This window comes from Pygocentrus nattereri, chromosome 16 (assembly GCF_015220715.1).
Source record: "Pygocentrus nattereri isolate fPygNat1 chromosome 16, fPygNat1.pri, whole genome shotgun sequence".
Taxonomy (NCBI): Eukaryota; Metazoa; Chordata; class Actinopteri; order Characiformes; family Serrasalmidae; genus Pygocentrus; species Pygocentrus nattereri.
In genome coordinates, this window is record NC_051226.1 from 12,115,246 (window position 1) to 12,166,200 (window position 50,955).

At 40.0% G+C, this 50,955-nt stretch overlaps 2 protein-coding genes across 2 annotated transcripts; one reads left to right on the top strand and one right to left on the bottom strand.

The window, feature by feature from the left end:
• Positions 1–902: 902 nt before the first annotated feature.
• zmat1 (zinc finger matrin-type 1) lies at positions 903–8,199 on the bottom strand. Its single transcript, XM_017713606.2, has 7 exons — positions 7,992–8,199; positions 5,642–5,748; positions 5,180–5,269; positions 4,950–5,085; positions 3,773–4,039; positions 2,468–2,558; positions 903–2,356 (listed from the first exon to the last, which is right to left on the bottom strand). The coding sequence occupies exons 1-7, from the start codon at positions 8,116–8,118 to the stop codon at positions 1,291–1,293; spliced, it is 1,884 nt and encodes a 627-aa protein (XP_017569095.2). The 5' UTR covers positions 8,119–8,199; the 3' UTR covers positions 903–1,290.
• Positions 8,200–9,297: 1,098 nt separating this feature from the next.
• On the top strand, positions 9,298–45,912 carry dnai1.2 (dynein, axonemal, intermediate chain 1, paralog 2). The gene is made up of 21 exons (XM_017715394.2): positions 9,298–9,533; positions 11,179–11,247; positions 11,360–11,458; positions 14,015–14,095; positions 14,236–14,362; positions 14,468–14,520; positions 15,841–15,996; positions 17,016–17,075; positions 17,431–17,559; positions 17,955–18,039; positions 18,138–18,255; positions 18,768–18,811; positions 18,914–19,161; positions 20,147–20,236; positions 20,342–20,429; positions 20,942–21,021; positions 24,153–24,301; positions 27,665–27,764; positions 38,215–38,400; positions 44,823–44,933; positions 45,779–45,912. The coding sequence occupies exons 1-20, from the start codon at positions 9,492–9,494 to the stop codon at positions 44,925–44,927; spliced, it is 2,109 nt and encodes a 702-aa protein (XP_017570883.1). The 5' UTR covers positions 9,298–9,491; the 3' UTR covers positions 44,928–44,933; positions 45,779–45,912.
• The last annotated feature ends 5,043 nt before the right edge of the window (positions 45,913–50,955 follow it).

Consider the following 50,955-nt stretch of genomic DNA (forward strand, 5'->3'; position numbering starts at 1 on the left):
GGAAGGCATGTTGCTGAATACAACTGCAATATGGTATTGAATGCAAGCCCCAAAGCAAATCATGGCAATCAGCGGATTGTACAGTACTGTGCAAAGTCAGAGATTACACTTTATTTTATTTGCAAAACTGATATTAAATACAAGTTTTTAATTTTTAAGTGGCAAAACATTTAACAGAAAATTACAGAAAGGTCTGCAAACTAAGCATAATACAACTGTCACCATTAGATAAACAGTACTTTCATATTTGAAAGAGAGGGGAAAAAAAAAAAAAAAAAAAAAAAAAAAAAAAAAATCAAGCTCCACTCTTGCTTCACATCTGAAATAATCCACAGGTGTTTTTCTCCATCCTTACACTGTGAAAAGACAAATTAATGCTATGGGTCTGAAAGAATGTGTAGCAGTCAAAAATAGTTACTGAGAGAAGGAAAAAATACAAAAAAGAAGTTTTGACCCTGAACACTGACCCTGGACACCTTGGATTGTGAAAATCAAGAAATGCAACCAACTTCTAAGACTGAACTTTGGAGGTTTGGAAAAATAACATGCAGATTTCTTTGAAGAACTGAAAACAAGTTTCTGAAAACAGGCAGGGAAGCAGTAATAAAGGCAAAGTGTGGACACACTAAATACTGGCACACACTAAATCTGATAGTGTGTCCTTGAGGTTTTTGTGTATTTTACATTTAAATACGTTTGCTGCTTTTTTTCCTTTTGCTGAAAAGTAAAAAAAAAGTGGACTTAGTGGCTGTTTTGACTGAAATAAATGAAAGGGTGGTCTCTGACTTTTGTAAAACACTGTACATTCCATTAGCTATTAACTACATTAGTATATTTGGGCTGCCTACTTCTTTAACCAGGCAAAACTTGAATCAATACGTCTATGACTTAACAAAACATAATTAATAGTAAATGTGTTTATTTTATGTGAGAGTGTAGGATCTGAGAAGATACATTCGTTTAGTCCTACTATCAACATGGCTGGTTTACACATGTCGACTGTGCAAATACATTTATGGTCAGTAGTAGCAGATCATGCATTTATATCATACAACAAAAGTCTGTCTGCAAAACAAAAGTTCTGAAGATCATCAGAAAAAAATGCCGTTTTGTGGTCCTGTAGGTTACAAACAAAGGTCAGCCTGTAGTCAAGACTTTGGGCAGGTGAAAGACACTGATGCAAAAACAAGGGTACGTCTGCCTATATGCAGCCCTGAATCCTTACAGTCTGCCCAGTAGGGGTGCAGTGAGTTGAGACCAATAAAGGGCCAGCACACAGTCATCAAAATATCAGAATATGCCCAAAATGGTTTCATCCCAGAGCTTTTCCTCCTCAGTCCTGTTGTCCCCTCCCTCCATCCTTTCCTTTGCTTTCTTCTTGTCTTTTTTGCGCTTTGGCCTCTCATCTTTAAGTTCAGTTCCTTCCTCTGTGTGCTCTTCCACCGTGGCCTTCACTCCCTCACCTCTGTCCATACCTTCTTCAACAGATCCTTTGCTCTGGTCTCCTTCATCCTCCTCTTTCTGTCTTTTTCTATGATGCCCTTCTTTTCGTCTCTTGCTCTTGCTGCTGACTCTTCTCTTACTCCTGTATTGATCCTCCTCGCTGGAATCTCCTCTGTGGCTTTTCTCCTTCCACTTCCTCCTCTCTTTATCCTCGTCTGCTCCTTGCTCCTCTTCAAAACTCATTCTCCTCTGTCTCCTTCCTGTCATTACATGGCCTTGTTCCTCCTCATTTTCTTTCTTTCGCCTCCTCTTAGTCCTCCTTCTCTCTTCTTTCTCAGAGTCATCATTCTGCTCTCTACTCCTCTTCATTCTTTCTTTTCTTGTTCTTCGTCGTCTCCTCCTGTCTCTGCTGCTGTCACTGCTGGTATCGCTACTACTGCTGCTGCTGGTGCTGCTGCTGGTGCTAGTATAAGATGAGGAGTCAGAGGAAGAGGAGCTAAATGAATCTTGGCTCCGCCTCCTACGCACTGGTCTACCTGTAAGGCCAGGGATAAGAGGAGGAGGATGGGGTGGGTAGCCTTGACCCCACTGGTGCTGTACTGGGAACCTGCCTCTGAAGCCAAAATGACCAGCTCGATGTTGAAATGGCGGGCGCCAGTGTGGTGGATGGAAGGCAGGAGGAAGAGGAGGAGGAAGAGGAGGATGAGGCAGATGTGATGGAGCAGGAGGAGGCTCCTCCTCTAATGGCTCACCCTCTTTCACTTCCTCCTCTGCACTTCTCTGTCCTGGGCCTAGTCCTCTTTTGGGCTCCAACCCCCGAGCTTTCTGGACCTGGATGTAGTCAGCCAACTCATCCTGGAACGAGTCGTACACTTTCTTCTGTGATTTGCATAAACCAACTATCTTCTTTTCTCTGTCAGAGAAATAAAAGTCAAGATATTCATTTTTGAGAACAAAACATGCAGTCAAACTAAAATACATTATGGGAGATGATGAGAGGAGATATCAGATTAAAACCACTCACTGGACAAAGTGTTTATTGCCCTGCATGTGAGCCTGATATGTCTCTATGGAGCTGAGAGTCACACAGCACACTGGACATGTTAGAGAGCTTGCTGAAGAAAAGAGCAAGAAAAAGAAAGATAACGATGAAATAAGAAGAGAACAACAAGAAAAATGTCAATAAAATAAAATATATAGTACTGGGCAAAATTCTAAGTTCCATTCAAAATGGCCATTAAGTACAAGATATTTATTTATTAGGAGATTTCTGAAGAGAATAGACATAAGATAATCCACTTGCATATAAGGGGAAAGTCAAAGCAACACAAGTTAAAAAAAACGGCATTCCAAAAATTATTAAAAGAAAATATGACACATTCAAGAGTGGGCAGACCACCAAAACTGTTACAATCAGGTTGAGACACAGGAGAAAATCAAACTCAGATCTGAAAAAGTTCACAGGTGTTTCTGCCCATCTTTACATTGTGAGAACAAAACACTATGGGTCTAAAACATTGAAAGTATCATTGTATCATTGAACGTGCAGATGTCACCGAAAAGCTGAAAGCAGGTCTTACAAAAAGAATAAAAAAATGAAAAATGAAATGAAATGTGATATGATATTTAAAAATTGTGATATATTTTATTTGCTGAGGCTACAATGTAATTTTCCATTAAGTATGTTTTCAGCCATTTTTACCGATACAGAAAAAAGAATAACTTGCATTTAATGGCCTGTTGACAGAATATTAAATACACGAAAGGCAAACTCTTCACTTCTGCATGGTACTGTACATCAAAAATGCTCATAAAAATGCTCTGGACCATATTTTATACCACAAACCCTGCAATATTTACATTGAGCTTGGAAAATGGGCTTTATTCTGAACTCACCAACATACACTATGCAAACACAAATAAATCCATTTTCAGTCTCATGGAATGTGTTGCTTCATTTAACAGCTAATAATTAACTGGAAGAGCAAGCTCCATTTTGAGTGTTGCAGCAAAGGGTGCTACAGCAGCTACAATCCAAACATAGACTGGACTAAAGAACCTCATAGTGTGATTCAGGGGGTGCACACCACCACTCTTCTGTTCATTATTTTCTTTTTTCGCCTATGCAACCTCCAAAGCAGCACAAACGTTGTCATGTTTATTGTTGTTTATAGGAATAATAGCAGATCCAGTGTACAGACACTCTGATTAGTACTTTACCTTCCCCATGTGAACTAAAGTTTACATAAATTGATGTAATTTCCTAGCTCATATGCAATGTTTTTGAACCAATATGCATGAACCCATATGAAAATACAGTAGTACGTACCATGCTCAGACTCCTCTGAGAGTTTGCTGAGCATCTCCTGGCGAGCCTGGTTGCGCTGGTGCTTGCGTCCACTATAGTGTTGCTGGGCTATAAGGGGGTTGTTGAAAGAGGCTGTACACAGCTTACAATACTTGTCTGGGTCACTGAGATCGACCTCCTGAGCAGCAGAAGCAGTGCTTTCCTTCTGCTCCTGATCCACTTTAACCCCTGCAGTACCTTCCCTAGCAGGCACAGGGAGAGCCACTGAGCCCGCAGTGGTCCTGATATCTGCTGAAAACAGAAGATAAGATCTGTATGGCTGCAAAAATTGGGCTGTGTAATTGATTACACAGTCATATACAAATGTTTGAACACCCCTAGTGAAATGACATATTCTAACTTTGTCTACAGAAAACAAACAAATAATTTTACTGCACAAATTAAAATACTGAAGAACCCCCCCAATAATTTTTTAACTGGCCACATTATATGGCCAGTAATACATTATATTACGGTGATGAGACACAGGAGCTCATTCAGTGCAAGGCTCACTCTACCAAAATGCACCACAGAGCACCACAGGAAGTCATTCATACCTGTGGCCATCAAATTCTATAACTCCTCCCTCAGTGTGTGATTCACAAAACTCAATACGAAACTGTTCATATATGCAATAATAACAATTGTGTGTGCAATAACTCAGAGGGACACTAACTTAATTTAAATAATTGTAACTGCTTTATACCTGATGTTTCATATTACTATCACAATCACCGCCACCTTACTATATTCTTAAGTACTTAAATCTTGTGTACATACTGCAAATTCTCTATATTGTCTTAAATTATTAGTAAAGTGTTTATTTTTACATAAATGGCTGCAACTGTAACAACTGCTATTTCCCCCTGGGATCAATAAAGGAATCTGAATCTATATGTTTCTCTTTATCAAAATATGTTCAATTCAGCAAACAAAACATTAAAAGATTGAAATGTTACAACTAATTTCACTTTCCTGCACAGTTCATGCAGTCACATGCGTATATTTAGAATAAAATAATTCTGGACAGCACCAAATTCATAGTGAATGATCATGAAATTTCATGTTACTTTAATGCCATTGAATCGTTGTGAAATTTACACCACTACAAAACTGAATACCACAGGTAACACACAGCCGTCCATATGGTAATGCTTGCCTGCGGAGAGTGTAGTGTCGCTTTTCCTCATGTTCTTGGCATGGACTTTACCCTCATAGTGTGACCTGGCGACCACAGGAGAGCTGAATACCATGTTGCACAGCTCACAGACTTTCTCTGGATCTACCTTACTGCTCTGTTAAAGAAAACAAAAAATAAGACACAACCTCTACATTTATAATCTATAAACTAAAGCTACAACTGCCGAGTCTATACTCAATGGGACTTACAGGAAAGCTGCCACACTCTTGACTTTGTTTGTTCTTTTCTGCTTTCTTGCTCTGTAAGTAGATTCTGACTCGCTGAGCATGCTTCTTTCCCTTGAGAGTAGAGAAATATGACTTCACTTACAGACACATGCCTGGATACCATTCATGAATAGTATGTGTGCATTTTATCTTTCTATTCATCCGTATATCGTCACCACTGTAACAAAACCTTGTATCTTTTTCTTTCTTACAGAAGGAAAAACATTCTTAACTTTAAAATACGTTAGCTACATTATGTTTAACATAACACAAAATATATCATTTTAGACCATTTCTATCATAAAACATTAACAAAAGGTCAGCTGTGATTTTCACATGAGGTACAAAAAAATGAATATATAAATGTTGAGAAAACATTTCTAAAGTAAATAAATGACATAATGACATAACAGTGGCATGAATATTGTGAAAACTTGTACAAACCTCATAATGAGAGACTCTCTGAGATTCAAACAGCAATACTGCCTCACACACCTGACAGAAGGTATCGGTCAGCAGGCCTTTAAGAAGTTCACTGTCGTTCTGGGAGTCTGTTAAGACAATAAAAATAGCTGAAAATGGTTGCATGATGATCAAGCACAAAGACAGGCTTAAGAGTATTCTACACTATTCCCAGTTATATTAGTGAACAAAATGCAATAAATACAGCAGAGGAACTTTTGATAACAGATTTAAGAACTAGTCATACTATTCTCCTGCTAAAAGCTTTTTGACATAAATGTACTGGAGAGGTAACCGTGTAGTTCTAAACGTTCCAAAGATAAAAAATGCCTCAAATATAATAACGGGCTTTGTCAAACTGCATGTGAATGAAGTGGGTAATGTGTTCCAGGTACAAAAAATGAGTGTGTGCACCCCTAAGTAAGCACTTAAACCCAAAATGAAATATAGCTCACATTGCTTTTCAAAAGAGGATGTCCTCACTGTCTTTAAAAGTAGATTAAAAATGGTGGGTCTTGGAAACCGACTCTTTGGACTGGTTTCTTAAACAGGGATTAAGCCTAGTCCGGAACTTCATTTTTCCTTTCAAAGTGTCTCCATTCAAAATGCTGTGTAGTTTAAAACTAAATTCCTGTCCAGGAGACAGACCCTTTGTCATTCACAGCAGTAACTGGTATCGAATTTGATATTATTTAAATATCCTACTGCACACAAAAATACTGCTGCACTGTTATGGAGAGTGGAACAATTAATGATTTTTATATTGAAATCTCAATTTGCAAGAGAGCCATTTCAATTGTACCCTACAATTATTCAACACACACTGAACTTGCTTTATTAACACTGACCTTATGAACTGGCAGTCTAGCACACTATCTTCAGTATTACAGCCTGAAGCATAATGGATGCGCTGGTCTACTTTAGAATTTATAGAAAGTAGCCACATTTAAAATGCTGTACTGGCCAGAAAAATTACACAAGATTTCACAGTTAGATATTTTCCCCACATCATTCAGTCCTACAGTGTAGATTTAGTTATATTGAAGGCTTAAGCAGAGCCCAAAGCCCTGGATATAAACAAATCAAAAGGGCTAAGAGCAAAGTTTGATATTCAGACAGACACATTCATACATCGATATCTAAAGTTTCCAAGTTCCAGTTCAATCTGTCTGCATGTTTTATTTTTAATAAGTTCATTCCTGGGCAATATGTGAAAACGTAATAGGATAATATTTTTTTGCTATACTAACGATATCTAATAAGTTAGAACAGAGTAGTGCCACGTTTTAAATATATTACCAAAGACTTTGAATCCAATCACTTGTACTCAACATCTCATACACTGAACAGCACTTAATCCAATTACAGAGAACTGCGCTCTCTGTGATCAAACATGCAGGAAGTGATTTGTAAGTACTGATATCCACAATATTCTCAGAAAAGCATATTGTGATGTAAATGATAAATATTGTCTTACTGACCATTTCTAAAACAAACTCAGAAATAAAGACTATTTATGCTGATTTACCTTTGAAAAAACAACTTAAAGGCTTCTCTAAGGCCAAGGAAATGGCCACACTATGCTTGTATTTCACTCACAGATGATCTGAACTGTTTATTTTTAAAATACATGTTTTGTACCACATGTATCTGCTGCTGAATTCTTGTGCCATCCATAATAAATCTTAGATTTCTCAACCGTCCAAATACTCCCTGCTGAATGTCTGCCACTGAACCTGTGGCGTCCTGAAGTAACTTATCCAGGCATTAAGGTACCAATTGTAACAGCACTGATAAATGCCAATAATTGTCATTTACAGCAATTGTTAGCTGCTAAACAGCTCTAACTAGAACTTATTTCACTAACAGAAGAGTACTTAGTTAGATAAGCAAGTATACACTAGTACTTTTATCCTACTGGAAATTTGCTGACTTAAGCCCAACCAGTCCGTTTTCTAAAAAAAGTCCCTGGCATTATCAAATTATGATTTCTACAGTGGAGGGATTTGTGCAGTATTTTCATCCTTTCCACCTTAAAATAACGTGACATTCACACAAGAACCAAACTCTGAGCTCTTTTCACTACTTAGCTATTGTTTGTGATGGGTGAAAGCTGCAAACTAGCCAACGTTAGCCAGTTTAGCAAGCTAGCTACCGTTAGCTAATTAACCGATTAAACTCAACCACCAGTCCATCACGAACAAATGGTCAGCAGTGGTAATCCGGTACGGTCTCGTTAAAATGTGCTTTAGTCGAGTAAACAGGGAAAAACAACTGAGCTTCGTCAGATAGCCGTTTTTGGCCAGCGCTGAGTGACCATGGACAAACTCACCTTCAACATGACAACTAGGGGCGTTAGTGTTTTGTACTGTGTCGGCGTCTGAAACAGATGCCGAGTCTGGATTAACTGAATCACTGATATCTGTTTCACACGGCGCGCCACCCTCTAACACAGACATGATGGTGTTAATCTCAAAAAACAAAAAGCAAACCTAACCCAACATAGCTGAACACCACTAGCTACTAGCCGCTAGTAAAGATGTCCGCTAGTGACGAATGCCCGAGTCGCAAACGAATCGGTTCTTTTGAACATGTTCTTTTCAATAACGTGATTGATTCACAAGCCACCACTGAATTGAACCCGATGTGGTTTCTACCGTTATCGCCAGTGAAAAAACACACATAGACAATAAATCTGGGTATCAAATCTAATTATGAAAACAGAATAAAAATGATGTTCATTGTAGATATCGGATTTACTCACAGGGATGGAGTGAATAATGGCAGATCGTGGAGTTATTTAGTTTTACTAAGGACACGTTTTTGCCTGTTTATTCAATACTAATGCAAAGACTGTCAGATACATATTTTTAATGTTTGCGTTTCATGATTTTCACTTAAAATATTTCCCTTTTTATGTTCACAAGGAAACTTAAAAATATTTGCATCGGACTATTTCGTCCGCCACTAATTCATTTGACTTGTGAATCAATTCTTTGGAATGAACAGTTCGAAAGAATCGATTCGGCGAACGGAATCAAACTTCCCTTCGGATGTGGTCACGGCGTGAGCGCCGTAGTCCTCTTCGTGTGTGTTAAACGACCGTGTTTCCCCAAATAATTGCATTAAGTTGCATGTTGCCACCCTCTGGTATGTCACCTTTACTGTTATAAATATTGTGTTGAATACTAAATGAATGGGCAAAAAGGTCTGTGGACACAGCTAAGAATTTCACTACAGCTGGCAATCCTACCAGAACATTCTACTACATTAAGTAAACGTTGGGGACATCCATCTTTTGTTGTAGAAAACCACATATTAATTAATTTTCTTTAATGCAAAATAAGTTCATATACAGCTGCCTACAAATGACGGTGGTGATGGTATTGGTGAAAGTAATTCTTATGTCTATTATTTATATTTTCTCTTTTATTTTAATTTTTTTCATATTTTCATTACTCTGACTACTTTTGATATATAAAAAAAACACTTTATTTTTTTGATATATAGATTAAGTCTAAAATGTCTGTACCACCACTTTCATAAATAAAATCTATTTAGGCGGCATAAGGCAGGACTTTTATTTAGGAAAAAACAACGGCACCGCGCATGCGCCTTCACCGTTTCCATAGCAACAGTACACCGACAACTGCGTAGCAATCCGTATAGACAGTTACTCACATGGGATTCACTTTAACTTTTACATTTATTCTTACTTTATCAACAAACTCGAGATAACAAGCTATAGTTAGCGTAAGTCAAAACGTGTCCTTATTTCTGACGGTTAACACTTCGTGGACAAACATTAAATACAACTGAAGCAGCTGAAACAATGCCAGTCCCTCAAAAAGCTGGAACAGTGCGATCCAAACAGGTAACGACATGTAGCACCTACTATCTACACATTATTAGAAATTAGACACTGAGCAGTAAACGAATTAGGGGACTTCTGAATAACAGGCTTAATGTTTTAAGTTTCAAGAAGTCTTGATTATTTTATATAATAAATCAGTTTTCACTAAAACATAGTCCCATGTGTCTCCTGTTTCCCTAGCCATTATGATTCCATGCAAGAGCTTCTTGAGTTCCTTTTGCTGGAGGACATTGAAATTGAAAATAATAATAAAACTACCGTAAAAAAAGAATTCCTTAATTCTTAAACCATTGAGATGTAAACAAAATCATTCAGAGTGATTTGATGTGAAATGTGCCTTCTGTCAGATTTGATCACAGTGGTGGTGATAGGAACCAGATGTCTGAAACTTTTAATGCCTCTAAAAGCTCCCTCACAGAGTGGTAATAAACTGCATGCTTGCCTCTATGATGCCTGATGCTTAGACATTGGTTTACAACATAATTTTTAGACAAGGTTTTAACCTAAAATATATATTTTTAAATTAAATTCATGGTGGAGACATGCACAGGTCATTGTCAGGCAAAATAGAGCCCAAAGAAAACTTTCAGATATTTTTCAGATGTGACACTGATTTATAAATATTACATATAAAAACACAGAGGACACAAGTAAGTTTAGTGGTAGTTTTGGATAGTTAATAGAATTGTAGACATTGTGACCCCTGGTTCCTATCTCCACCACTGTAAAGAAATCTGAGTTAGTAATTTTCTCTGTAATGAACCACTTCACCTGACTGTCTACATCTCAGTGACTAAATTCTGCAATAATATGGATGAACCAGAAAAAAAAAAACTTGTCAGAAAATAAAAGTAGAATTCCTATGCATAGCTCTAATGTTACACTAAGCGGCTAATGTGCATTTTGCTGGCTGTGTCTGGCTGTATTAGGAAATATAATCACACTGGATTTTTATCTCATAAATAGTGGTTTTATATACACTGTCTGAGAAATATATTTACATTTACATTTACAGCATTTAGCAGACGCACTTATCCAGAGCGACTTACAAGAAGTGCTTTGTCAATCTAGAGAAAGTATCTTTGCTAGTTACCAATAGCTTAGAGAAAAAGACAGTCCTGAGCTACCTAGATACTGCTAGAAACAAAATGTTACTGCAGACACCAAGAGAAAAAGAAACGGAGTTGAACGCAGAACTCTGTGCCATTCAATGCAATACAATAACAATAAGATACAATACAATAAATAAAATAAGTGCAGCTTATAGTTCAATGCTCATTTAAGTGCTGTGTAAAGAGATGAGTCTTCAGTCTGCGTTTGAAGACAGCAAGAGACTCTGCTGTTCAGACAGCCAGTGGGTTTTCATTCCACCACCTGGGTGCTAGAGAAAATCTTAACTCAGAGCCTATCTTTACCAGCAGATAGACAGAATTCAATCAGAAGACAAGCACACTGATTCTTGCAGGGAACACCTCCTCAATTTATCAGCCTTGTGACTGATAGTCCGGCCCCTACAGTTCACACCTTTCACTAACCCGAAACCACACCTGAAACTAATAATTGCAATTAAGCACTAGGTACAACAAGACAGCCTTATATAAATATATCCACCACTATTGGAGTTTTAGCTGTCTTCTTCACACAGGGCTCTAATGCTCATTCCCAGTCCAAGGCACCGGCTGTAAAGAATTCCAAAATCTACAGTAAGAAGAAGGTAAGCTCTGTTATATTTTTCTCTATTATTTTTACGCTATTATTAGATTTATTATCTTAGCTGATGTTATAAGAGCAACTGAGATATCTCCAAGTGTGGTTTTATGGCGTAGGATGATGAGGATTGGACAGAGCTTGGCGATGGAGGGGATGAGTGGACGCAGGGGAAGACTCTGCTGAAGCCTCCAGACCAGCTGGACCTGTCTGAGGCAGTAAGTGGGATCATATTAAAATGTTAGCAATCCAGAAGGTAAACCATTTGGGCTGTTGTGGTCCAGTGATCAGAAAGCCTCAAGTATTTAATTGCATATGAAGGGCTTGCACACAGAAGTCTTATATTGGCATGGCCATGACATCACTTAGGGGATGGACAGGGAGAGGACAGGAAGGGCATAGCGCCCCCTATACTTTGTTTGTAATGTCATCACGGATTAAATAGAAGAGCAAATGACAGTCACAGGAATCATTTTATACAGATAAAGCACACAGTTTACGCACTGGAGTTTAACATACTGCAGCCTTAACAATGTGGTGACAGAGCTGAATTCGGTTCAGTTCAATTCAATTCAGTTCTTACTCTAAAGGCATCACCCGAGTCATCAGTCAGAGCAATGCATATGTGTCACACAAGTTAAACATTATTTGATATACTGTTGTCCATGATGGGTGCATGTGTGCCTTTGTGGAAATACTTGATTGCAATATGCATCAGTTAAGTGATGAAGAACACTATTCACAATGTAGTGCACCACACATGCATCATTACTTTCTCTGATATGAGACCAATAATATTCCACTACAAATAAACTTCCTGAAACGTCCTTTCCTGTCCAATCCATCCTTTTCCCTATTTCATTCTTCTCATAAGCATCTCTCTTATTTTATCTCTTAAAATTATGTTTTTAAAACAAGTGACTGTTTTTCTGGATAGTACTGATATCTGGTTTGTATGGAATATTTCACTCAGTTGAGGAGTGGTTCAGGATGTTTTCTCTGTGTCTTCATGTTTAACAAGTTTATTTATGGATTTGTCTGGTCTTGCCAAGTCCCAGTCGTCTTGGGTTGTGCAATGATGTCTGAACTGGGTGAAATTGAGTGTAGCCAATGCGAAAGAGAAGACACATTTCCATTCCAGTGTCTGTGGTTATCTAATTTGTTACGGGAACATGGCTGATTACCCTTGTGAAAAAGAAGCATACTTAAGTGCAACACTAGCTGAAGACTAAAAGTATTTTTTTCATGTATGTTCATGTATTTTGTTGAAATTCACCAAAAAATTTATTTTCTTTTTTCAAAAAGTGTATTTCAAAATTATACATTATTACTGTATAGATGTGAGCAAAATACACTTAAAAAATGAAACATATTGATGCTACTTGCTTGAACAAAAGTATGTGTAATTGTTATTTAGAAGTATGTTTTGAAGAAGCATTCTTCAGTTCATTTTACATGCATTTTATTTGTAGTATACCTCTAACTAATTAAATATGGGTATCACTACACCCAGGAGTACACATTTAAAATATGTTTCAAGTGTCAGAATTTAGGCCTTAACAATTGCTTAATTCCAAATTAAAGTTAAAATCATTGCAACATAAGTTGTAAGTATACATCTATATATAAATTGTGTTTAGTTATTTCTAATGATGTATCGGTGTTGTCAGAAGAAAACCTCATATCTGCAAAATGATAACTTTACAGGAGAGGGAAAAAACTTACTTTACTTTTAATGTAAGTCAAAGGAACCAGATGGTTGTTCAAGTCATTTTGGTCCATTTCTTTTGGTTATTCATTATGAAATTTATGCACAATGTAAAGGACAACAGGGGTTTTCAAATTATGTCAAAAAATGAAAGACAACACAAATGGAGATACAAGGTTTTTTTTTTCAGACAGCAGCAATATTTAAGTGTATACTTAATTATGTTTCAGAAAAGTGAATATACACTCCTTGGCAAAAAATAAAAATAAAACTGAAAATAAAAATAATGGGCCAAGCCCAAAATGGCAAAACATTGAGGTTTCAGTGGTTTTAACAAGTCATTGAATAAATACATAAAGCACCTTGATGTGTTAATAACTTAAATGTTGAAGTTTTGTGTGTAAATTTGCAGAACAGACAGTCAGTATTTTTTCACTCAGCATTGATGGCTTCAAACAGTTGCTGAGCTAGTTTGTGTTTAATGTGAGACTAAATATTCTTTATATATTAAACCTGAACTCTGACCAGACCAAAACCATCAGTGAAAACTATCATATTTTGAGCTTGGCCCATTTTTTTGCCCAAGAGTGTATTTAAGCGTATGTTATAATATTGACATATAATTTAAAATGCATTTTATTTGCAGTATAACTCAATAAGTAGCACTGAAGTGTATCGGTTCTAGTGATATATTTGTAATATGTTCCAACTGTAATAAAGGTAATATCCACAACTTTACATACTTAAAACAACTAAGTACATTTAATCTACAGTCTTTTTAACACAAAAATTACACTTGTTACAAGTTGCTCAAAAATAATACATTTAGAATGTATTAAATGTTTTAAAGTATTAAGTATGTCCTATCATATTAAACACACTTTTGAAAAGTACACTTAAACGTATTTTTCTTAACAGGGGTTGGAAAATGGCTCCAAATTACGAGGCTTATTCCATAGTTGTGGTTCTGTTTGTGCCTGGAAATTGAGACTAGGGTCTACTACGCTTAGCTGATCTCTATCTCAGCATTAATTAATTCCTTTTTCTCTTTTGCTTTCTTTCTTAGGAGCTAAAAGAGGAATTCACTAGAATACTGACAGCAAACAATCCACATGCTCCGCAGAATATCGTCAGATACAGTTTCAAAGTAAAGTCTGACTTACATCACCACCATTACTGGGTTACACAGTGAAGTTTTTCTCTAATTTGTATATGTGACTTCAGCTTAAATGAACTGACAAAAGTGCATGTGCTGCAGGTCTCTAAATGTGCTATCTCTTTACCCAGGAACGCTCCTATAAGCCAATCAGCAGTGTGGACCAGTTGGCTGTTCACTTTGTGCTGGAGGGTAATCTTTTGCACAAGGACTCTGACGAGGCTCGGAGACAGAGGGCTAAGCAAGGGCTTCAAGAAGGTAAGGGTTTGTTTTTTATCAAAGTAAAGAACAAATAAAGAAATCCTGAAAGACAGTGGTTCTAGAGTTTAAGGAAACAATGCTCTGAAATGTTTATTGTTTCAGAGAAACCAGCTGAAGCCTCTGTAGCAGAAACTGAGGACAAACCAGACGGTCCGGTAATAAAACAACTAAACAGTATTCCACATCTGCATTCCACGTATACAGGATGGGAAAACTTAGCAAAATCTCATGTAACCTAATGAGAAATGTTAGCATTCTTTGTTCAGAGTTGCTAAAGGATGTTAAGTTTTAAAATGCTATTGCAAGAGCTGCAATTTTAATTATTAATTAAAGCCTACAATTTTTAAGTGAGGAATATTTTCATTACAGGCTACAAGTTTTAAGCAGGGAATATTTCACTTAATAACCCAGAGCCTGTGAACTGCCTGTAGATGAGTTGGACATCTGTAGTCAGAAACAAAGGAACACCCATATGATGCGTATCTTACAACGCAACCACAACTGGCACTCTTGCGCATTGCGCTCAACGCTTGGAACAAGTCAGAAGAAAAGATTTGCTGGTCTACTTGGCCCCAAAAACAGCTTTGACCTTAATTTATAGAAATCCTCACAATTTAGTCACAATGTTAATCAGAAAAATTGTAATTAAGATTTTTTTCAAAATTGTTCACCCTTAGCTACAGAACTGGACTATGTTTTGAACCTTATTGGTATAAAAAACAGATCTGACCTGCCTTAACAGTGTTCAGCACTGTTATTTCTAATTAGGTTTATTTGGCTTTTTGTCTGTAAAATGTAAAGTGTTCTGTAAAGCTTGTTCATGCTCACAACAGATGCTGCAAAACGAACACTTTTGTGGAAAGGATGGATAGGAATTAGCAACTTAACCTGCAGGCTTACTTCTCAGTAACTACTGCTAATTACTAACTACTATGAACTTTTCAGTAACTACCAGTTGCTTGACTTCTGTGGGCAAAAAAGTTATATTAGTTATTTATAACTCTTTAATCTTAAATGATCAAACATCAAGTCTTTTTTATTTATAAATCTAAATTCTTGAAAAAAATCAACAGTCCATATAAAATATGTATGTCCCAGAGTAAGGGTTCTCTGGGATCTCTGTTATCTTATTTGGCCAGTGGTGTATCAGACAGCTAAATATGATATTATTATACCCAAATAAGTAATTTGCTGTAAACAGTTAGGTTAAAGTTAGATGCTGGTAAGTATGATACATTGTTTTGTTAATTGAAAGTAATCTTTTTATGTGGAACTATACTCATTTTATTGCACCAGTTATTCCGCTGGTAAGTACTCTGAAACTAATATTTAGATTATGCAGTTTTGAGAGTGAGGAACTCAAGTGTAGACCCATATACAGACCTTTAGTTTTTAAAGGGTTAATAATGGTTGGATCTGAAGATTCTTTAGTGAAGATGATGTATTTGACAGCTGTGTTGACCTGTGTTGCGCAGGCAGATGTAGCCGAGGATGCGGGTGATGCAGAGGAGGGTGCTGGAGACGAGAGGCCTGACAGTGTGGACGTCAAGCCGGGGATAAAGGAACGGAAACTCACCAACCAGTTCAACTTCAGCGAGAGAGCCTCGCAGACACTTAACAACCCTCTGAGAGTAAGAACAGTACTTTATCCTAGCTCAGAACTACTGCACAGGTCAATTCCAGCACAATGCCTTATTATCAGACCTATAGGCTGACTCACATGTAAGCTGCTATTTATCTCAATGAGTGGGGATGAAAAAGACGGGGTTGACACGATGAAATATTTATTTTTTCATTGTCCTGTCTCATTTTCATTAAATAACACTGGCATTTTGGAGCAGGGAAAACATCCCCATGACTGGGAAATAAAAAGGCTTGTTTTAGCCTAAAGACATTTAATTATTTGTTCTTTCATTGTCCTTTTCCGTTTTCATTAAATCAGTCTGGTAACTGGAATATCTCCATTGTATGGCTGGGTGTATTTGTGCTAGATATGGAAAAGCCCTTCAACAGTATTTTTTCAGAAAAAAAAATCAAACACAAAATATCTGCTCGTCAAAAGACTGTGTTGTTTTGCTTTTAGTAACTGGTTGAAGGGCCCATATTGTGGAAAACTGAAATTTTCTCACTTTTCTGAAATAAAAGATTAATATAGTATAGAAATATTGCTAAAGATTAAAAACAAAGCAGTTACACCAAATCTGTAAAATCTGTATGTGAAAACTAACCTGAAAAACAGCCAGTGGATTCATTGTTTTTGTGATGTTACAAAAACCATCACAGTTTAGCCTCACCCATTCATGCCGAAGTTATATGGAGTGTTTCAGCCCAGAATGCTTTTTCTGTCAGGCACAATAAAGGGTGGCCAATCAGTCTTTACAAATCAGGCAGTTTAATTCTAAGGATAAAGGGAGATATGGACATATACAATTAATTATGAAAAATTATTAGTGGACCAAAAAATACACAAAAAGTCTTCTTTGTCTTTCTTTCTGATCTCATTGAGGTCTAGGAGAAACTACAGAGATGTTAAGGAGCTCTCATTTTTCTATAGAACCACAGATACACCATAAATGCACCTCAGGTAGGAATTAAAGTACCTGAAAAATATGTAGGATATGTGCTCTTTAAAACTCTGATCTTTCTGCAGGAGAGAGGATGTCAAACTGAACCTCCTCCTCGTGCCACGTTTTCTGCTACTGCTAACCAGGTAGGTGAGAATATATCTATTTTCTGAATATATTTAATATCTATGTTGCCGTTGCAAAGATATTGCACTGTCACAGTAACTACAGTCACCTTCAAAGACAAAAATGAAAGCTGGGAGTCTGTGAGTAAAATAATGTTAATGGGCATTTTTACATAAAAAACTTAATTGTAAACATAGGCCAAATCTCATCAAACTCATCTCACAACATGTGACGTCCTCAAACGTTTCAAATTGTTTGTATTATGTCAGATAATGTGATGACTCAGCAGATACTACTGTTTCGTCTGTGCCTCTGCTTGACCTCCTTTGTTATGAAATAAATGAGGAGCACTGCTTTTAAACTCTGTGTTTGTAGTGGGAGATCTATGATGCCTATGTGGAGGAACTGCAGAAGCAGGAGAAGAATAAGGAGAAACAGAAGGCTCTCCTTTCTAAGAAAGAGGAAGACAAAGGCAAGAAGAAGACAACAATGGTGGAGAATCCGGTAGGAGCTTTGAGTTTTTCAGGTCAATTACAACACACTCATACAGTCAAAGGAATAATTAGGCAAAATAAATCAAGTTTACACAAATTAATCTCAAATAGACTTAGAATAGAATATGCTTTTTGACACTATATGACATACTGTAATCTATACATCCAGACAGTTCATTGAACAGCTAAAAACCATCTTGATGCCTGACTTTTGTCTATACTTTTGTTCCTTTTTGTTCTATTTCTAAACATAAAAATGTGCATTTATTATGTAATTTAGTTCATAAAATATGTACATTATACTGTAAGCATTCAAACACATTATAAAACCTAAATCTCTTAGGCTGTGCTCAAATTATGCAGTGCTATTATATTTCATGATTATTTTCTATTCTTATGAAACAGAGTGATGACATAACCAAAGTTGCAAAGGTGTCCAAGATTGTTGAGCGCATGGTGACTCAGAACACCTATGATGACATCGCTCAGGGTAATTATCCCTCTTTAGAACTGAATAAAGCAATGATATAAGTGTGCCTTATAAAAGAGAGTTTTCATCTACCTTTCTCTCCTTCTTGGTCATGCCAGATTTCAAGTATTTTGAAGATGCATCAGATGAGTTTCAGGAACAGGAGGGCACACTACTCCCACTGTGGAGGTTCCAGTACGACAAAGCCAAGCGTCTGTCAGTGACAGCCCTGTGCTGGTCTGTATGAATGTTACAGCAAACTAAGTAGTCTTAAAATTTATAATAGACCAGATATAGATCAGACTACTTTGCCTTCAGTTTACATTGCTCATTAAAATGCTTTGATGACATGTTTCACTTTGTCCACTGACTCACTTTTTGAAATAAAACAGCTTGATGTAGTATGTAAACACTGTTAAAGTTTCCAAACATACCATTCACGTTCTAGTCCATACAGTCCAAATATGGAAACCAAGCTGCCAAAACAACCCATTTTGAATAGTTTTTTTTTGTGATGTTGTGAAAACCAACACATTTGCCTATGTAGCTTCTAGCAGTTTATCTCCGCCCGTTCATACTGAATTTATAAGGAGTGTTTCAGTCTAGACTGCTTTTTGAAATAGGCACAGTACAGGGCGGCCAAATAAGACCAAGATCTAAAGTGCCTTCTACCTAATATGCTATTGTTATTGCAAAACAACAAAGAAAACATTAATGAAAATACTTTGAATATGTGCTCTCTATTTCAGGAATCAGAAATACAAAGATCTGTTTGGTGTAGGACTTGGGTCATGTAAGTCATTCCTAGATTTTTATACATGAGTGGAAATGATGTTTTGTTCTGAAATCTTCCCTAGAATTTTTATCCTTAATTTTGAGCCTTTGTCCCTTTTAGATGACTTCACTAAGCAGGGTCGAGGCATGCTCCTGTTCTATTCCCTGAAGAACTCCACCTACCCAGAGTTCATCTTCCCAACTCTGTCTGGGGTTATGTGTCTGGACATTCATAAGCAGCTCTCCTACTTGATGGCAGTGGGCTTCTATGATGGCTGTGTGGCCGTTTATAACCTGAAGGACGACGGGCCGCAGCCGGTCTATAAGAGCACTGCTAAAACAGGCAAGCACACGGACCCTGTGTGGCAGGTAGGGACCGCACACTGCACAGGTCAGTGTGTTAAAGAAGAGAAGTGTGCAGATCTTTAAGACTCCTGCAAGCTTAGAAGTTGCTCTAATTATTCAGTGTTTCATGTACAAACTAACACTACATCTAGTTACAATCGAAAACCTTATACAACTAAATTTCTTTGAATTAAATGTGCACTTGGTTGGTGTTCGGTAAATATTGACAATGCCCACGATATACAACCCTTTGTAAAAGTCAGAGACCACCTTTCATTTGTTTCATTTCCTGTCAAAATGGCCATTTATTCATTTTTCAATACATTTTTCTGAGAAGAATAGATATATAATAATCACTTGCATAAGAAAGAAGAAAGTCAAAGGGAAATAAATGAAAAAAACGTGACTGGAGTTCTTGAAACAACTAGGCAAGACCCAATCGACAACCTAGACTGTCATCATCAGATCAACAGCAATTAAAGCAATTAAAATCAACTCCACTCCTGCCTTAGATCTGAAAAAAATCCACATATTTCTGTAATCCTTCCACTGTGAGAAGCCAATTAGTGCTATGGGTCTGAAAGAATGTGTAGCTGTCAAGAAGTTCTTACTGATAGTGGAAAGAGGAGAAAAAAAAAGAAAATGTCCAACTCAAAACAAAGAGGTGATTAGATATAATCAAAGAAGCTGTTGGTGTTCACAGAGCAATGACCTGTCTGTCCCAGAGCCCAGACTTCAAAATCACTTAATGTGATAATGGTGCCATATTCTCATATTGCCCTTCCCTGTGAGCTTCTGATAGAGTGTAGGTATAATAAAGGTAACGTTTTCCCTTCAGCATTGCCTTTGACAGCAGCAGTTGCAGTCAAGCTGCAGTGTTTGATCATGTTATAATAAGGCTGTGTGTTTTGGGGGTGTCGCAGGTGCTTGCCCTGAACAAAAATCTATTCTAATGCAAAATTTTCTGTCATCTTCTGACTTGATTACACTTGTTTTATGTTACCCACAGGTGAAGTGGCAGGAAGATGACATAGACAACAATCATAATTTCTTCTCGGTCTCCTCCGATGGCCGTGTGGTATCGTGGACCCTTGTGAAGGTACTGATGGACACTTTTTAGACTTACTCCACATCTCACCATTGTTTCTGTTTGTGACTGTAATTAATATATATGCTTAAATAATATCAATTATTTGAACTGCAGAATGAGCTGGTGTTCACAGATATAATTAAGCTGTCGATAGAAGGACCTATTAATGAGGGACAAGAGGGCATGCAGCTTCCTGCTATGGGTAAGTCATTTACAGTGAGTCTCAAAATCTCTCCCAAACTCACAAACGCACATGGTTCATTTTACTAACAAGCAATACAACTCAACATGTTTGTTGACATCTTGTATAACCAAATTATTTATTTCTTTATTTAATAAAAAAATGTATTGGTTTGCAGTGCTTTACTCTTACTCTAGCATATTCTATGTAAAAAGAAGTGATAGCAGTATCTTACATTTGTTTCTTTATAAACTCCCAATTCAGCACACCCGATTTGCTAAATCAAGCCTTCTGGAGGAATAAGGTGAATCTGATTAGTGCTGCATCAAAACACTGCAGGAAAATCAGCAGTAGCTGAGCTCATTAACAGTCACTTAGCTGGATACTAGCATTTAGTCATACCCTTTTGTTTTGTCTGTTATTTCTTGAAATGCCCTCAGTCCTGAACAGTTTTGAACATTATGCATCTTCACTCTGCTTCAGTCATGTATTGGTGTCAGACTAAAGACTGTGTATTTTCCCTTTCATTACAGCCTGTGGAACATCTTTTGATTTCCATAAACAGACTGACTACCTTTTTCTTGTTGGCACAGAAGAGGGCAAAATTCACAAGGTTAGTTGCACCTGTGATGGGAGTTTTCTATTCGCTTTTAAACCACTTCTTTGCTGTCACTATATTAATTGTATACCATACTGTGTAAAACTCAGAGACCCACCTTCTTCAAGAAAAAAGGCAGAAAATATGTTTAGCAGAAAATTAGACAGCAGCCTTAACAACTGATTAAGATCTTTGTTCACTATTTAGTGTGTCCACTGTTTGTCTTTATTGCAGCTTCCATTCTTTTCAGGAGATTTTCTTTCAGTTTTTCAAAGAGGTCTGCAGCGATGTTTTTGCACACCTGCAAAGTTCAGTCTTAGCAGTTAGTTGCATTTTCTGTATCTCATGGTCCAAGTAATTCCAAACACACTCACTGATGATTTTTTTGTCTATTTGCTTTTCACAGTAAGGGCTACTTGACCGCTACATATCCTTTCAGATCCATAGCCTTGAGCTGCATTTTAACAGTGTAAGGAAGGACAGAAACACTTGAGGATTGTTTCAGATCTGATGCAGCAGTGGAGCTTGATTCTCCTCTCTCTGATAACTGAAAGCTTTCTATTGGTGATGATTTTGGTGTTCTACCAGGCCTTGCTCGGTTGTTAGGAATCCTATTTTTTCTACATACTTTAATCATTTTTTGAGGTCCAATTTTGGAAACTCCTGTTTTTTCACTTTTGTTTCTTTGATTTTGCCCTTCATAATACACATAGATAATTCTAAATACCACAATTTCTAATACCATGTTATCGTTGCATTGTTTTATTATTGTTATTACATGTCCTTACTTTAGTCTATGTGACTCCCATTTTATGTTTGGAGCTGAGGGCTGGTTGCTTACTGTGTTGTTGAGGGAGTATTCCTGCTGAGTGTTCGCTGTTTAAACAATGTGTGACATCCTCTGAGGAGAGAGGAAGTGTACTCATTAGTTCACCAGCTCAGCTCAGTGACTGCCTCATCCCACCAGCCAATGTGGCAGCAGGGGGCAGCATGAGTTAGCTTCAGCTCTTCTTCCCCCTCTCTCTCATAGCATATATTCACTGTAGTAGTATAGGCACAGATTTACATTAATCTGCACCAGGAAGAAATAGTATTTATAGCTTTGAATGTTGCCCTTTTTTCTGGGAAGAGTGCTGGACAATATTGTCTAAATAGGCTGCAAACATATGCAAACATATATTTATTTCATTCTCAGAATAAGAATTATTCCACCACTCACATACTGACCCTTACTGCATATATTTTATAAAAAAATCTAAATAAGTTAAATACCAACCTTTCAGCCATAGGCTGGCTATACTAGTAGCAGGGTGTTGAACTGTAGAGGATGCAGCAGGGTTTATTAGGGTTTTTGTGTCCCCAGAGCCTGGCAGACACTCAGCTTTATTTTTACATTTACATTTATGGCATTTGGCAGACGCTCTTATCCAGAGCGACTTACAGTTTGATCATTATTTACACAGGTAGGCGAAGGTGGTGTTAGGAGTCTTGCCCAAGGACCCTTATTGGTATAGTGTAGAATGCTTACCCAGGTGGGGGATTGAACCCCAGACTACAGTGTAAAAGGCAGAGGTGTTATCCACTACACTAACCAACCACACAGGTTTATACAGGACATCCTCAGTGACTGGTGACAATGGTCACCCTGTCGCAGTCCTCCACCTGTCCTCTCCCTTTATCAGGGCAGACAGGACTTACACAGGCTTCAAACAGCAGCCGTACAGCTGCTTGTATTTGTTTGCAAGTGCTACATCTAAACTAGCCACACGTACCACTGTAATACGATATGCTAATACATGTGTGATGATGAACTGGTTGATTTCCACCAGCACAACCCAAAAACTCAAACTGCTGCAATATTTTAGTGTTTTAGGCAAATGACTGAAAGTGCACTAAGAAGGATATCAGAGCACCTGAGAGAGAATTCACACAGAATGCAGTTCATAATCTGCTGTTTGAAAAAACAAGCCGAGCCATCTCTGATTGGCAAAGACATTGTGGAGGAGCGCTTTCGGGGACAGTCTAATCCTCTGTGTGCCAGAGACATGCCGCAAGCTCAGACTTCCTCTCACTCTGTCTCTGCAGACTGACAGGCGGTGCTGGGCTCTGCTACCTTTCTAGATTTATCCCTCGATTTAACCCTGTGCCTCCCATCACAACTTTTCTTTGCCCTTTCAGCTACATTCTGCCATGACACAAAATATATAATATGATATGTACACTGATTTGCCAGTTTATTAGTTACACCTACCCTGAAATTACATTCATTGGCCTTTTCTTCATGTACATTTACCTTATAGGTGCACTTTACAGACTGTAGCGCATCAGCTTTATCAGCTACCTTTTAGACGATGCTTAGAATGGTCTACCACTTGAATAGAATCTGATTAAGGGTGGTCCTATTGTGGCCCTTTGCCATGGATAGAGTAGAGTGAGCTGATAAAATCTGCAGCAATACACAGTACAGTCAGTAATCGTAAACCTATAAAGTGCTCCTATATGATATATGGTATGGAAACAAGTACAAGTTATTCACAGAAAATTGCCCAAAAACCTCAACATCTAAATGTGGCATGAATTTTTCAGTATTTAGTGTGTCAGCCTTTGCCTTTATTACAGCTTCCATTCTTTTTGTAGGACTTTTTTCAAAGAAATCAACAAGGGTATATTTCCACAGTGTTAGATTATGGTTGAATTTTCTCCTTCTCACAAACCAAGTAATCCCAAACACATGTAAAACACACATGGATGGTCAGCCGATTGTTTTTAGAACACCAGCAACTTCTTTGCCTGATTCTCTCTTCTTTTTTCTTGTCATATCTAATCACCTTAGATATTTCTCCTGAAAATGAATGTTGTACTTTTTGACAGGATAAATAAATAAAGAGTGGTTTCTGACATGGTAAGTACACTTAATAAACTTGTAAATCAGTTTATATGCCATGTTATGCCACATCTCAATTATACCTCTTCAGCAGCCTACAAAGAAAAAAGAATGAAATGTGGAACAAAATGAGTTTAAAAGAAACAATGAAGAAAATTAGTTCAGTTTTGAAGCCAATTTCTAAAGGGATAAGTGAGACTGTGAGTGTTTGTGTGTGAACAGTATTTGCATGTCTGTCAGTGAAATGTGTTTTCACTTGCAGTGTTCCAAATTCTACTCCAGCCAGTTACTGGAGACGTATGTAGCGCACAACATGGCGGTGGATGCAGTGAAGTGGAACCACTTCCATCCTAAAGTCTTTATCTCCTGCAGCTCTGATTGGACTGTCAAGATATGGGATCACACCATTAAGTATGTGCAGCACTCATCAATCACATCCTTGATACACGCATTCGTGTGTCAAAGCAACATAGCAAGATTACACAAAGCCTAAACCACAGAGCAGTATCTGAAATTAAAATCTGTGAGGTTAAGTAAATGAGATAAACGCAGGAAGCTTTCTCAGAAACATTATATCCTCACTGAATAGAGGAAACCCATCTGAACCCTATTATCTTTACTTCAGAAATAGCAAAGTTAAATTAAACGCATTATACCACTAGTATTGTTATAAACATAATTAGCTTGTCAGTGCCACCATTTGACAAATCAATTAGCCAGTCTGTAGTCCATCAAAGAAAGACCCCTTGGTACGTAATGATCATAATTATTCTGTCATTTTGACAGAGCGCACTATGCCTGGTGTAGTGTCTCTTATTGTTCTCTACTGTAGTTTTTAAGGTGTGTTTACTGGTGCTACCTAAATTCGCCAGCAGAGGGCTCTAGTCAAATAAGAAAAGAGATTACTGTGTTTACATTTCTGCAATCTTGCTTAAGCATGTTTTATGATCTTAGATATTTACCTCCCAAATTGTTTATAGGGTCTCTTTTTGAGAGTTATTGAAAGCATACTAGTCGTCAAAAACTTGTGTGGATTGCAGTAAAAATCAGAAGTCTTCCCTATTGCTATCACTCATTGTCCACAAAACAAGCAATAATTTAAGGCTGCTGTCCCTTCTGTAGTGAATTAAATCCACACACTGTTATCTGATGGAAAAATGCAACCCTATGGACAGGAAAGATGCTACCAGATATTGCTACTATTCACAGGGTTTTAGAGCCTGTCTGTGGGAATTTGTGAATTTCTCACCCTACAAGATATCACTTGTGACATCAGGCACTGATGCTAGACAAATTTTCCTGGCTCGCAGATGATGTTCCAATTCATCCCAAAGGTGTTCAGTGGGGCTGAGTTCAGAAATCTGTGCAGACGGCTGGAGTTCCTCTACATCAAACATGTCTGACCATGTCTTTATAGACTTCTGTCTTTATGCTCTGGGGTTGCAGTAATGTTGAAACAGTAAAGAACCTTCTTCAAACGTGTTGCCACAAAGTTGGAAGCATATAGTTGTCTTAAATGTCTTTGTATTTATATTAGGGACTCAAACCCTGAGAAACAGCCCCAGATCATTATGTATCCTCCAACAAACTTTACTATCGAAAGTGGTGATTTGGGGATCTGTAGTGAAATGATGCAACAGAGGATAAACAATTTTTATGCATTACATACTTCAGCATTGGGCCACCCTAGTCTGACTTTACGTGGTTTACAGCTTTGCGGCTAAGATGTTGTTGCCGCTAGAGGCTTTCATTTCACAATAATAGCACTAACCATTGATTGGAGCAGATTAAGCATGATAGAAGCTTCACAAACTGACTTGTTGCAAGGATGGCACCTTATGGCAGTGGCGTGTGTAAAGTCACTGAGCTGTTTCGTATGACCCATTCTTCTGCCAGTGTTTGTTTATTGAGATTGTATGGCTAAGCCAAAAGTGTAGTTGAACAACTAGACATTTTGTTTGTGAAGTACTTTAATTTTGAACTTGAGCTATAAGATTAATGTAAATAGGAATTCATGCAAGCTTGTACTCACCTGAGAGTATTGAGCAAATCGCATGCCCGAATCATGCCATACTTCCTCCAAACCACAATTATTTGTTAGAGAAACTGAACAAAAGCATGTTGCATTGCTAAAACCATTAGTGTCAGCCTGAATTTCATCCTTATTCTTGTACATTTGTATAGATAACTGTTTGTTATACAGTATCAGAAACCACATAAGCAAATCTGTTTCAGGAATTCGACACAGTTGGAGCCAAGCATTTGATGATTTAGACGTGCAGTTGGCACAATGCTTACGGGTGATTACAAGTTTCCATTACTTGGTAGCTATGCTTGCCTTGTAGCTTCAGCGTGAAACTAAAGAAGCAAATATCAGACACCAAACACACCTTTGGCTGCTAGACTACATTTGTGATAAAGGGAAAATCTGGTACATCTTATTTTTGGCAAAACTTTATTTTTAAACTCTTGTTTCATCACTAAATAATACCAAAACTATGAAATGTGCCTGGTTGCATTACTCCACTAGATAACGATGGTTGGATTTATTTTACTAGTAAATGGACAGCAGCCATAAGTTACTCTTCTATCCATGGAGGTTGCATAATAGCCCTGGGGAAGACCATTCTAGCTTTCCTATCAATCCATAAAAGGTGGCTTGTTGACTCACATGCTTTCTTTTAACCCTCTGGGGTTCACAAACATGTCAACACGTGAAATTCAATGTTTCTATTAATGATTTTCTAGCTTTAAGATAATACAGCACAGAAATATGTGCAAATTTCCGAGAGTCGCCCTTTCCATTCCATCTTCTCGCAAGATTGTATGTGACTCATATCTGGAGTTATCAGGCTATGAAGAGGGGTTGACATACACATCATCTGCCTCTCACTGTATGTAATTGGTTGATTCATGTGTCTGTCTACATTATGTATGAAACTGACCAGTGGACACTCAGGAAATCATTGACTTCCCCATCAGGTCGGAGACGCTTCATTCTTCATTTAGTTGACATTGGGGAGACACATGAAATAGCATGCAAAGAGTTTACAGCCAGTGAAGATGCTGCAGCAGATTTAGAAAGTAGCAATGAAGATAACCGAGCATTTTGATATGAAACACACGGGTGTTATGTTCTATGGAAGCGTCTTTAAGACCAAGTTTAAGAAGATATGCAAAAATTTTGAAAATGCCCTCAGATCTCAGAGGGTTAAAGCAATGGTTGTTCACAAATAAATTTGCACACAAATTTGCACTTGTGTAGCAGACATGCAGGTTAGACTGGACACACATACACGCAGACTCATAAATATATGTAGAAGAGTTAGAAATAAGATGCTTTCCTATCTAATCTGTGTATGTAATGAAGGTAGAGCACAGGAGCAGGATGCATTCATCCACCTGCCTGCTCAGCATGACAATAACTCTCTGCACTGACCACTGGGATGATGAGGTGCCATTGATTTCAAATTTGTGTCTGTGCGTATGTGTGTGTGGTTCAGCTGGTGCAGTATTCTTGGTGGCTGCAGGATAGAGAATATAGAGTGCATCTATTGTGCAGAAACACCAGGCATTTAGGGCTGTGAGCCAGATAAGCCTGCCTAAATCCCAGAGCTGCCCTGAAACAATAGCATGTATTTAGCTGGTATCCTATGAGCTCTCTCCAAATGATTATGAAGCATTGACATTCTTCATGAGGACATTTCACTGAGTGCAGCGAGTGTTTTTTTGTGAAAAGTTTAATTTACTTTAATTATGGTGTGTGTTTACCAGAAGCCCGATGTTCACCTTTGACCTGAATGCGGCTGTGGGGGATGTGGCCTGGTCCCCGTACTCCTCCACTGTGTTTGCTGCTGTGACCACAGATGGAAAGGTAAGCTCTGCCAATCAGAGACATCCCGTAGTCAGCACTAGTCAAGCTGGTTTAGGTTTGCTTGAGAAAGCCCTGTAATATTATTTGTAAGGGATTTGACTGGATGATTGATACAGGAAAAATTTTCTATGTAATTTTTCTACAACCCCAATTCCAATGAAGTTGGGACATTGTGTAAAACATAAATAAAAACAGAATACAATGATTTGCAAATCCTTTTTAACCTATATTCAATTGAATACACTACAAAGACATTATAGATATTTAATGTTCAAATGGATAAACTTTATTGTTTTTTGCAAATATTCACTCATTTTGAATTTGATGCCTGTAACATGTTCCAAAGAAGTTGGGACAGGGGCATGTTTACCACTGTGTTGCATCACCTTTCCTTTTAACAACACTCAATAAGCATTTGGGAACTGAGGACACTAATTTTTGAAGCATTGTATGTGGAATTCTTTCCCATTCTTGCTTGATGCACAACTTCATTTGCTCAACAGTCCGGAGTCTCCGTTGTCATATTTTGCGCTTCATAATGCGCCATGTATTTTCAATAGGAGACAGATCTGGACTGCAGGCAGGCCAGTCTAGTACCCACACACTTTTACTACGAAGCCGCCCTGTTGTAACACGTGCAGAATGTGGCTTGGCATTGTCTTGCTGAAATAAGCAACGGATTGAATATTGAATACCCGTGACCTTCGATCCCTCAGGCAGCACTGCATTAAAATCCGACATCATTCTGTAATGGATATTACCACATGGGCTCAGGAACACTTCAGAAAACCATATTCCGTGAAAACAGTTTGTCGCTCCATCTACAAGTGCAAGTTAAATCTCTGCCATGCAAAGCGAAAGCCATATATCAACAACACCTAGAAATGCCACCAGCTTCTCTGGGCCTGAGCTCATCTGAGATGGACTGACGCAAAGCGGAAAAGTGTCCTGTGGTCTGACGAGTCCGCATGTTGAGAAACATTGTTCTTAAACTGTTGGACTATTTGCTCACGCAGTTGTTCACAAAGCGGTGAACCTCCCCCCATCCTTACTTGTGAATGACTGAGCCTTTCAGGGATGCTCCCTTTATACCCAATCATGACTCTCCCCTGTTTCCAATTAACCTGTTCACCTGTGGAATGTTCCAAACAGGTGTTTTTTGAGCATTCCACAACTTTTGTTGCCCCTGTCCCAACTTCCTTGGAATGTGTTGCAGGCATCAAATTCAAAATGAGTGAATATTTGCAAAAAATAATAAAGTTTATCCTCTCCATGGATCACCACCTTATCGTGGTGGAGAGGTTTGTGTGCTTGAAGGACCCTAGGAGCTATGTTGTCTGGAGCAAAAGCTCCTGGTAGGGTCTCCCATGGCAAACTGGTCCTAGGTGACAGGCCAGACAAAGTGTGATCCATAACCACCCCTATGAGGACAACAAAGCAGGACTCGTGTACCCTGCCCGGATCAGGGTTACCGGGGCCCCACCCTGGAGCCAGGCCTGGGGGAGGGGCTCGCCAGCGAGCGTCTGGTGGCCGGGCATTCACTCATGGTGCCCGGCCGGGCCCAGCCCGAAGGAGCTACATGAGTCCCCCCTCCCATCAACCCACCACCGATGGGAGGGGCAGTAGTAGGGGTGCGGTGCATTGTGGATCGGGCAGTGTCCGAAGGCGTGGGCCTTGGCGTTCTGATCCTCGGTTGCTGAAACTGGCTTTTGGAACTTGGAACGTTACCTCACTGGCGGGGAAGGAGCCTGAGTTGGTGCGCGAGGTCGAGAGATACCGGCTAGATATAGTCGGGCTCACCTCAACACACAGCTTGGGCTCTGGGTCCAATCTCCTTGAGAGGGGCTGGACTTTTTTCTTTTCTGGAGTTGCCCATGGTGAGAGGCGGCGGGCAGGTGTGGGCTTTCTCATAGCCCCTCGACTCGGCGCCTGTATGTTGGGGTTTTCCCCGGTGGACGAGAGGGTAGCTTCCCTACGCCTTCGGGTTGGGGAACGGGTCCTGACTGTTGTCTGTGCTTATGCACCGAACAGCAGTTCAGAATACCCAGCCTTCATAGAGTCCTTGGAAGGGGTGCTTGAAAGTGCTCCTCCTGGAGACTCGATTGTCCTACTGGGGGACTTCAACGCTCATGTGGGCAATGACAGTAAGACCTGGAGGGGTGTGATTGGGAGGAATGGCCTCTCTGATCTGAACCCGAGTGGTGTTCAGTTTTTGGACTTCTGTGCAAACCACAGTTTGTCCATAACGAACACCATGTTTGAACACAAGGATGTCCATAAGTGCACATGGCACCAGGACACCCTAGGCCGCAGTTCAATGATTGACTTTGTAGTCGTGTCAGCGGACTTGCGGCCATGTGTACTGGACACTCGGGTAAAGAGAGGAGCTGAGCTGTCAACTGATCACCACCTGGTGGTGAGTTGGATCAGGTGGTGGGGGAAGATGCCAGTCAGACCAGGCAAACCCAAACGTATAGTGAGGGTTTGCTGGGAACGTCTGGCAGAAGAACCTGTCAGATTGATCTTCAACTCACACCTCCGTCAGAAATTTGACCAGATATCGGGGGAGGTGGGGGACATTGACTCAGAATGGGCCATGTTCCGCTCCTCCATTGTTGAAGCGGCTGACTGTAGCTGTGGTCGCAAGGTAGTTGGTGCCTGTCGGGGCGGTAATCCTCGAACCCGGTGGTGGACACCCCAGGTGAGAGATGCCGTCAAGCTGAAGAAGGAATCCTACCGGACATGGTTGGCCTGTAGGACACCAGAGGCAGCTGGCAGGTATCGACAGGCCAAGCGATCTGCGGCTTCAGTCGTTGCCAAGGCAAAAACCCGGGTGTGGGAAGAGTTCGGTGAGGCCTTGGAAAGTGACTTTAAGTCGGCTCCGAAAAGATTCTGGCAAACCGTCAGGCGACTCAGAAGGGGAAAGCAGTGTGCCACTAGCACTGTATATAGTGGAGATGGTGTGCTGCTGACTTCGACTGAAGACGTCATTGGGCGGTGGAAGGAATACTTTGAGGACCTTCTCAATCCCACCGACACGTTCTCCAGTGAGGAGGCAGAGTCTGGGGACACGGGAATAGGCTTGTCCATTACTGAGGCCGAAGTCGCTAAGGTAGTTAAAAGCTCCTTGGCGGCAGGGCTGCAGGGGTGGATGAGATCCGTCCCGAGTTCCTCAAGGCTCTGGATGTTGTGGGGCTGTCTTGGCTGACACGCCTTTTCAACATTGCGTGGACATCGGGGGTGGTGCCACTTGATTGGCAGACTGGGGTGGTGGTGCCTCTTTTTAAAAAGGGGGACCGGAGGGTGTGTTCCAACTACAGGGGAATCACACTCCTCAGCCTCCCTGGTAAGGTCTATGCAAGGGTACTGGAGAAGAGAGTCCGGCTTATAGTCGAACCTCGGATCCAGGAGGAGCAGTGCGGGTTCCGCCCTGGTCGTGGAACACTGGACCAACTCTTTACCCTCTCCAGGATTCTCGAGGGTTCATGGGAGTTTGCCCAACCAGTCCACATGTGCTTTGTGGATTTGGAGAAGGCATTCGACTGTGTTCCCCGGGGTATTCTGTGGGAGGTGCTTCGGGAGTACGGGGTACATGGCTCTTTGCTACGAGCCATTCAGGCCCTGTACAAACAAAGCAGGAGCTTGGTTCGCATGGCCGGCAGTAAGTCAGACTTTTTCCCAGTGAGAGTTGGACTCCGTCAGGGCTGCCCTTTGTCACCGATTCTATTCATAATTTTTATGGATAGAATTTCTAGGTGCAGTCAGGGGATGGAGGGTGTCCGGTTTGGTGACCTCAGGGTCACATCGCTGCTGTTCGCAGATGATGTGGTCCTATTGGGGACATCAGGCCGTGAACTTCAGCTTTCACTGGATCGGTTTGCAGCCGAGTGTGAAGCGGCCGGGATGAGGATCAGTACCTCCAAATCCGAGGCCATGGTTCTCACGCGGGAAAGGGTGGAGAGCCCTCTCTGGGTCGGGGATGAGCTCTTGCCTCAAGTGGAGGAGTTTAAGTATCTCGGGGTCTTGTTCACGAGTGATGGTACAAGGGAGCGGGAGATTGACAGGCGGATTGGTGCTGGGTCAGCAGTGATGCGGGCTCTTTACCGGTCTGTTGTGGTAAAGAAAGAGCTGAGCCATAAGGCAAGGCTCTCGATTTACTGGTCGATCTATGTTCCCACCCTCACCTATGGTCATGAGCTTTGGGTAATGACCGAAAGAACGAGATCGCGAATACAAGCGGCTGAAATGAGTTTCCTCCGCAGGGTGGCTGGACTCTCCCTTAGAGATAGGGTGAGAAGTTCGGTCATCCGAGAGGGACTCGGAGTAGAGCCGCTGCTTCTTCACGTCGAGAGGAGCCAGTTGAGGTGGTTCGGGCATCTTGTTAGGATGCCTCCTGGACGCCTCCCTTGGGAGGTGTCACAGGCAAGTCCACCGGGGAGGAGACCCCGGGGAAGACCCAGGACACGCTGGCGTGACTATATCGCCCAGCTGGCCTGGGAGCGCCTCGGAATCCCTCCCAGGGAGCTAGTGGAAGTGGCTGGGGAAAGGGAGGTCTGGGCTTCATTGCTCAGGATGCTGCCCCCGCGACCCGAACCCCGGAGAAGCGGAAGATGATGGATGGATGGATGGAATAAAGTTTATCCATTTGAACGTTAAATATCTTGTCTTTGTAGTGCATTCAATTGAATATATGTTGAAAGGGATTTGCATATCATCGTATTCTGTTTTTATTTATGTTTTACACAACATCCCAACTTCATTGGAATTGGGGTTGTAAATTCCTAAAGACAGCCCTGACTGAAACATCACTGGCTGGACGTACACCTCAGTGTGAGGCCTGTGGCATCAATAACGGTAACAACATGGTGCACTTTAGTGTCCATTAGTAGCCTTTGATATTCCATCAGCAAGGGGTGGATTGAAACAGGACTGCAATTAATTGGAGTTATTTGGCAGAACATTACAGCCATGCTAAACTCACAATCCATCCATAAGGACAATCTTGATGAGCACACAATCCCAGTTACTTTGAGCTCTGCTTTCATGAATTCATTAGATTGCTTCAGGAATTTAACAATCAATTTGTTCCCACCTTAACAAGTCTACATTCTGACACACATTTAACCCAACTTTTCTCATGGTTGTCCCCAGACATTCTCATTAGGGGATCATGTCTGGCCAGCAAGACTGCAGAAATAGCAGATTTGCACTGGATTAAAATGATGAAACTTGTCAGTAATCACTTAATTTATAGTACATCCTTTCTTTCTGTAGGTTAAACTTTGTAATTGTCATTTAATTTGTGTTTTGCTTTATTATTTTTTAAAAATGTAGTGCGTGAACATCCCACAATTGATCCACAGTTGTAATTCTCATGCTTAGATATTAATGAGCACAGCAATATTGCCACTTAGCCTGGCAGTGAGCACAACATGATGCTGAAGCTAATATGAAGATACTCAGAGTTGTGGCTAATTGCAGGCGATGATACACTTAGACTGTCATTTTCCAAAGCACTCAAAAGCACATCTCCTGAAGGACTCACAGCAAGAGATGCTCACACATACATGCATGGCAGTGTACCCAGACACCCCTTTATGAGGCGTAATGGGTGTTAATGAAACACCATAGCTGAAAGTTGATGGGATTCCACTCCTGCCATCCCATAATACTGCACGACAGCACCTGAACAGCACACACACATACAGTCATTCACCCATCCATGTTTGTGTTAATAAATAACAGAGACAAGCCATCAACATGCCTGACATCAACAATCAGTGTCAGAACAGATGTTAGACTCCAAACACCTGTCCTGACCATTCATTGCCACCATTGTGTTGATCTAAACCCATGTACATTGACTGTCATCCCTGGCAACCAATGTTACAGAGTTTGCATAATAACAATACCCTCTGTGGTCTGCTTATACATTATGAATCATGAGCTATCAAACTGAAGAGACATCTTTGTACAGTGACAGTGCCTCTGTGAGTGTTTACTTCGTATTTATTATTTTATTTTTCGGACAGCTTTAGGCATTATTGCAAGGATGCCAGCGGTCCTGAGTTATTTTCAGATCTGTTCTGTTAGGTTTGAGTTGCATGGTGCATCATGGTGCTATTACTGGTTCTCCTGACTGCGCCAGTCTGAATGAGTGACTGAACATGTGTGTGTGTGTGTGTGTGTTTTTGTGAGAGAGAGAGAGAGAAGGAGGGAGAGAGAGGGAGAGAGATGGGGATGAAATGAGTGGGGACCGACAGTGTCTCACTCACCCTTGAGGCTCTACAGAGAGCTCCTCCAGTCTTGACCACTCAACACAGACATGTTCATCCACAAAACATGGCACAAGGACAACTGAACCAAACCACAGCTGACACCTTCACAGCTCGAATCCTCAACTTTTTGTAAGAAGAGTTTGATGTAATGTGTAAAAATTGTTAAGGTTTCAAAATATGCTGTTTACGCCCCAGTCCATACAGTCCGTATATGAAAAATAAGCTGCAAAAACATGTTTTGAATTTGCAGTTTTTGTGATGTCACATAATTGTTTCATATAGCAGTATAGCTCTGCCCATTCACATTGAAGTTATAAAGAGTGTTTCAGCCCTGCTGGCTTTTTGAATGAGGCGCAATACAAGGTAGCCAATCATAACAGTGATCATTCATTTACATATACCAGTCTTAAAGGCACAGTAACAAAAACAGCTAGTTTAATTCTAAAGGATAAGAGGTTTTTGGTATGTAAAACCATAAAATGTTATTAATGTAAATATACAAAAATATTTAATTTTGGCACTTTAAGCCCTTTAAACATCTACTTTGTCTTTCCATCTGATCCCATTGATGTCTAGGAGAAACTAGAGAAATATTAAGAAGCTTTCTTTTCTATAAGCAGGGCCATTCACCTCATGACAGATAAAACTAAAGATCAGGTATTGACCTTTGCTCTTTGTATGAGCTTTCTTTAGTTTAAACTTTGTTGCTGTCATTTTTGTGTTTAGCTTTATTGTTTAGAATTGCAGTCCACATTTGATCCATAGCTGTAATTGTCATAGCCTAGACAGCCTGACATTGAGTGCAATGTGGTACAGTACTGTTGTTCTACCTTAAAAATGTTAACTTCTGGAGAAAAAAAAATGTTGTAATGTTCATTAATCCAACAAGATTTGATTCCAAGTAATTTTGGATCATTTCATTCATTCCATTCATAATGAAATGCTTGTACACTGTAAGCATTTGCTATTTTTAAATGGTCTAAAAATGACATCATGAGGCTTTGATATAACGAAGATTATATTGTTTATATATTGATTATATTATTTATACAGTAAAAACATTCAGAGTCCAAAATTCCTGCACTAATTCTAGGTCACAATTCCAGTTTAAGCAAACCTGTGTCAGTGACAATGTTAAGGCCTTTGTATGAAAAGGTCAGATATTTTTTTTCAGTCATATTCCTTCCATTGAAGCTTGAGTTCAGACAACTTTCAGGTGGATTTGATCTGCTCCGCAGAGGCTTTTTTTCACTGTTAGTGATCAGAGACGTGCCATGTCAAGTGTACTCTTAATTAAAGCAAAAGGCGATTAATACTAAGAAATTCTGAAATTCATGTAAATATTTCAGAAATTCTAGTTTTCACTCACATTGTTATGCTGATAGTATAATTTGTAATTAAACATTTTGTATTTAATTACAAAAGAATGCCAAATAGAAGTCTTTTCATTAGTGTTCTCAGACTTTTGGTCCTCACTTTGCATTTTCCTATGTTCCCTCATCTGCAAATTATGTGATGCCACAGCTCCTAACTCATTTGTACAGGGTACCTTCATATACATTTGCTAGTTCATTTACACAATTGGCATCCATCAGAGCCATGCTGTTGGTCATTGTGTGAGTATATGTGGCTGCAGTGGTCCTCCCACAGTTACAGATGGCTTCTGTAGCCCTGATGGTTTTTTTATGTGTGTGTGTGTTCCTGCCCCCCTGCGTCAGCTACTTAGAATAGGGCCGTGCATGTGGTACGTGCTCTGTGAGTAATTATGAGCCATGCTGCCTGACAAATATTTACCAGTGGCAGGGCTGCAACCTCTCAGCCCTCTTCTCACCCTCTGTACCCTTCATCTCCACCGTGACTCTTCCCTGCTGTGTAGAGTGCTGTGCTGGGTGGGTAGCCTCGCAGACCAGTGACAATGAAGGATGATGAGCTCTAAAGTCAGCCATATTTTCCTCCCTTTTCCCCCCACTTTCCCCTTATCTCTCTCTGCAAAGATTTGGGTTGTATTGGTCAAACCATGTACTGAAGGATGAAATGATGTCCTTTTCCTCGCAGGCTTCATCAGTCGCCCAAAGCCTTCGCCATTTCTCCAAGAGACTGATCCCTTGGCTTTGTGTACTGACTCGCAGTCCTACCTGTGCCACAGGCAGCGTCTCTGACTGGAGATATGAAGTGTAATGCATGTGGGGATACTAAGATAACTTTGAGTGGAGAAAAAAACACATTATTTGTTCCTGAGGTAGAGCTTCAAGCTGTAGTGGGTCTGCATGCATGTAAAGGAGATTTTTAGATAAGGCAGTAAGAAGGTACTGCTGCTGTTTTATGTAAGGGTGTTCAGTAATGTAGTAACCTCAGAAGCCCAGAATATTCTGTCTGCCTGACCCACACTGCCCATCATTTTTAAGTTTAATTTTCACTATTACTTCTTAATTAGCTGTAAACCATGCATATTTGTATTGTTTCACTGATACCATTATTGTATGCCATATGTTGAATGCAGTATCTGTGAAGACAATAGAGAATACTGATGCTATGAAGCACAAAAGCATTACACAGTTGAGTGCGTGAGCATCAGAAATTTTTTCACCAAGGGTTTCACTATACTGAATTTGAGAATAAAATGGTTTCACCGTTCTACAATAATTAAAATGCAAAGATATCCAACAAGTAACTGCCATTCATACAGGCTTAGTATGTTTTTTGTGAAACAAAGCCCTGCTTTTTTCAAAATAAAATATTTAGATAGTAGAATTGTATAAATTGTATAAATATCAGGATTTATAAACAAATTAGTATCCAAAGGGAAAAAGTGGTATTAATGCATTCCTGCTCATTTTTATTAAAGGACTCAGCTCCTGCATTTTCTTGTCTTTTATTTTTTGCCCCGAAGTTTTTTACCACTTGCAACATATAATGTACGAGTCTGTATCGAAAAAAGTTGTAACTAATTTTTTCATGTCCATTTCTCAACCTCTTTTTATCATTTACAATTAAACATAGTTATTATTTCTGTCCCTTAAGACTGATATATAAAAGTGAAGTCTGTTCAGATTGATTGCTTTGTATTGTGCCTCATTCAAAAAGCAGTATAGGAAAAAAAAACTTCTTACAACTTCTGTGTAAATGGGCAGGGCTAAACTGATGAATAGATGGATATATGTAAACTTGTGGGTTTTTGTGACATCATAGAAAAAGAATTTAAGCGTGGCTGTTGTTGCAGCTTAGATTCTATATTATATACAACTGCCAAAAAAACATAAGTATCTCCAAAAGTTACCTTACAGTAGAAGGAAAAACCTTCTTAACTTTTAATTAAGTTAAAGAGAATTTATTCCGTGTGATTTTGGAACTATTGGTCCTTTCATCACAAAATTTTCCAACAGTGTAAAGGGTAGCTGCTGTGTTAAAATGATGTTGAAAAAAAAGTGTTTATAAAAATGTGTAAGTGACGATATGGACTGTGTGGACTGGGTAGTGAAAAGTACATTTTGAAACTTTAACAGTGCTAATATAATACATCAATGCAAATGGACAAAAAATTCAGTTTTCCATTTTGTGAAAATCTACAAGGGCCTTTGATAGGGAGTGTAGATGCCTTGGTTGTGATTCTGAGAGCCAGATGCTTCTCTAGTGTTCTGGGAAGCGCATCGTTTTCCTCAGAATGTGGGCACAGATTGATGGAAAAAAGCTGGTTCACACTAATGAGTGCACCCTGATGTCCGTGTCTGTTTGGCTGGATGCTTATTTGCCTCTGTGTGGGAAGTGGGAAGTTATGCTGGACTTGTTTTTCCACCATGTGTTTAATTGGAGAGATACTCACTCCTGCATGTCTAATTTCTCTGTTTCTGTCAATGAAACTACCCACCCTGTCAAAGACACAAACATATCATCCACTAGGGTCAGACAGTCCTTCTGTTCAGCACCAGGTGATATGTGTTCCTTTCTTATATGCCCACACACTCACACAAACAATACAGCCATATAATTCCATATATTGTGTAGGTCCTGGATACTGAAACTAAACAGATTACATAAGTTCAGCCATTTCTAAGACATCTCTTAGAGATGTTCATTTAAAAGCATGGTGCACTTCTGAAAAAAACAGCCTGTATCTGAGGAGTTGTCCTAATATCCCTCTGATCATTGCATTTCTCTCTCTTTTACATTTACAGGTCCATGTGTATGACCTCAGTGTTAACAAATATGAAGCTATTTGCCAGCAGGCAGTGGTGGCCAAGAAGAAGACCAGGCTAACTCACATTGAGTTTAACCCTGTGTACCCCATCATCATCGTGGGCGACGATCGGGGCTATGTCACCAGCCTCAAGCTTTCTCCCAACCTCCGCAAGAAGCCCAAGGTAAGCAGCTGTGCCAGCCTGCGCTGGCCTCTCCTGCCATGCTCATGTGGGCTCCTGTGTGCTGGCCTCAAGCACTAACTCATATGCAGCTTTCATCCCAATCTATGAATCATTTTCTGGCTTGTTGCCCGATTTTCACTTGCATTTTAATTTGTTTCATTTTCTGCGTCATCAAGCTTAGTCAGTTTGTTGCATTTCGTATAGGCCACATTGTAAAGCTAACCAGATTAATATCATCAGCAAGTTATGTGGAGGCAATGACAACGTTGTAAAAATTATTATCTGATTTACTCTGCGTTTAAGTGAAGCACTTCTGCCATAAGCTCTGCTCATGAAATCAATTTATTATTATTATTGATTAGGAAAATGATTCTTAGACAACAATTTATTTTTTTCTCATTGATAATGTGGAGTACTTGGTTGGCTAGTTTTGCATACTGAGAAGTTGCATCATACAAGGTCTTTTATAGTATCTAGTAGTGTGGAAGTAAACAGGATGACTTAAATCTTCTTAGAGTCTTTCAAGAAACTGAGGGCCTTCATCAGATCATGGGCAGGTTTTGAGGTATTACTCTATCCAGCTTCTACACTATTCAAATGAAATTATTTTAGCTTCTAGATGAGTAAAATAATTAATTGTAATTAATTAGATGTCTTATTTGTTCAAGTTTGATCTTCTTTCAAGTTTTCCTTCTTTCATTTACAAAGCAGTGCACTTTGTCATAGCTAGCAAGGTTCACATGAACTGAACATGAAAATCATATGAACACAAGATAAACAATTTCCAGTTTTCATTACCAACATCCAGTGAGAGTCGTTTGTTTTTCTTGTAAGGGATATTTTAGACTCAGTGTACTTTGGTGATAAAGAAATTCACCATGGTGGTGATTAGAAATAACTTTTGGTTTCATCAAGAGAGCCATCAGTGGAACCTGCCATTTTAAAGCTGTATTTGAACTACAATCACAGTACGTCATAGCAAAATACAGTGCCAGACTTCAGGTTGGACCTTATCTTGCCATTTATACCCCACCCACCCCCTGCCGCCTACATCCCCACTGCCTTTGTTGAAGACAGATATATGTCTTTCTTCTTCTTCTTCTTTCGGCTGCTCCCTTCAGGGGTTGCCACAGCGGATCATCTGCCTCCATCTTGCCCTATCCACTGCCTCCTCTACTTTTACACCAACCATCTCTATGTCCACCTTCACTACATCCATAAACCTTCTCTTCTCCTTCTACCCGGCAGCTCCATCTCCAACATTCTTTGCCCAATATATCCGCTATTCCTCCTCAGCACATGTCCAAACAATCTCAACCTGGCCTCTCTGGCTTTATCTCCAAACTGCTCCACCTTAACTGTCCCATCTGATCCTTGTCACTCCCAACGAAAATCTCAGCATCTTCATCTCTGCCACCTCCAGCTCAGCCTCCTGTCTTTTCGACAGAACCTCAGTCTCCAAACCATACATCATAGCAGGACGCACTACTGTCTTGTAAACCTTCCCTTTCACTCTTGCTGCTATCCTTCTTTCACACATCAGCCCTGACACCTGTCTCCACCCACTCCACCCTGCCTGAACCCTCTTCTTCACCTCTTTTCTACACTGTCCATTATGTAATATGTAATATAAGCTCTGTTCTGGTTCAGTGCCCTGTATTGCACCTCACTGAAAGGCTGAAAAACTCCTTGTAACTTCAGTGTGAATGGGTGGACTATAGGCTGAAGTACGTTTTTCTTTGTGGTGGTCTTTCTGAGTAAAACTTTTAAGGCTATCTCTCACCTGAGCTGCATTCTCTCTCCTTTCTATCTTTTCGTTCATTAGAGTCATAATTGAGCTGGTACCCTTTACTTTTAGCCTCATTAACAAGCCTTCTCTCCTCTACCTGAAGCTACTCAATATTTGCAAATGTTTTTGCATTACTGACTGAAGCAATTTTCTTTGAGTAAACAAATGCAGTGTCTGATCATGTGCAATAGCCTTAGCCTGTGCCGAGCAGAATAAATAACAGTGCCACATAGACTGAGCTGCTCTCTGCAGATAATGATCATCTCCGAGCTTCCTCTCTCTCTCTCTCTCTCTCTCTCTCTCTCTCTCGCTATCTCATTCCCCAGACTCACTTTCTTTGCTGCCTTAGAGACAGGCTGCCATCTGGGTGTCTGCCAAACTGAGAAAGATGCTAAATGTTATTCTTTGTTGCTGCAAAAAAGTCTCTGTGGACACCATTGCCTTGTCACTATTGAGATGTTTGCACATTTCCTGTGCACTCTGGGTGAAGAAGGTTGACAGTTTTGTCTGCTTTACTGCAGCAGTAGTGGTGGTAAATGTCACAGACCAAGGTTGTGCCGGGTCTATTTAGGCCTATGATTAGTGAGGCGCTGCAGTTATGGACTGCCCACTGTGCTAGCAGTTATCTGGATGGAGAGTAATGTGTTTGTACTAAGGATGATGGGTCAGAAGCTCCTCTCTCTCCCCACACTGAGCGTGTGTTCTACTCTGCTGCCCTGGCTCATGCCTAAAATAAGCGGGCTGTTGAAAGTCTTTAATCTGCCTAAGTCTTGAGGTGGTCTTTTACAGATTCGATCAAGCTTGACCTTTGCATTTCACCAGCCTTTTTAACGAGCATTACTGAATGCTGGCCACACTTGGTTGCACATGTGCGCGCTTTAGTTCAGTGTTGTGAAAAGCAATCTGTGCATGGTCCACAAGCCAGAAGCAGTGAGAGAAGAATTGGGCATCTATGCTGAAACAGGCAGTGCGAGGAGTGTGGTTCAGGTTCATCCAGCCGTGACTACTACTCTACTGCTGTAACAGGTCTCTGCCTCTTCTTTAGAGCAGGAGAATCATACACCTGCTCCTAGCACAACTCTGTGATCTACCACTCCAAACTTCAAGCGTGCAGCAGGCCTGTTATTCTTGCCTACTGTTTTGGAGGCACCAACATTAAACTCATCAGCTCATCATTTCTGAGGTGACTACATGTAAATTAATCCACCTGTATAAAAAGGAAAATATGTGAAAAACAGGAGTTTCTAAAACTAGAGTTCCAAAATATATTAAATGATACAGAGAAAACGAGGCTCCTAAAAACCATGCAAGATGCGTAGACCACCAAAACTGTCACCATCAGATAAACAGTACTTAACACCTTCATCTTAGAGAGAAATGAGAAAATCAAGCTCTAATCTTGCTTCAGATCTGAAAAAATCCACAGGCATTTCTTCCACTGTGAGAAGACAACTTAGCGCTATATCCCTCTAGATTTCTTTTTAAAACTGGAAGCAAGTCTCACAAAAATAATGGGAGCTGTAATAATGGCAAAGTCTGGATACACAAAATACTGTAAAATCTGGCATTGAATTTAGTCATTTGTAATCTAAAGATGCTGCTGTTCTCAGAACAACAGACTAACCATTTCAGAGTCCAGTCTTCTACTTAATTGAAAAAGTGTTTGCTTGGATCATGGGAAGCTGAAAATGCAATCAACTTCTAAGACTAAACTTTGAAGTGTGAAAAAATATCTATGCAAGTTTGGTGGAGGAGGGATTAATAGTCTGGGCTTGTTTTCTAGGGTTTAGGCCTCTTGGTTCCAGTGAAGGGTAATGTTAGTGCAACAGCACAAAGAGACATTTTCGACTGAATGGGTGCAAATTTAAACAGATACACTCCAAAATCTTGTGGAAAGCCTTGCCAGAACAGTGGAGGCTGTTATAGCTACAAAAAGGGGGAAAGGGGGAAACTCCATTGCCTATGGTTTTGGAATGAGAACAAGCTCATATAGGTGTGATGGTCTGGTGTCCACACACTTTTGGCCATATCGTGTATACCCTGTGTGAAACATTAGATTGTAGATAAAACCTTAGCACATAGTATTGAACAATTAAACTGCATCAGGAGATACAGAACTGCCTGAAGTCTACCGTTTTCAGGACTTCCTCTCTTAAGTCAAATCAAAGGCTTGAAGGATTTCTGGTAGAAATTTTGTTCACTCCTTTTGATGAATGCCCTTCAAGATGTGAGAGATTACTTTGAGGCTAAATGTGGAGGTGAAGTCTAGTAATGCACTCCTTTTGCAAGAGCAAAATGCAGGACTAATACCCAAAAGAGCAAGCTTGTAGTGGACAGTCTTGGATCAGCCTGGTCAGTTTCAGCATTCAAACTAATTAATTGCAGTAAATAGCCAGATTTTATCATTTGCATATTATTTGGTGGTAGGCAGTTTTGACTAGAGAGTTACAGTTAGTTACATGAATGACTTTACATACTGATTAACAGCTATTAGATTGGGATTACTTGACTCCAGTTTATTTACACATTCCACCAGTCCTGAGCTGGCATCTCATCTGTCTTTTACTTTTTAATATCAAAGTCATCAAGTTCATTTTAAATGTGTGCTGAACATGACAACAATTAAGAAAATTTTAACTATCCAGGGCCTCCTTGACAAGGAATGCACTGAACAGCACTTTAAAAAGTCAGCTAGCTTCATGGGAATTACGTAACAACTCCCTACCGATTTCAGATCACCGCAGACATTACAGCCTGATAATGAATGGCTTTGATGTGCCATGTGACATTTCCCTCCCATCTGCAGAACCTTTGTTCTATATGTGATTGTGCTTTAGTCACTTCAAAGAAAGAGAAGACTCTGAGTCCTGTCTCTTAGCTTATCCTTCACATGGCCAAACAGGCTTTGCACACACAATGTCTCCTCTACAAAGTAAGTACACCCAGATACACCACATGGCCAAAACTATGTGGACACTTAACTGTCTTGCCTGTATGAGCTTGTTGGGCATCACATTCCAAAACCATGCTTACTGATGTAGAGTGCTTGCACCCCACCTTTTGGAACTACAACAACCTCCACTGTTCTGGCAGTGCCCCTGCTGCTATGTAGCCAGTAATCAGTAGTGAAACTGTGACCGATCTGATATGAAAGAGACTGTATTGTAGATGTTTTTATAAGTGTGAGGTCCTGTGGGTCCTGTGCTGTTTAAAGAAAGTTTACTTACCTGGGTGCATACCTGAACAGTCTGACAGACATTGCTTGGCGCTGTTCATAAATCACATGTGTAAACCCTCTTCCTGGAGATGAACACTTCTGCAACCTGTAGCTTGAATACCCATCTACTTTGAGGCTCAACTCTTGTTGAGGCTGGATGTAAACACTGCTGGCTGCTATTGTGTAATTACCTAGTTATAATAATTTCATCCACATCACAAGTAAGAGGCATTTTGAATATCAGTTTTGTTACATCATTTTGGATGCTCCACAAACTTTCTGAAATACAATGTATTTTTTTTTACAGCTTCATACAAATGAAACTTTTGAAGTGGTAAAGTATTCATATTACTGAAAGCACTGATTTCAAATGGTGAGGTTGTATTGTAGTATTGAGCACTTTTGATGGCATTAGGTCCTCCAGGAGTCTGTGGTGACCTTGAAGCCAAAAGGGCACAAGAGTTTTGATTTGGTGGACTTCTCTGTTGTTGGGTATAACGTCTAAATATAGTATTTAAGCTGCACAGCTGCATAGGTATGACATTGGCTTAGGTGATAAGCAAAGGAAAGAAATGATGAGGCTTACCACAGGCTTAGTAACAGACAGACAGGCCTCCTGTGGAAACCTTGAGAAGTGCCAGCTCTTAATAGTCTCTTTACTCAAAAAGTTTCTTCTTTTTAATTCTTTTCCCTTAACACGCTCCATGGTTACATTTGATTTGATGGTTTCTATGAATAGCTGTAACCTTGAGCTACTTTGTAGAAAGATTTTGAAGAGGTATCTCTGCATCAACCTTGAAGCCTCAGTGGATTTGGAAGCGTTAGCTTCTCTAGCGTACTACAGACTGCTGACCGAGCAGGTCCCTAGTACTTAATTTTAAATTATCTGCTATATAACATATTCGATCGAATGTTCTAGGGTAAGATTATGTAACAGCTTTGTTTACATGGGCCGTTTTTTGCCCTGCAGTCAGCAGATACTGGGAGTTTAATGACTCCAAGGATAAAAACAGAGATTTATTTATTTTTTAACTGAACTGCTCCTCAGGATATCTTAAGTTCATTACTGCGTCTGCAAGGTCAGTAACCATAGCAATGATCTTTGATAGGAAGCACGGCCCATTCAGTGCCCTCCCCTGAGGAAATGATGTGTCTAAATAATTGTCTTCACCAAATGTCAGCCTACAGCAGAGTATCTTGTTTGTATTGGTAACACCCATGTCTGTGTCTCAGTGTGGTCTGTGCCAAGTCAAGTAACAGTAAATGATTTCTTCTGATTTCTTCTGCTAGAAATAAACATTAATATAGTCGCTGTTAGCTCTCAGTAATGACAGCATTAGGTCAGCTGTTTCACTTCACTTCAAATGGCTGATTCATCTCTCTCTGTCTCTCTTCTCTCTCTCTGTCCCTCTCCAGGAGAAGAAGGGTCAGGAGTTGCCAAAGGGCCCAGAGGTGGAGGTAGCTAAGATGGAGAAGCTGTTGTGTCTGCTGAGGGAACCTGAGAGTACTTCAAATGATTAATGCTTAGTAAGTCCTCCAGAACTCTGTAATAGCACAGCAGTTCCTGATTAGGGTTGCAGAACACTTCATCTCTACTGTTTCTGTATACCTTCTGTACAGCGAAAGTCAGAGACCACACTTCATTTATTTTCAAAACAGCTATGAAGTACAAGTTATTTATTTTTTAGTAGATAATTATGACTTTAGATGTAAGATACTTACACAAGGAAGAGTCAAAGTAAAATATGTGAAAAAAATATGAGCTCAAAAATGATATATATGGAAAACAGGACTACTAACAACCATGTAAGACCCGGTAGACCACCTGCACTGTCACCATCAGATGAACAGCATCATCTTTGAGAGAAAGAACAAAATCAAGCTCCATTCTTGCTTTTGAACTGAAAAATCCACAGGTGTTTCTGTCTATCCTTCCACTGTGAGAAGACAACTCAATGCTATGAGTCTCACGGGATGTGTAGCTGTTCAGAAGCCTCACTGAGAAAAAGAAATAAAAAAAGAACAAAATCAAACAAACGATCCTTTTGGTGAATCCAGATCTCAACATCACTGAATGTTTTTGAATTATTGGATCATGAGAAGCAGAAAATGCAACCAACTTCTAAGACTGAACTCTGGAGGTGTGGAAAAATATCCTTGCACATTTCTTTTTAAAACTGGAAGCAAGTCTCCCAAAAAGAATGGAAACTGTAATAAAGGCAAAGGCTGATTTATTTTCTGAAAAATTAATAACAAAGGATTTGACTGGAAATTAGAAAAAGGAAAAGGTGGTCTCTGACTTTTACTGTACATACTTAAGGTTATTCATATCAACTTAATGTTCTCTGAATATATTGTTGTACCCTCAACAGGCACTATTTCTTTCTCCACAACAAGGCAACTACAATGAAGACTCCCTTGAGAATGTTTAGTGATCTTATGAAGAGTTTTCACAGACAAGTTTTGTCTTCTGAAGTGTTTATTAAAATAATTCATCACGTTTAAATGACTTGTTCATTTCCTGACTGATATGCTCCACATTTAGATGCAAATTTGATGAGAAGATATTTGTTTACCAGTTACCTCAGGCTCTTTAAATAAGCAAGCAGTGAGGGGGTGGGCGGGGGGGTGGTAAAATCCCCACAAATACTTGTTTGATATTAAAATACATCACTCACACATAAGCACTACCGGGCAGCTCTTATACCTATTCAAGCTCCAACTGTTAGTTTCATTATTAGCACAGTATTGATTGCTAGTTGGTTCACTGCAGGTGTGCTGCCCTAGCAAAGTGTGTGGGTTGATTGCGGCTCTTGCGGGCATGACTGGACCATCATGAAGAGGACAACGAGAGTCTCTTTACCTTTATATAAGCCACTCACAGTGGAGTGCTACTGTATCAAAGTGCTCCGACATCAGAGACAAACCCATTCCAGGCAGCCCTTGCTGAGCCTGTGTGCTCTTTTGGGTTTTAAGTGTCTCACATGGAGCCCCAATTACACAGGCCTCCACCAGCAACAAGGATGTACAGCCCAGCTTCTCTGAGCCTGGATAAAGCTCTTGGGGTCAACAAGGGTACAAAGATGGAGCATGGAGATATGCAGAACAGAAGTGAATGGCTGATCGCTTCTCTCATGCACATTTCTAATATGACTAAATAAGTTGGCCGCTTTGGTCTCTGCCAAGGCTCAAGTCCTGTTTCTGTAGCAACCCTGACTTTCACACATTCAGTTTGGCTTTCGGTCTCCTGCTGAAGCTCAAGTGGTGCTCAGGTGGTCAGGAGGTACTTCTGTTCGTTCTTCTGCTGTGTGTTGCCAGGTGCTAGCACTGGCACCCTCTCCTGGCTGGAGGGCACCTTGCAGGCCTTGTAGAGGATCAGGAAAAGGACCAGTATCAGAACAGCCACCAGCACGTTGCAGACTATGGCCACTACAGCCGCAGTGGAGATTCCTACAGCACTGTCTGGGGACTCCATGTTGAAAGCTGTGGCAGTCTCCGCAGTCCAGCTCGCAGGACAGCTGATGCACACACGGCTCCGTGAAATCAGCTTCTGCTGCTCTGATGTGAGGGGTGTGTGCACTCCACTGATAGAGAGGCTTCAAAGCCCCGTCTGAGGATGAGAGCGACACAACAAACAGAGTTTCATTCCTCCTGTTCCATCCAACTCTGTCATCTCAGCCCTTCCCCTTCTCAGTGCACGTCCTCCTGATGTGCTTTGACTAAAAAAAAGTGTGTCCTAGTTTCCTCCCTTTACAGCTGTTCATATGCCTTCCTCATCTGATGCACAACAATCAAAATTCTTTTAAAGGAATACTCAAAATCCTGATGCGCTGAACTAGGAATGGTCCACATGGCGGACTTCAATTAACCTCCCACCTCTGGCTAAGCCTCCTGTTTCAAGCCTCTCTCTGAACCCAGCGTAGCTTTAATATTCAGTATGTGGAGGCACAGAAGATGGACAGCCATGCTGCTCCACATTAATTACATGCATGGACTGATGTTCCTCTTTACAATCCTCCACGTGTCTTCAGTGTCCTTCTTTCCCCCTGAAAAAGAATAAGGAAAGCTTAAGAGTGAGATAATCAAGTCATAACCATGACTTAGTAAGGTGTAAGAGTGAGATATATTGTGGCCATGTCTTAGTAAGTCATGGTAATTAGATAATTAAGTTGTGGCCATGTCTTCGTGTCATGTCATGGTAATTGGATAATGAAGTTATGGCTGTTTCTTAGTAAGTCATTGGAATTAGATAATTAAGTTGTGGCCATGTCTTAGTAAGGTGCTGGGGTGCAATAATTGAGTTGTGGGCATGTCTTAGTAAGGCATTGAGATGAGATCACTATCTTGTGGCCATGTCTTATAAGGTGCTGGGGTTAAATAACTAAGTTGTGGCCATGTCTTACAAGGCATTGAGATGGGATAGTTAAGTTGTGACCATGTTTTATAAGCCAATGGGATGAGAGAATTAAGTTGTGTTAAGTCACAATCCAGTTATCTTGTTCCCACGTATTAGGATCCTGTTTCCACACCATAACAAGTTGTGGCCCTGCATTAATTTTATTAAGAAGGGATGTCACCAGTGAGGCTCCATAATATTATAAGCTGTATTACGATCCTGTTCCCACACCTTAGTAAGTTGAGGCTGTGTCTTATTTTTATTAAGAACGACACCATTTTATAGGGATGACACCATCAGGGCTATAGTGCAGACAAAAACTTTCCAAATCACAAAGTTAACCAAGTGGGGGAAAAAAGATGTCAGTCATTTCTATGAGTCATGGAATGTCTGCTCACATAAAGGTAGTTTTCTTTAAAATGTAGGCACCTCAGAGCACCCTGATCCTGATCTAGTGAGTAGAAAAGGATAAAGTGCTGTTGAAACATTCTCTCTCTCTCTCTCTCTCTCTCTCTCTCTCTCTCTCTCTCTCTCTCTCTCTCTCTCTCGCTCTCTCTCTCTCTCTCTCTCTCTCTCTCTCTCTCTCTCTCTCTCGCTCTCTCTCTCTCTGCTGTGCTCACTCAAGCCTTCAGATGCTCAGCCTACTGCCTGTCTCTTCCTGACTTTCCCATCTGCCTTAACATCTCACACACACACACACACACACACACACACACACACACACACACACACACACACACACACACACCACAACCGCCACCATATGCTCACGCTTTGCATGCTGCAAGTACTTTCCACAAAACAATTTAGCCACTCATAAACACACGATCATGCATGTGAAATGAGATGCTGCTGTATGTCAAAAGTTTGGGGACACCTCTTTTGAATTTTGCCCATTCTCCTTGTTACTCATCAAAGCAGGGAATAAAGCTGTAAAAGTTTTATTTGCTAATCTGATGGGTATATTTAGCTACAACAGTGTGTTAATCAAAGTGTCTTCCTTGGTATGACAATTAGGTTAATAACAATATTCTCCAAACTACTGTTAGTCTTTTGGCCCAGCACCTGAAATGTTTTAAGTGCTGATGAGTGCTGACATCACAAAATGTGGGTCAACTGAGCTGTCATTATTTCCAAGCTAGTACTATCACACATACGAACACAGTTCTTCTCTACAGAAACATGCTTTGTCTTTTGAAGCTATTACTGACAAAGAAACCATCAGTTCAATTAAAACCATGTTGAAAATTTCCCCTGAAAGTATCCCCTACATTGTAATGGGCAGTGTACAATACTGTACGAAAGTGTTCAGTATCAGAAAAATATAGAAACTATATTTAACAGAAAGTTACCCAGGCACTTCAACAACTAAATATAATAACATTTTCACTATTTATTGAGTCCAATCTTTGCCTTTTTACCAGTTTCTATTCTTTTTGGATGCTTTTCACATAAATCATCAGGTAGATTTTTCCAAAAGATCTGTCTCAAAGGTTTGTTAGACTTTCTGCTTCTCACCATCCAAGTAATCCTAGACACATTCAGTGATTTTGAGGTCTTGAGGTTGCATCATTAAAGGGTTCTTCAGACTGACGGAGAATGTGCGGTAGATGGTTAAATATAGAACCTTTTTGAAAATAGTTCTATATAGCACCCAAAATGGTTCTGCTGTTCAATGTCATGGGTAACCTTTTATCAACAGAACACCCCTTTTCTATAGGTTCTATATAGAATTGTCCATAGCACTTCCATGCACATTTTCCATCAATCCAACTCTTTCATGATGCCAAAAACCCTTTAATCATGCAAAGGGTTCTTTGAGTGTTCATGGTTCTATATCGAACCATTTTCCTTACTAAAGAACCTTTCAAGCACCATGCTTTTAAATAGTGTACACATCCTTTCCAGCCCATAGTGTTGTCTTCTCACAGTAGAAGGATGGATACAAACACCTGTGGATTTTTTCATATCTGAAACAGGAGTGGAGTTTGATTTTCTCCTCTGTCTCAAAGATGAATGTTCTGTTTATCTGATGGGGACAAGATGCAAAATTATCTTTTATCTCCTGAAAAACCGATGGCTGTTTTAACCCAAAATAAATGAAGGGTGGTCTCTGTCTTTTGTACAATACTGTATGTACAGGACAGGAGACTCTATTCTTTACCACTGTAGTGAACAGGATATTGTTTTACATGCTTTAACACCCGATTCAGAACTTTGGGATTTATTGATAACAAAATTCACAGAAACCACAAGACTGAAAGACGCACTCCAAAATCCCAGTCATGAAGAATTTGGCTGTGGTTTGCTGGCAGGTTTGTAGTAGTGATCAGCCCACTCGTGCAGCAGTGAGCGGAGTGGTGTTGGATAGGAGAGGCTCAGAGCACAAAGGGCAGCTGCATGCTGAGCAGCCAGTGTGTCTCTGAAGAGGAGCTCCACCTCCACACACAACTCTGGATTTATATGGAGTATACACACATACAAATGTGCGCACACACACACACACACACACACACTGAGCTGCATGAATAATTCACTTTTTAGCACACACTGGACACTAAGTACCCCAGTCCTCACATGCTCCCCTGAGCTAATGGGCTGCTGATCTCTGAGCTGTCATTTGTGGGTCTTCAGTCTCTGACGCACATTCTTTATCTCGTCCGTCTTGCAGTTAATTCACTTCGATTACAATCTGTTTTTAGTTAATACAAATGCATAGAATGAACCCATGAATGGCAATTTGCATAAAAAACAAGCCCTCTCTATCTCCCTCTCACATTCACCCACCTCGTTTCAAGCACAGCGCCGAAGACACAGTGCACTTTGTGAAGCGGAGCCACTCCTGCACGCCTCAGCGGCTGAATCACAAATGCAAGAGAGTCTAAAAGAAGAGAGAGTGCAGATTAGAGCAGGCTAGCATGAGGCCTGTTCCGCCTAGATTAAATCCGCCCCCGTTTGGGGAGACTGCAAAGGGAAATAATAGTGACGGGCCCCTCCTGCAGTGAGGAAATGTGTGTGTGTGTGTGTGTGTGTGTGTGTGTGTGTGCACGCATACTGGTTCTGATGTTATCACAGAAGCTGAAGCATCCCTCCTGAGTAAAATCATCTAGCACCAGTCTTCTCTGGAGATACAAGATGAGCTTTCATACATCA

Excerpts from the sequence above, each read along its gene's own strand:
- zmat1 (XM_017713606.2), bottom strand. The coding sequence starts at position 8,118 with ATGTCTGTGTTAGAGGGTGGCGCGCCGTGTGAAACAGATATCAGTGAT. Across the intron at positions 5,086-5,179 it reads AAGAGTGTGGCAGCTTTCCT|AGCAGTAAGGTAGATCCAGA; the intron begins GTAAGTCCCATT and ends TTTCTTTAACAG. Across the intron at positions 4,040-4,949 it reads CGACACTACACTCTCCGCAG|ATATCAGGACCACTGCGGGC; the intron begins GCAAGCATTACC and ends TGTTTTCAGCAG.
- dnai1.2 (XM_017715394.2), top strand. The coding sequence starts at position 9,492 with ATGCCAGTCCCTCAAAAAGCTGGAACAGTGCGATCCAAACAG. Across the intron at positions 18,256-18,767 it reads TCAGTGACAGCCCTGTGCTG|GAATCAGAAATACAAAGATC; the intron begins GTCTGTATGAAT and ends TCTCTATTTCAG. Across the intron at positions 38,401-44,822 it reads ACCTCCGCAAGAAGCCCAAG|GAGAAGAAGGGTCAGGAGTT; the intron begins GTAAGCAGCTGT and ends GTCCCTCTCCAG.